The 72,089-nt window shown below is 37.1% G+C and overlaps 5 protein-coding genes across 5 annotated transcripts; 2 read left to right on the top strand and 3 right to left on the bottom strand.

The window, feature by feature from the left end:
* Positions 1–11,650: 11,650 nt before the first annotated feature.
* LOC127252493 (uncharacterized) lies at positions 11,651–14,259 on the top strand. Its single transcript, XM_051276686.1, has 3 exons — positions 11,651–12,232; positions 12,473–13,588; positions 13,669–14,259. The coding sequence occupies exons 1-3, from the start codon at positions 11,651–11,653 to the stop codon at positions 14,257–14,259; spliced, it is 2,289 nt and encodes a 762-aa protein (XP_051132643.1).
* Positions 14,260–21,568: 7,309 nt separating this feature from the next.
* On the bottom strand, positions 21,569–24,969 carry LOC127252575 (4-hydroxy-3-methylbut-2-enyl diphosphate reductase, chloroplastic-like). Its single transcript, XM_051276804.1, has 10 exons — positions 24,509–24,969; positions 23,971–24,167; positions 23,403–23,582; positions 23,190–23,321; positions 23,031–23,105; positions 22,837–22,942; positions 22,622–22,716; positions 22,321–22,506; positions 22,124–22,210; positions 21,569–21,845 (listed from the first exon to the last, which is right to left on the bottom strand). The coding sequence occupies exons 1-10, from the start codon at positions 24,765–24,767 to the stop codon at positions 21,771–21,773; spliced, it is 1,392 nt and encodes a 463-aa protein (XP_051132761.1). The 5' UTR covers positions 24,768–24,969; the 3' UTR covers positions 21,569–21,770.
* A 9,724-nt stretch (positions 24,970–34,693) lies between these two features.
* On the top strand, positions 34,694–38,106 carry LOC127252622 (probable 1-acyl-sn-glycerol-3-phosphate acyltransferase 5). Its single transcript, XM_051276885.1, has 4 exons — positions 34,694–34,997; positions 35,538–36,080; positions 36,542–36,672; positions 37,488–38,106. Exons 2-4 carry the CDS (start codon positions 35,542–35,544, stop codon positions 37,898–37,900), a joined length of 1,083 nt encoding a protein of 360 aa, XP_051132842.1. The 5' UTR covers positions 34,694–34,997; positions 35,538–35,541; the 3' UTR covers positions 37,901–38,106.
* A 107-nt stretch (positions 38,107–38,213) lies between these two features.
* On the bottom strand, positions 38,214–40,677 carry LOC127252621 (UPF0496 protein At4g34320-like). The gene is made up of 2 exons (XM_051276884.1): positions 40,077–40,677; positions 38,214–39,688 (listed from the first exon to the last, which is right to left on the bottom strand). Exon 2 carries the CDS (start codon positions 39,671–39,673, stop codon positions 38,543–38,545), a length of 1,131 nt encoding a protein of 376 aa, XP_051132841.1. The 5' UTR covers positions 39,674–39,688; positions 40,077–40,677; the 3' UTR covers positions 38,214–38,542.
* Positions 40,678–49,926: 9,249 nt separating this feature from the next.
* LOC127252492 (protein FAR1-RELATED SEQUENCE 5-like) lies at positions 49,927–50,421 on the bottom strand. Its single transcript, XM_051276685.1, has one exon. It carries the CDS (start codon positions 50,419–50,421, stop codon positions 49,927–49,929), a length of 495 nt encoding a protein of 164 aa, XP_051132642.1.
* Positions 50,422–72,089: the final 21,668 nt, after the last annotated feature.

Genomic DNA, 72,089 nt, shown 5'->3' with positions numbered 1-72,089 from the left:
TTTTTCTTTTGGTTTAAATGGATCATTTATTGGAGCTAGTGCCCTGACGATCATTTGAGTACTTAGCAAATGTGATTTATGCATAAAAATTGTTTTAGTACCCTTTTGGTATAATTTAATTGGTGATAAAAATCTCACTTTCTAAGTGTTCAATTTGTAAACTAAGGCAAAATTTTGTTTTGCCCAAAATCTTTGATTTCAAACTTCTTTTTTCAGATATTCAATTGCTTTCTGGATTTCATCAGAAGTACCAATTAAATTGAGATCATCAATATATACAGCGATGATTACAAATTATGACCCATTTTTATTTATAAAAATACATGGACAGACGGGGTCATTTATGTAACCTTCTTTTGTTAGGTTTTCGCTGAGACAATTATACCACATTCAACCTGATTGCTTGAGTCCATACAAAGATTTTTGCAATTTGATGGAATATGATTCTTTTGGCTTTCATTTATATGATTCAGGTATGTTAAACCCTTCTGAAATTTTCATATAGACATCATTGTCTAAGAAGTCATAAAAAATATGCAGTAACTATATCCATTAATCGTATATCAATATTTTCGCGTACTGTCAGACTCACCAAATACTTGAATATTATTCCATCAATGACCGGTGAATATGTTTATTCAAAATTAATGTCCGTCTCTGGGAAAACTATGGGCTACAAGTCTTGCTTTATATCTTGTGATATCATTATTTTCATTTTTTTTCCTCACAAACACCCATCTGTAGCTAACAAGTTTCACATTTTCAGGTGTTTGGACTATGATGTTGAATACTTGCCATTTATTCAATGAGTCCAATCTCAATTGAATTGCGTCTTTTCATTTTGTCCAATCATCTCTTGCCGACATTGTTCAACTGATTTTGGTTCATAATCATCATTATCTTTCATTATATCGAGTGCTACAGAATATGCAAAAGCATTATCAACATTTGTTTTCCGTTCCAATATTTTCCACTCGTGGTATAATTAACAAAAGTTTCAATAGCTTCATTCTCACTTTCATCAGAATTTTTAGTATCAACATCTTCAGAAGTTGTACTGACCTATTTAGGTATTTGATTATTATTGATATTTTCACCGATACTCACAATTTTCTTCTTTCATGAATTTTTATCCTTGGAATCCAACGGTCTGCCACGTTTTACGCGGGTAGTATGTTCATTAGCACTCGGAACATTCTCTTCTCGGATATTTATTTTAGCCGGTGACTTTACTGCTGCAGTATATAACTTCGTAATTCTGGTAGCATCATTAAAAGCATTAGACAATTTATTTGTAAGTTTTTGCAAATGCATAATTTTTTGAATTTCATGTTCATTATGTTTCATACAAGGATCAAAGTCAAATGGTATTTTCTACAAAATTTCTTTTTTCAGTTGATTATTGTCTCTCCCTAATATCAGAAAATGAGATTCATTAAAAATATACATTTATGGCTGTAAAAGAAATACATAATCTGGATGGTGCATCCCCGTTTCGTACACAAATATAATATGTGTACAAATAAGAAGCTTTGTCTTATTTTCGTCGTGAGAGTCATTAAGGGTGTGTTTGCTTGGGGATTGAATTTTGAATTTGAATTTTTGAAAATTTTGAAATAAAAATTTTTAAGTAATATTTGTTTGGAGGTTTAAATTTTATAATGATTGTGTTAGAAAAAAAATATTATTTTAATTTAAAAAATGATATATTGATGCGATGATTTAAAAATTTTGATATATAAATATTATTAAAATTTGTGATTTAGTAATAAAAGTATAAATTAATTTGACATATATGAATAAAAAATAATCCTAATCCCATTCACTCCACACCACCTCGTCTCCACCTGTTTTGTTCCCATTTTCCCTTCTTTCTTGCTTATGTTTCTTCCTCGCTTTCTTCTTTCTTTTTTCCTTTTCGTTTCTTTCTTCTTTTACCTTTTTACCTTCCTTCCTTCCTTCTTCCTTGTGTCTCTTCCTTGTTTTCTTCTTTCCTTTCATTCTTTTTTTACGTTGTGCCGCCACCTTTCTCCCAGAGATGAAGGCCGATGCCACCCGCTAGAACATCCGACTCGTTTTTAACATTAACCTTATCTCTTTTTTCATATTTTTTTAGTTTCACAGTCTATTCCAAGTTGTGCTCACCGCCACCGGCATTTCACGGTTTCTTGGCCGAGCTGAGTAGAGGTTGTTTTTGAGAATTTTCAATGATGAAAAATAAAAAAATAGAAAAAAAAGAAAGATTAAAAAGTAATTTGCGACAGTGTACAAAGTACCAAGGTTGACACAGAAAAGTTTCGGGCATGGCGTCACTGGACCATCATATTGTTGCGACGCATCACCCACCATGACGAAATTTTGCGATATGATGACTTATTTATTATAAATTTCTAATATTTATTACATAAAACAAAATTAGAAGTTTAAATTACTAATTTGAAATAAAATATCAAATAAAGTTCTAATACAATACAAAATTATAACCTTAAATTACCAATTAAGCATCTCCATCAAAATACTAAATATCAACATATCACTATAAATTTCTAATAAAGTATTTTATTTTAATAAAATGATTTAATAAGTTATAGTATAATCGTTTTATAAATATTTTTTTAATAAACATACAGTAATAAAATATTTTATTTTAGTAAAAATGCTCTTGATTTTCTATGATGGTCGGCGATAGAAAGATAGGTATGCGGACCGCAAGAGGGAGGAAAAAACGGTGTTTTTACTTGTAAGATTTTGATTTTGGGTTTTGATTTTCAATAGTAAAATTTTGAATTAAAATAGTTATTTGATGCGATATAAATATATATTAATTTGATGTTTTGAATGTAAAATAGAATATTTGTATAATATAATAAATAAATAATAGGTGTTTGATTTGATATTTTTCAAAAAAAAAAAAATTAGAATAGTCTAACCGTTTTTGCAAGTAGAAAAAAAAAATCCAGTTAATGGATCATAGACCAAAACTCTCCGTTTTGTGTCGCCATGGCTACCCGCCTAGACGCCGGCCTCGCCAAACAGCAAGGTGAAATGCCCTGGCGGTGATGGTGCATTGACAGGACGCTAAGGCGACGCCGTGACAACAATGGTTCGAACTAACTAGTAGGGGCATAGGATTTGTAGGAAGGGTTTTTGGGATTGGTAGAATAGTTTTTTTAGCAGTAACAACACACTGAAATTCTATATAAATCCAACAGGGATTGGTAGAGTAGCTTTTTGAACAGTAACAATACAATGAAAATTCTGTATAAATCCCACAAACAAGCACACCATAAGTTTCATTGATTAGATTGGAGTAAAAATAATCGGTCTTGACATGTGATGAAATAGAGACCTTTTTAGAGCATGTTCAACGTTTCTACCATTTTGAAATACATGTCTTCACTTATGTGGTTTTTCCACATAGATAAAAAAAAATATAAAATGTAAAAAAAAAAAAAAAAAAAAGAAAAAACGCAAATAAGACCATATATAATGCAAAAATTCAATTTTACTTTCCCAAGTCTTATCTCTTATCTTTCTGTCACATCATATCCAGTTTAAAAATCAATTAAGAAATTTTAACATCAACAAATTTGTTGTTTTATTTAATATAATATTTTAATTTATTTCTAATTAATGTATAATTTCTGCATAAATTATTCAATAAAAAAAATCATTGATAAAATAAAATGAAATCATTATAACAGTTATTAAAAATATAATTATTTTATAAAAAAAATAAAAATAATACTCCTCCGTCCCAAACACATGCAATATTTCTTTTTTTGTTTGTCTCAAAGTTAAATTTAAAAATAATTAATAATATTTTTATACATATATTAATATACACTTCACTTTATCCCATCACATCACTCAAAAAAAAAACAAATAATCATTTCTCTCTCCAATCACATCACTTAATATCTAAATTATCTCAAATTACCATACTTAATACTCTTCACCTAATTGTCGTGCCAAACACAAATATTGCACGGTGATATTTGGAGTATTGCTTACAATGTCTTTTATCTTGATTCCAATATACTTGAAGTCGGCTTGCTTACTTTCGTTATGATGCGCACAGTTATGCGCCCCTTTCAATGTCTTGATTTGAAAAGTTGATACGCTCGTTACGCACAAGGCATGGATCCTCCATGGACAACCTATCTTGCATACAGTAGTTATCTTTGTCCTTTCATTTTTCACAAAAGAGATATCCCACCCATTTATCACCACCCATTTTTCATGGTTCGAAAATTTCAAGCCAACCTTCATATCCATGCATTCCAAATCTGTGTCCTCATCTCACTTATGATATCTAGGAACATCATCGTCATCAGAACCCTTAGGTGTCTCGACGTCATCGGGTGCATCATCATTGTCCCCCTCCCCCATATCTGCAACATTTTCATCATCGTCCCAAGGATTCTCCAAGTCTTCAGGTATTAAGCTAGAGTCCGACTCCGCATCACTATCAGCACTGGTGCTCATTTCAGAGCTTGAGTTGTCCTCACCCTTTGTCTTTCATCGGCTCATTCCCATCTCCACTCCCGGCTAACTCTCCAACCTGCTAATTATTTATTTCACTGTAGTAAGGCTCCGATTCTTGAGTCATCATGAATTCTCCATCAAATGAACTTTTATTTATGTAGATAGACCCATCACCATAATTTCTCAAGTAGCTTGTTTCCAAATCATCGAAATAAGCCTAAGCAAGCCTTTCATAATTGAAAATGAGCCATCTTCACTAAAGATATTGATAGTCTCATGTTGATTAAGCACCCTAAACACATCCACTATGTCCTCGTCGCACTCAGAATCCTGAATCTTCCATCCATTAGTCTTGATGGGTCACACTTATCGGAATAGTACAATCGCACAATCAGAGCATGGCCTCTGGCCCTTCTGTAAATCTGGAGAAAAATTCCATAATAAACACGATCCTTATCAATCTTTCAAAATAGCGCAAATTGTCCAAATCTATATAGAAAACAGGGACCATAATATTCTATGTATCTGCTCACCCACATGTAAATGTTCACATAAGCATTTCTATTCATGGTTTTCGAGAAAATAACCAACTGGAAACTTGCACGTGCACAAGGACAGTCAAACTACCGAAAATATGCCCACAATATGCACATTACGCAACAAAACCAAAACATTTTTATCACATACAAATGCACAACATGTGCATCGGTCCTCTTACGAGAAATGGATGACCAAAATTTAAAAATTGATACTCTAAAGGGACAGCGCCCTCTTACTCGAAATCCACAAAATGATTACCAAATATAAAGTAAAAATCTTCTTTAAGTCCCACACATATACCGTTTCCCTGAATCCTTAACCGATACGGCATAAAGTTTGAAAAAAATAGAAGGAGAAAAAACCCTATATTCGTACTGCACACATCAACTCTACAATGTTCAAATATCGCTGAGAAGAATTGAAATGGGGTAACTTACTACCTATATAATAGCCCATGCTTCGTCGTCGCTATTCCCTCCAAGCGACCGGCGATTCAACCAAAATGTGAACCAATGTCGAATCCCTAAAAATTTCAAAGTGCTAAAGCGGACGAATGCAAGGCACTCGAAGACCACAACCACAAACAACAAAAAAAGGACGGAATTGATCTTCTCAAATCGGAACTGAGATGATTTCTCGTCATCGCAATATTGGAAGAGAGGATTAATATGGATGGGGTGTGACCGGGTCAGGGAGTGAAATGGGTAAAATTGGGAGTGGTTGGGGTAATTAGCGACACTATTCATGTAAAAATTAACAATGTTAAATGATTTTTTTTTTTTATTATTATAGAAAAAGACGATTATGCAATATTTTTAAAAATATAAAGAGGTGTGACGCACTCTTAAACCTCAAGGGAGAAGCGCTCGGAATTTCCAAGTCACCCGTGGATTTTGGGCAAGTTTACTTATTAATACCCAAATATTCTTTAATTTTTATATAAATACAAATATATCATTATATATATACATAAAATACAAAAAACAAAAATATTGTAATCATCTTATTCATTTTCATTAACCAATAAAATACTATTATTTTTTAATTCACCACAAAAATTCAAATACATTCTTTCATTCGAGACGAAAATAGTATTTATCTTGAGAATAGTTAATAATTATTTATTAAAGATTATTTTATTTGTAAAGGCACGAGCTTAAACATGATTGTTTGTTACTTAATAAAAATTGATAAGTTTAATATATTTTATTTATTTATTCAAGATTATTTTATTTGTAAAGGCACGAGCTTAAACATGATTGTTTGTTACTTAATAAAAATTTTATAAGTTTAATAGTATATGTTATTTTTAAAGGATTAGTTGGTATAGATTAGAATTAATTAACCTGATTAGTTCATCAACAAAACAAATAAAGATAGTCAATACATATTCATAATATATAAAACACTTGTTTTTATTTTATACATATATATTATTGTGTTAACATATTTTATGAACTGAGATAAAGTATAGATGCGTTATGTAGATCAATATAATGTGTTATAAGTAGATATATTGTATTTATAATAAATTAATATGTACCTCGTGCAGTTATATTATAATTTATGTGTTGAAGATATGTATTTCGTGTGTGTTGGATCCCAGGTCTAAAATAGTTTAAATGTCGAAGGTAGTGACTTCCATCAGACTGCAGAGCTTCCATAGAGTAAGAAGATGTGACTTCCATAGACCTTCGGACGACAAGCTCCATCAACCCTAAATTGACAACCTTATAAAGTTAATGGAAGACCATGGTACCTATAGGTCCGATATGGAAGGTTCTAGGGGTCAAAATGGAAGGAAGAGGAATGAGGGTTCCATGTAACTTAGGGCTGTTGGGAACATATCCCCATAGACCGGCTAGGAGTATGATGGAAACGAATCAGGGTAGGCTGCAAGTCTGATATGAAGGCAATGGAAGAAATCCAAAGCGAATGGAACTTGGTCCAAGAACGATGGAAGATGCTCAAGACGAATGGAGCTCGGTACAGAAGCAATGGAAGCCGCTGTGAACTGATGGAAGGAGGTTATTTGGTGGTTAAGAGAGGTAGAAAGAAGTGGGGGAATAATTGTAACCACCCCTGTTAGTGGGAGGAGTGGTTATTCTAGCTTAGGATTACAAGTAGGAAAAAGAAACACAACACACATACGCACAACAGATCAATTCGTCTCTTTTCATATTTTTCTTTCCTATTTTATTTTCGTTTATGCAATTTAATTCCAATTACATGCTTTCTGCAATTTATTTACTCGCTTTCCGTAGTTAATCGTAGTTTAGTTCGATCAATCTCGTGAAATCTTCATAACCCGACAATGGATTGGCTCTCTTGAGTACTTCCGGAACCCACGCCGACGAAATCGACAAGCTATTTTGGAATTCCGAATCACATGATCCAACAATTGGCACGCCCGGTGGGACCAAGTCGGGTTCGTGTTCATGTATGCAACTTCGCAGCGGTAAAGTGATCACCATGGACAATCAGAATCAAGCCTCAAGCATGAATATCGGTGCAGGATTTACTGGAACTGGAACGTCGTTTCATCGCAGCGGAAGCCGCACCCCAAGGCTGAAGAGAGAAGAGGAATCATCATCGACCGAAATGATGGTGACCATGGTACGCAGGGAAGTGAATCAGTGTATTCAGGCCGGAATCGGGGATATCGCGTACGAAATTTCTAGGCAATTGGCTGATGTGATCCGGCCAACTGTAAGGAATGAAGCGTTTCAGATTCGTGAAGAGGAACGTCAAGCAGCGCCTAGTGGAATCCAGAATTTTGGAATTCCAGGAAATACATATGGAGGTTCGAGAGGAATAACTCCATCTCATGGAGGGATTCCATCCCTCATAGGAAACGTCGGTTCCAACTTGGTTCGGGGAAACACTAGATCGCCTAGGGGACCGACGAGTGGAACAGGATTGCAATTTGGTAATGTGACGATTCTTCAACGCCCACAAGGAGGGCAACCCAGCGGAGGCGGTGGCCCGCAAATGGTAGGAGGACAATATGTCGCAGGAACCGGTGTTTACGGAGCCCATCCAGGGACAACGCCACCAGGGCAGGTAGCAGGACAACCTAATTGGAACGCACCTCCAGCGCCGTGGGCTCAGCAGGCTCCATATGCCGCTGTCCCTCAAGGAGGAATGGCTGGTCAAGCGTGGGGACAAGGAGGACAACCGCTGATTCCTAATCAGTAGGAGGCCCGGCCATTAATAGATACAGATATTTTAGTAGAAAGTATCCGAAGAGCTTTCCCACGAATGAAATTTGAAGAGCGACCGGTATATCAAAGACCCTACCCAACTTGGGTAAGTGAGATGATACCGTTGCCTGTTCGAAATAAAGCGCCGGATTTTACAATTTTATCAGGCGAAGATGAGAGATCAACGATAGAGCATATGGGAAATTTACAACTCAGTAGATTTGGGAGGAAATGATTGGTATCGTTTACAATTGTTTTCTTTATCTCTGATGGGTACTGTGTTTTCTTGGTATACATCGTTGGCTTCGGGTACTGTGCAGTCGGTCGGATTTGGAGAGGCTTTTTCACGACCATTTTTATGCGCCACCGGGGATATGATGAGCCTGTGGCACAATTTTTGGAGAGGTTTCGACAAGATAAGACACGGTGCACAGTGTAGATCCTCAAACAACAAGCAACCGTGATGGCAGTGGATAACATGCGATCAGATCTTCGAGATCGGCTGGGAGTTCAGGATTTCCAGGATTTTTCGCATTTAAGTGCACTCACAATGAGAGCAGAAAAGCTCATTCGAGAGAGGCGGGATGCTGCTATAGGTAGGTGGAAGAAAGATGAAAAAACAGGGATAACTTGTTGTGCGGATGATGAAAGTTCAGCTGATGAAGATTGTGGCGAGGAACAAGATGTGTTAGCGGCTGAATTGCTGAAAGGAAAAACTTACTCATGTTCGGCATTAAAACCTACAAGGGGTAAGGAGGTAAGAGGCGTGCAGTATACCTTCGATGTATCTAAAGTAGAACAGATTTTTGATCATCTGCTGAAGGACAAACAAATCAAACTCCGAGACGGGCAGCGAGTGCCGTCACCAGAGGAATTGAAAGGGAAAGTGTATTGCAAGTGGCATGGGAGTTATACACATGCTACCGCCAATTGTACGTACCTACGAAACACGATTCAGAAGGCTTTAGACGAAGGTAGACTGAAGCTAGCAGAAAAGAGTATGCAGGTGGATGCGAATCCGTTTCCTGCACCATCCATTAATACCATGTCTATAAGAGGTCTCAAGAGACAGAACAAAGGAAAGCAACCGGTTCGGCAATCGGTTCATGAGCGACTCGGGCCTAGGATACCATAACGGGGTTCAATATTCGATAGGCTGTCTGTGAGAAAGACGCCTAATGGAAATGTTGGAAGTAAGGAACCTAGGGTCGTAGCAAGGAATCCTAACTTGAAAGTGACGATTCCAAATGCCCGGGAAGTTTGGGAGCGTCATAATATGACGACTAAAGCCACAGCTCCAGGCTCAATTATTAAGCCGGATGCCACGGTGGCTGAGGTCAAAGTTGCTAGCGGGAAACAAGTTTGGACCATTACATCCGCTGATCAGATTACCATTACTCCAAGAACCACACGGAAGCCTCTATCGACCGTAAATTTGGAGAAATGGACAATCAATGTGCCGGAGACAAATGCCAGGAGGGAAATGGGTGACCTCACGTGCTCCCAAAAGAGACGAGCACAAAGGAAACGACTACAGGCTAAATTGGAAGTTGAAGGTGTTCAGCCAAATCAGAGGGGTGTAGGGGCCAAGGACAGGAAAATTGAATCAGAAATTCAACAAGCAGCAAGTAGGGACGAAGAAACTTCGAAAGCCCGTGAGCAGAAGGAGAGACCTCAGAAAAATCAAGAGGTTGCAACCTCGCTTGATTTTCTCTACGCCAAGCGCCAGACCCACTTCAAGCTGGCAACACCGATGGGTACTAAAAACTACACAATCAGAGGAGTGTAATGCTGAAGGTGGTCAACTATCGGTTGTGGGGGTATTGCCGTCTGAGTTCAAAGCTCCAGAAGGGGAGCAGAAATATGAGGGAGTGACCGTAGATGAAGAGTCAGCGACAGAATGGAACGATGTAGTGACAACGGTCACGTTTGATCAGATTGGATCCGGGCAAAATAAACACGTGAAGCCCCTGTACATTCGAGCTTTAATGGAAGGACGACCAGTGGGCAGAGTACTGATAGACGGTAGCGCATTCGCCAACGTAATGCCGTTTCGGACGTTCAGAAAGCTAGGAAAGACAAGGGATGATTTAATACCAACTTCGGTGCGAGCTACGGATTTTATGGGAAATTCGTATAAACCACGGGAATTGCTACCGTTGAGGTACAAGTAGGCAAAAAGACGCTACCCTCAGCGTTCGTGATAATAGACAGTCGCCCCTTCGTATGCGGCATTGTTGGGACGAGACTGGATTCACGCTTGCAAGTGTGTCCCGTCGACTTTGCACCAGAAGTTGCTGTTTTGGGATGGCGATAAGGTTCAGGAAGTGGAGGCGGAGAAAGATCCATTCGCAGCGGAGCTTACAGCAGTGGATGCAACTTTCTACTATTCGAAGATGATTCCGTTTTTGGAAGTGATCGCCTCTATGCCTGACGAGGAAAATTATGAGTGTGTGTTTAGATATAATCAATTTAGAATTCAAGCGAGGGCCGATCCACGGCCTATGAATGAAGGAGACTATGATGAATTTCGAATGCGTCGAAATTCAATTTGAGCCGCCCAGAGCAAGCTCCATCGCGAGCACAAAGCCATTCGGAGCAGGTTCCACTGAAGATGGGGAGCGGCTCAAACAAGTTCTATAGCAAGTTCTGAGCCGTCCAGAGCAGACCCCGTGGAAGAAGCGGAACAACTTAGAGGAAAATGCATCGACGTCCTGGACCTGTCCAAAGAAAGTGCTGGTGAAGTAGAGTTACCGTCGCTCGTGCATAAAACCTATCCAGCGTTCCAGGCCCAAGATCCACTGAAAGATGTTGACCTGAGTATCGATGAAGTTCCGTGAATCACCAAACTTAGTGCGTTGTTGACATCAGAAGATCGAGATGCCTTGGTGATACTTATAAGAGAGTACCGGGACTATTTCGCTTGGGATTACGAAGAAATGCCAGGCTTGGCAAGAGAGCTAGTGGAACATCGGCTGCCCATAAAAGTCGGGAACAAACCCCACAAGTAGCCGCCGCGAAGGTTCAACCCAGATGTATATCCGAAGATTAAGGAAGAAATTCAGCGGCTTTTGGGGGCAAGATTCATTTGGACTTGTCGATACCCGGAATGGGTGGCTAATGTCGTCCCCGTACTCAAGAAAAATGGCAAATTACGGGTATGCGTTGATTATCGCAATATGAATTTGGCAACACCCAAGGACAAATACGTTATGCTTGTTGCCGACATGTTAGTAGATGCAGCCGCCATGAACGGGAGTTTGTCGTTTATGGATGGGTATTCCGGCTATAACCAGATTTTTATAGCCGAGGAGGATGTCGCAAAAATGGCATTTCGATGCCCAGGAGCCCTTGGAGTATATGAGTGGGTGGTGATGCCGTTTGGGCTGAAAAATGCTTGAGCGACTTACCAGCGAGCGATGAACACCATATTCCACGATTTAATTGGACAGTCGGTGGAAGTTTACATCGACGACATAGTGGTAAAATCCAAGAATTTTTCGGAGCATCTGGTGGATCTCGAGCAAGCTTTCCGGCGAATGAGGTACTACAACTTGAAGATGAATCCAACGAAGTGTGCGTTCGGAGTGGCCTCCGGAAACTTTCTAGGTTTCTTGGTACATAATAAGGGTATTGAGGTGGATAGTAATAAAACGAAAGCTATCATCAACGCCCGACCGCCTGAGAATCTGAAACAATTTCAAGGATTCCTTGGGCAGGTCAACTTTCTGCGGATATTTGTCTCGAACGCTGCAGGTAAGCTTAAAGCTTTTTCCACACTGCTTAGATTGAGGAAAACAGAAGAGTTTTTGTGGGAGCCGCTACATCAGCAGGCTTTCGAAGCCATTAAGGAAGCTATGGCCAATCCACCGGTGTTGATGCCGGCACAAGAGGGCAAACCTTTGCGCTTGTATGTTTCAGCCATTGAGAATACGGTTGGCTGCTTACTGGCGCAAAAAGTTCCTGATAGAAGTGAGCGTGGCATCTTTTACCTTAGTAAGGTAATGAATTATGCGGAGACAAGGTACACTCCTATGAAAAAATTATGTCTCGCATTATTTTACGCTTGCACGAAACTTGAATATCATTTAGCCCTGAGGGAAACGGAAGTGGTATGTCACGTCGATATTTTGAGATATCTATTAAGCAGGCCAGCTTTAAGGGGAAGGCAAGCGAAATGGGCTCTAAAGCTAGCCATTTTTTATCTATGATATGTACCAATTAAAGCTGTTAAAGGACAGGCCGTTGCTAACTTTTTATCAGATCATCCGAGCTCGGTGGCTGACCAAGCGGCTGATCGTATGGAAGCTATTATTAGTCAGATGCCGTGGATCTTGAAGTTCGACAGGTCCAACACGCAGACTAGCGCTGGAGCTGGGGTATTTATTGAGAGTCCTTGGGGAAAAAAGTGGACTGCTTCCAGGGCATTGGCACCCGGATTTACTAATAATCAAGCAGAATACGAAGCCCTATTAGTTGGATTGAGAATTCTACATGAAAAGGAAGCCAAGGCGATCAGAGTTCAAAGCGACTCACAATTAATTTTGAAGCAGATTGTTGGAGAGTCCCAATGCAAAGATGAGAGAATGAGAAATCTTCGAATGGAAGCAGTTTGGATGTTGCAAATATTTGATGACGCGGTGGTGGAGTTCATACCTCGAGCTGAAAACAGACTAGCTAATGATTTAGCTCAAAGAGACTCTGGGTATAAACCATCCGCCGCGGGAAACTTCAAGTCAGGGCGAGTATGTTTGTGCCCAGTGGAAGCGGAGGATTTGCGTATAGAACTAAAGAAATATTTGAAACAACCAGCCGGTGAAACTCCAGAAAAGCTGCGGAAGGAAGCTCTGAAGTATACTCTGATTGACGGAGATCTTTTTTGCAGGGCCGCCGATGGAATGTTAATGAGATGCGTCGATACTCAAGAAGCCATGAAGGTGATAGGTGAAGTGCATGAAGGAATTTGTGGAGCACACAAATCTGGGCCAGTCATGAGATGGACGATCCGACGATATGGGTATTTTTGTCCATCAATGACAGAAGACTGCATTAAGTACGCTCAAGGATGTGAAGCGTGTCAGCGACATGGCTCTTTGATCCGAATTCCGGCAGAAGAGATGCACACAGTGGTGAAGCCATACCCATTCCGGGGATGGGCGATGGATATCATCGGGAAGATCCATCCGCCATCTTCCAGACGGCACTCGTTCATATTGGTGGCCACGGATTACTTCACGAAGTGGATAGAAGCTGTGCCATTGGCCAATGTGACATATCAGGAAGTGATCAAGTTCGTTAAGGAGCACATTATTCACCGATATAGAATCCCACAAACGATTACCGCCGATCAAGGCACTGTTTTTACCAGCGATAGAGTGGCCGCCTTCGCCGCACAGTACGGGATTGCTCTTTTGCATTCGTCCCATATTACGCGCAGACAAATGGGCAGGCAGAAACAACCAACGAAGTCTTAATTGGGATAATCAAAAAGGTTGTGGAAGATAACCCGAGGAGGTGGCACGAAGTGTTAGGGGAGGCTTTATGGGCTTGTAGGCAATACCGAAATAAAGCCACTGGTTGCACTCCATTCCATATGGTTTATGGACAAGAGGTGATATTGCCATTGGAAATCACGGTGCCATTGCTACGAGTGTTGAAGCAGAATTTGCTTAGTCCCGAGCAATATGACACAGCGATGTTACAAAGATTGGATGGCGTACATGAGGATCAGATGATGGCTCTGGAGAATATCAGGGCAAATAAAGTAAAGGTAGCGCGAGCTTACAACAAAAAGGTACATAGGCGAACATTCCAAGAAGGAGATTTAGTATGGAACACAGTGCTACCTGAAGAATTCAAAGATAATACATTCGGGAAGTGGTCTCCTATGTGGGAAGGTCTGTATCGAGTGAGTAAAGTGTTGCCTAACGGTGCTTATAGATTGATGAGTATTGATGGGATAGAACATAAAAACGTTATCAATGCTAAGCACCTTAAGGGATATATGTCACCACTCGAGTTCAGATAAAGAAATGTAATGTGCAAAATGAAAGCAGGCCCTGTTTAGGCCGCTAGATATAAAGCAAAATGAAAGCAGGCTATTAAGCCGCTAATGTATAGAACGAAAGCAGGGCATTAAGCCGCTAGTATGCAAATGAAAGCAGGCTAGTAAGCAGCTAATATGCAAAATGAAAGCAGGCTATCAAGCTGCTAGTGTGCAAGCAGGAGATAAAATGAAAATAAATCATCACAAGTAGCCAAATAAGTAGTAGATCATAAAATCCAAACGAAACTACGGGTAGCTCGAAGAAAGGCGAATGTTTCCCAAAGTTAACGCAGGGTAGGAGGAGTATCCTTTGTTGCTGGGTCCGCATCGGGCTCGGAGTTATCAGGACCAGGTGTCGCTTCCATGGGAACTGGATCCACTGGGACTGGGGTCGGATCATCTAGAGACTGAGCTGTTCCATCGAGACCAGTCGCTGCTTCCACGGGTTGTAGTTGAAACCAGACCTTCCACAGACGGAGCCGTTCCATCGAGGCCTGGCGCCGCTCCCATAGGAACTAGACCCGTTGAAGTTGGAATCAGTTTTGCCGGATCTAGAACCAGTCCATCAGGCCTTGGAACTGCTTCCACAGGGATTGGATCTATCAGAGGCGGAATCGGATTTTCCATAACCGGAGCTGTTCCATCAGGAACTGGCGCTGCTTCCACTGGAGTTGAAATGTCTGGGGTCGGGGCTACTCCATCAATGATTGGAATCACACTTGCAGAAATGAGACCCTCCGAAGACAAGGCCGTTCCACCGGAGCTCGAAGCTACACCGGCTAAAGCTGAGCCTTCTGGGACCGAGGCTGCCTCCTCGGAGACGGGAACTGTTGAAGTCGAAGGTGATTCAGAGGTGCTATGATCTGCTGCCACTTCTAAGGCTGATATCAAATCCCTCACAACGTGAGCAACAAACGCTTGGACGTCGGCAACAGTCTGTAATGGAGGTTCAGCTTTGGAAACCATGGGGATGAGAAACCTATGTGCTGATGGTAATCATGTCGTCAATCCCCCAAGCTTCCCATTGGGTATCAACCGAACCGCCGAGGGTCGCCGTCCATTCTTTGAAGGTTGCACCGTCGGGATATCTGGTTAGAACCCTACCTTGTTGAAGAGCCAACAAATAAAATGGTTTCGCGATCAACAAGGGAGATACACCGTCGCTGGGAGGACTCGTTGGAGTTCTTCCTTTCGGGGATCCATTTCCGCCAACGGCGTCAACACCCACGAGTTCCCATCATCGGACAAACGCAAAAGTTCTTCGGCCGGCATCGAGTAGCGGATCGGACTTGGGACTGCAGTTAGCGGCGATGGTTCAGCTACACTGCCAGAAGGAAGAGCTATCGAAGAGGCCATACGGTTTGATACTCGCGCTCACCAAACAAAATGAAGCCTTCGAAGGAGAATCGGGAGAAGAAACGAAGGGAGAGGGAAATGGAAAAGGAAAGTGATGATAAACCCTTAGAAAAACCCTTAAATGTCTTTTCTCTCTCAGGCGACGCGGGAATCGAAGGAAACAGCTGTCACATCAATGCTAGAGGGGTTTACGTGAGATATCAAGTTGGGATAAATTTTGTGCCAAGGCCCACGGGGGTAAATCCCACACGAAGGAAGTCCCAAAAAAGAGAGCAAAGCTTCACATAGCTTACATTCCATCTATTTTTTTCGGAGGGTAATTGTTGGACCCCAGGTCCAAAATAGTGACTTCCATCAGGCTGCGGAGCTTCCATAGAGCAATAAGATATGACTTCCATAGAACTTCGGACGACAAGCTCCATCAACCCTGAATTGGCAACCTCATAAGGTTAATGGAAGACCATGGTACCTATAGGTCTGATATGGAAGCTTCTAGGGGTCAAAATGGAAGGAAGAGGAATGAGGGTTCAATGTAACTCAAGGTTGTCGGGAACATATCCCCATAAACCGGCTAGGAGTATGATGAAAATGAATCAGGGTAGGCTGCAAGTCTGATCTGAAGGCAATGGAAGAAATCCATAGCGAATGGAACTTGGTCCAGGAATGATGGAAGATGCTCAAGATGAATGGAACTCGGTCCAGAAGCAATGGAAGCCGCTGGGAACTAATGGAATGAGGTTATCTGGTGGTTAAGAGAGGTAGAAAGAAGTGGGAGAATAATTGTAACCACCCCTGTTAGTGGGAGAAGTGGTTATTCTAGCTTAGGATTACAAGTAGGAAAGAGAAACACAGCACACACACGCACAACAGATCAATTCGTCTCTTTTCATATTTTCTTTCCTATTTTATTTTCGTTTATGCAATTTAATTCCAATTACATGTTTTCTGCAATTTATTTACTCACTTTCCGTAGTTAATCGTAGTTTAGTTCGATCAATCTCGTGAAATCTTCATAACCCGACGACGGATTGGCTCTCTGGAGTACTTTCGGAATCCACACCGATGAAATCGATGAGCTATTTTGGAATTCCGAATCGCAGGATCCAATAGTGTGTTGTCGGCATTATGCTGACTACTTACCGTTAACACAATAACTTATGTTAATTTTTAAATAAAATACTAAACTTTCTCTATTCACTTACAAAATATATATATTTCTAATTTGAGTTATCAATTATAAAGTAATTATTTTTTTTTAATAATTACGGATCTCCTTTTTTATATTTACACAAAAAAATAAGGGTCAAATTATCATTACACCACTTTCAACTATCCACTATAATTAAAATATTTTTATTTTTTAGACTTTGCACAAAAAATAAATAAATATTTTCAAAATGAACGGGAGCAGATTTTTGGAATAATAAATATAAAATAAAAAATACATAAAACTAGATCTAATTTATAAATATAAAAATTTATATAAAATAGTATAAAAACAAAAGATATAGAAAATATTATTTCTTAGGTAAACATTAAAATTTATTATCTAAACCACGTTATCGGTTTTGTACGTTGCATATTTATTTTTTTTTAGAAAATATTTGTACTTTTTAATTATATTTTAAATTTTTTAATTTATAAATTTTTAATTTTAATTATACTAATTTTAATTTATAATTATTTATCCTAATGTCACGAACCGAAATTTTGGCCAAGCAATGCCGAGGGGGCTGCCGAGGAGCGCCAGGGAGAGAGTATTGCCGAGAAGAATGCAAATGAGCGTCGAGGAGGGGTCTGCGGCACGCAAACACGAAGAGGTTAACGGAGATCCTTGAAGATGTTCCGGAATCCCGTGGCATGTTCCGGAACCTTCTGGAATGTTCCGAAATCTCCTAGAATATTCAGGAATATTCTAGAAGTCGAGTTGATGTTTATCCGCTAGATTTAGTTTATCCGTATTTCTTTATTTAGGTATCTTTATCTGTAGTTTGTTACGATATAGCGTATCAGAGTGTGGATTTGATTTGACCCATTTTAGGTCTGGTTTGTTAGAGTGTCTATATATAGAGGAGGAGTCCTCACTTGTACTTCACTTCAGTTTTGAGAATTAATAAACACTCTACTTTTCCGGGTGCATCTTATAGTGTTCTTACTTTTAGCATGTGTTGGAGTTGCAAGCAAGACTGTACTAGCGAGTTCTCGAAGGTGTCGAGGATTTGCTAGGCCGACGGGAAGGTGTTCGAGGAGAAACCGTCCGACCCGTTACAAGTGGTATCAGAGCTGCGTTTGAGGGATGGCGACCGATAAGTCTGATGTTGAGTTTGAGGTTGAAAACCAGGTCTCGAGGCGTAGCCGGAGGAACACGAGGGACTAGCCTGCAAACATCATGAGATCATTCGAGACCAGGTTGGCCAGGGTGGAGCTGACCGTTGGAGATCATCATGACAAACTTAATGAGTTGTGCGATGGGATACTGGTCTCGATCGATGCCGAGAGGGAGGAGTCTCGTAAACGGGAACTGACAATGATGGAGCTTACAGAGGCGTTGAAGGCCGGGGTAGTCACACTGAAGGAGACCGTGGCAGAGTACAGGGTTCAGATCGCGAGGCTGGAGAAACCCAAGGTTGCAGAACCTTCGAGTGTTCTAGAGGAGTTGACAATGGTAAGGGCGGCGCTAGCCGAACTCCAGACGAGGAGACCGATCGGGGTTGCCTCGGCAATCCCAATGGGGAATATACCGTGTCCAGAGAGTTATGTTGGGGAGTGGAAGGCTCGAGCTGTGGATGAATTTCTCTATGATATGGAGAAATACCTCAAAGATTCCGACATCATGGGAGATCCGCACGGCATCTTGGTTCCTAAAGGGCTTGGCCCGTACTTGGTGGAGGCAGAACGAGGGGATGCATGGCAATAAGGGAGGCATCACGACTTGGAAAATATTCAAGCTTGAGCTTAAGGTATAATTTGCAACGGCTGATGTAGAGGAGGAGGCATGGTGTACAATTCATCGGTTAGAACATCGAGAGGATCACTTGAAGGAGTACATCGAGAAGTTCTCCGATCTATTGTTAGAGGTGCCAAGTATGTCGTCTAAGGAGGCGTTGTTGACATTCTTGGAGGACCTGAGACCGTGGACTAAGTTGAGGATTAAGGAGAAGCTCCCTTCAACTGTCAACGGAACAATCAGGTATGCTCGATGGTTACTTGAGGTCGAGCAAGAGAAGCCCAGCGAAGATGACCAATCAAGGGGGATTAACCAAGACAGAAGTGGGGGAGACCAAACTTGGCAGACTCCACGGGCTAGTGATACCAACGAGACTTGACAGAAATCCGCAGCTAAGGTCGGGAATGTGAGGAGGCCAGGGCCGACATATGTTCGGTGTTTGGTCTGCAGGAGCAAGGATCACTATGCTAAGGATTGTCCAAGTCGATGAGATATTGTGGTGTTGGACGTGCCGCCAGAGGTGACAGAAGGCTGGGTAGCCTGCACTCAAAAGGCGGCTCCTGCTGATACCTTTAGAGGAAGGATGTTTATTAAAGCGTGGATAGGTGGAGTGTCGGTGACATGCTTGCTCGACCCGGGTGCTAATGACAACTACCTCAGCGAGCAGCTAGCCCGTATGATTGGCCTACGGTGGGCACCTTCTGGAGGATGATTCAAGGGAGTCAATGGTGGGTGGACTCCCATAGCTGGGGTGGCTAGAGACGTGTCCATCTAGCTAGGCGATTGGAAAGGTACAGAACTATTCAATATAGCTCCTATGGACGAGTATGCGGTATTTCTAAGGATGAGGTTCATGAACCATGTCAAGCCTAAAATGGTCCCGCATGAGCAAAGGTTCACAATCACAAAAGGTGGGACACTGTGTACTGTGATGGTTTACAGGGAAATAGAGTTCAACTCGAAACAAGTGAAGAAGGGTCAAAGAGAAAGGGAGTCGACTCTAGAAAAAGTGACGAGAGCATCGCTAGTGATTGCGAGCAAGACATAAGAGGCCCGTCTAACGACCTAGGGCGAGCCCTCAAAGAGGTCGAGAAAACCACACGGGATGGTCTGCCTAAGTGGCAACCCCCTCGTAAGACGATCAATCCTGGTGTCGATGAGGTGAGTGGAGCAAGACCAGCCCCTCGGTCTACATACCAGATGCCCCTTAATGAGTTAGTGGGTGTTAAGGAGAAACCGTGTATGATCCTTGCGGAGACTGAGTTGAAGAGCAAACGTCGACTTGGAAGGACGAATGGTGTGACAGACACTTTGAGTTGCAAGGGAATGTTTGAGTTCTAGCAGGTAATGCCGAAGAAGCTAGTAAGAGTATACGAGAGACCGAGCCGGCCAACAGTACACCATAGTAAACATTGGCGAGGTCGTGTAGGAGTCGTCAAATCCAACCTGGAGAAGTCCCGACGAGGAGTAAAGACGTGGACGGGCCAAAGGAGGATGTTCCGAAAGTCTAAATGAGAAGATGTGGGGCTCATAAAGAACGGAACCGACAAGATGGCGGAAGAGATCGTGGCGGACAAGAGGTCGGACACCTGAGTCGAAAACTGCTGATGAAGTTCCCGGCTAGGTGGCGTGGATTATATAAGTCCAAGGCGAGCTAGAGGGAGACCAGAGGCGTATGGCTGTTCGAGGAGTGTACTCGTGACTTGGAGACATTAAGGGCAATGCCTAGTTCAAGTGGGGGAGGATGTCATGGACTGAAACTTTGACCGAGCAATGCCGAAGAGGCGGCCGAGGAGGGCCAGGGAGAGAGTATTGCCGAGAAGAATGCAAAGGAGCGCTGAGGAGGGGTCTGCGGCACGCAAACACGGAGAGGCTAGCGGAGATCCTTCAAGATGTTCCGGAACCCCGTGGCATGTTCCGGAACCTTCCGGAATGTTCCAGAATCTCCTAGAATATTCCGGAACATTCTAGAAGCCGAGTTGATGTTTATCCACTAGATTTAGTTTATCCGTATCTCTTTATTTAGGTATCTTTATCCGTAGTTTGTTACGATATAGCGTATCCGAGTGTGGATTTGATTTCGCCCATGTTAGACCCGGTCCGTTAGAGTGTTATATATAGAGGATAAGTCCTCACTTGTACTTCACTTCAGTTTTGAAAATTAATAAACACTTTACTTTACGGGATGCATCTTATAGTGTTCTTACTTTTAGTATGTGTTGGAATTGCAAGCAAGGCTATACTAACAAGTTCTCAAAGGTGTCAAGAATTGCTAGGCCGATGGGAAGGTGTTCGAGGAGGAACCGTCCCACCGGTTACATTCCTAGGTCTGCCTCTAATATAGCTATTTATTTTTTGTACGTGAATTTTAGAATATTAATATTTTATAAGTAATAATACAAAAAAAAAAAAATTAAAAACAACTCTTACTTGTGAGGTTTTGATTTTGAATAGTAAAATTTCGAATTGAAATAGTTGTTTGATGTGATATAAATATGAATTGTTGTGATGTTTTGAATATAAAATTAGATTTTAATGTAATAAAATAAATAAAAATTGAGTGTTTGATTTGATATTTTTGGAGGAAAAAAAAAATTAGAATAGTAAAATCAGATGTAAAATTTCACAAGTAAACAAAGTCTTTTAATGACATTTTTCGGTAATATTATGTAAAATGCGTAAGTATTTTCTATTATTCAAAAATTATATTTAATTTTATCCTCAATATAAATTAAATTTTAACAATATATTTTATATTGTTCTCATCACTTTATATTTTATTAACAAAAAATTTACATAAATAAAAAGGTAAATTACATTTAAAATAAGATCAAAATATAGTAAACAAAAAATTATAACTATATTTATATAAAATAGTTCTAAATATCTAAAAAGAATGACAATTCAAATATTTTATTAAATAATATTAAAAATTAAATTGTATTAAGGATCCTATAAATTATTATTATTGTATTGAATAAATCAATATTATCCAAATTAATCACTCAAAATGATCTTACCCTATGCATATTATTCTTATATAAGGCTTAAATTGATTGAATCCAGCATGCAATAGTGCGACAATGGAAGGCTGGCTGGTGTTAGTTTCGGGTTTGATTACTAGTTTATTACAACTATAATCTTTCTTCTATTCTATTCTATAGACTATTCTATACTAAACTATACCATCCTATACAAGCTGCAATAGTGATTCCTCCTCCTCCCTCTTCAACTCAAAAACTTTATTTAGGACATCTTCAACAACCTGAAAACAAACATCCATTTTGTAATAACAACAAAGTTATTAACCAGTCAAAATTGCTTATAAATCCACTAAAAGTCGCAATTTAGAAATACAAGAGACTCCCCCATGTTTGATGCATAGAATCTCCTAGAAATTGCGTTATATTTAGGAAATTTTGTGCAATATTTTAAAAAATACGAAAAAGTCTCACGCTGTTTCTAACTCACGGAAAAAAAAAAAACAAACTTTTCAAATCACAATTTTTCCTATTAATTGGATGAAGTGGGTTGTGTACCAACCTTATCAGGAGTGGATGCACCTGAAGTTATGCCGACTGTAATAGGACCTTTGGGTAACCAATTCTCTTTCTCCACCAGCTCGCCGTGCTGAAATATAAATACATAATCCATATATGCAATCTCAATCTCAATCTCAATCTGTGTTATTCACAATTAATATGAATTTCGTGCTACAATACAATACAATAGAATCGTACCTTCAACTTGTAGGCTATCTTGTTCCCGGGACCTATTCTTTTCTCACTATCGATCCAATACGATGGAAGCCCCCGCTCTTCAGCAATTTCTTGCAAGTGTGATGTGTTGCTAGAGTTGAACCCACCTACCACAAGCATTACATCCAATGGTTCTTCCACTAGTTTATACATAGCATCTTGCCGCTCCTACACACACTCGCATATGAGTCAGACTCGATATCCTATATGTATGTCTGCATACTTACTGTGCGCCAACTATTTTATTTTATTATATTATTAAATTTAAATGAACTACAAGTACCTGAGTTGCATCACAAATTGTGTTGAAGCTCAGGAAGTGATGGTTAATATTTTCCACTCCATATTTACGCATCATGGTTCTTTCGACTAATTTTCCTGCAGAATAGAGCAATCCGCCGTTAGAACAAGCATGTGATGAGAGGAACGGGACAGAATATATACATATCGAGACATTGATATATCTGTGTATTTGTGTGTTTATGTGTACTGACTCACCAATCTCCTCAGTTTCTCCTTTCAACATTGTAGTTTGATTCGCAATACCAACTTTTACGAGATCTATGTCTGGATCAAACCCCTTGGACACAGCATTTTTAAATTTCTGGACATTGACATATCAGATTAGATACTAAGAATTTTTTACCAAAATAAAAGAAAGAATACTTTCGAGAATTTAGGTATCAAGGTACCTCCATAAATGCCTCTTTAGTTGAGCTCGAACCGTCAAGTTTGCCTCCCAAAATGTAATCACACACATATGTTGCCTGCGACATACATGTTCACTAAAATATGTATTATGCTAGATAGACAAATATAAGAGACTGAAGCTGATGGAAAATTGATCGCACCTCCGCCATGCTCTTTACAATGATATACTTCCCAGCAAAAGAAGCAGTTGCTATAGTCTCTTCATGAAAGTATTTTCCATGGATGATTGAAGTGTACTCCCCCTTTTTGTGCTTATCGACTATATTCCAGACCTTAACAAGAAAAGACAGGAATGACTATAAAATCAAGCAAATAATTACTTCTGGTAACACCTTGACTGAAAATTTAGCTACCTTGGATACCCATGGGCATGTTGTGTCAACTATTTGGACATTCTTCTCGCTCAAAATCCTCATCTCTTCCACAGCAGCTCCGAAAGCAGGAAGTACGACAACATCACCTTTGTCAACAACATCAAATTGCTTTTCACCATTGGTAAGAGGAATATCCTCCACTTCCATGTCTGCAAGATTCTGGTGGCAAATAACAAATTCAAGCTGTTTAGATGGATATACCAATAATATCAATTTTCTTCAATCTACAACTAATTGCCGAAATCCATTTCTCGAAATAAGGTATAGTTACCGGTACATAGACATTTAACCTATTCATAAGAGTAAACTGCAGATTCCCAAAAGATAAACACAGAGAATAAAGCATGCTGCGCAAAGAGTTAATTGACTAGGCTTCATTCAGTACCTCTTAGTATACGGCTATACCCAACAAATAGAGATATGGGAGATATATACAATAAGCAGTTGTTCGTGTACAGAGCAAAACATATCATGGTGTTATTTTCAGAATCATTCTTCCTATAACAACTGACTACATTCTAACAAGGATTATGATATAAGCAGAAACCTGATTAACAACTGGATTGTGAACGATTTCATTAGTGATCCAAATCCTCTCGTTGGGAAACTGCTTTCTTGCTTCATAGGCAATCTGAACAGCCCGTTCGACCCCCCAGCAAAATCCATGAGCTTCAGCAAGCTTCACCGTAACATTTCCCCATGTATACTCATTTCCGTTCTCTTTCAGTGTCTGAATGACGTCACCTGAATGGTCCAATAACATTAGTCTAAATAAATGTAAAGGAGCAGTTGCGGTGAACAACATAGAAGTGTGTCTACAAAGAAGTTATTTAAGATGCAAAATGAGATGGTAGAAGGAAATGATTTCATAGGATCACCATCCTCAATAACTGTGAAATCAAGGAATTTGCAGCTCAAGATCACCGAGACAGCAATAAAATCTTGCTTAATGAAGCCATGAAGACAACTTCAAAAAATAATAATAATAAAATCGATTCGATCATTGTTTGGTTTCCATCAAGATCAAAGAGTGAATTTCACCAAAGCCCGAGCTCATACACAAAGATCTACAGCACAACACTTACTTGTATAATCCTGGCTCATCTGTTCAAGAGTTGCCTCTTTATGCCCAAACCCCTTGCGGTTATAATTTTTGCTTCTCGTCAAATTGTGCCTAAAACCCTTGGCGTCGAAGTCCGTCCCTGCCTCTAGCGAAGAAGTTGCAGCTTCTCCGGAGGCAGCGCATCGCACAAAGTACGGGTTCCGCTGGCGGAACAATCTGGTATCCGGCAAGGAAAGCTCCGTCCCGGTGGAGAAACGACACAAGTGCAGAGAAATCGCCATTCTAGGTCAACACGCAATTCGCGCACGGTGCACGCCTGTGATGCATAGCGCGGTATTTATCCCCCGGGCACACTGGCAGTTTGTGGCCAATAAATTTTGCATGGAATTATTGTGATGCAGGTTCTCCCAATCCCATCGCTTTCGTGGAGAAGCAAAAGACGAAGAAGAAGAAGAAGAAGCAAACAAATGGCCGTATTTTCCAGAAAAATCATTGTCATCGTTAACAATTCCCTTCAAGACTCCATCAACCAAGAGAATCATTTTCTACCATAATACTCAAACACCATCGACAATTACTCAAGTGGCAGAATTCCAGCCATAATCTGGTATTATCTCTGAAAGAACCCGACAAGTCCAGCAACGTCGTCATCGTCATCGTCATCGCAGCACTAATTTCATCAATTCCACAATCCCAGCCAGGGCTGGGCTTATATAATGATTCTGGGCCTGAGTCCATAATATGGGCCCATCCAAACTCATTAACTAAGAACCATCTAAGAGGCTATTTGAGTCCATTCAAGAAATCGATATAGCTCCTCGGAAAATATTATTATTATTATTATTATTTTTGTTCTATGGTATATTATAATTATCAATTTTAATTTTATTAAAATTATTCTTCGAATTTTGGTCTTATTCAAACTAAAATTAATCAAGCTTAGTCTCATACTTTGCCGACTGATACTGAATATGATTGTGTTGACTTGAACACAATCATGTTGGATTTAACACAATCCTTATAAGCACGAAAAATCTCGTAATCTGACAACGCAACAGATTGACACGACCACATAAAAAAGCATTTCTCTCCTTTTATTTTTCCAAATACAGCTTAAATTCTCAATATACCAAAGTATATCAAATGATACAAAACCATATTAAAAACACATTTTTTCAAAATACTTTAGCTTCATTTTTTCAAAATACTTTGGCTTCTTGCTTATATAAATCATTAAAAGAACATATCCAAAAATAGTGTTATCATTGAAGTATTAAGAAAAAAAAAAAATTGAGATAAAAAACGAGGAAAAGTTGGAATGTTCAAGTTAGTGTGTTTGAGAATGAATAAGGATGCCCTTAATATAGGAACATCCACTTGGATAAGACAGTCACATTTAATTGTCATAACATCAGTCATAATTATCGTTTTAATTTCCGTCGTAATTAACGCAATCATACAGATATATATGACAACAGATGGCCATTCGATGGAATAAGATTTTATCCAGATTCTTCCTCTGCGATTTGGGCCAAATATCCGGGCTTATACTTAGCTTTCTCATGGACTATAATTTGAACACATCTCGACACAAAAGATAAAATATTATTTTTTTGGTGGTTATCAATCTTTTATTAAAATTTTAAAGTCGTCAAGCCAAGTATTTACTAGGCTGCAAGACCCATGATCCTCGAACTCATAACCTATGTAGAGGTGGTAAATTGGACCAGGACCGGCCAGAGAATATTTTTGGACCAGACGGCATAGCCCAGTTTCTACCCGGGCCTAAAAAAATTCAAGCCCGACCACGACCCGTTTTGAAACCGGGCTAGCCTTTTTTTTTTTTAATTTTTAGTTTAGTTTTTTTTTAAAAAAATTCTGAAACAATTTATTAATTTTTATAAGATAAGTGTGAAAATTAAACTCATGACCTAATATTATTTTTCACATAAATTCATTTGTTAATATATTTTTAAAATTATATTTAATTTATGAATTTGGCCTGGGCCAGGTACGGCCCGATCTTGATGGGCCCAGACACGGTCTAAAATTTGGGCCTATTTTTTCACACCGTGTTTTGATCTAATTTTTGTATTGTGCTTATTTTTGTTAGCTCTAGACCTATAATTGCTATGTACAGTTAGGTGGCACGTGCGTATGACTCACCGTGGTTTGACCATAACTTTGGTTACTTTAATAAGCTTAAATCTTAATTTTTTTGTCTAAAATAATTGAGAAAATCTCAATTAATTCACATATTTGGGTCAATGCATTTCTAACTCATTAAAAAGCCAATTTTGAAAATTTCAAAATTAATTTTCTATAAGTTAAATTTCACTTTGTATTTTTTAATGAATATATTTTTATATTAGATATGAAGAATAGTATCGATAATTTAAAAAACTGAAAAATTGCATCCAACCTACTTTGATTTAAAAAAATAAGCATCAATTCCTCTTATGGTTATAAAATTGCATTACTTTCCCCCGTGTACTGAAAACATAGCGCATAACTCTCAAAATCTCTTCACATAAAGGTGTTGTTAAAACATGCGTTGTTTCTGTGATTGTTTAGGTGAAAAAGTAAAAACACTTTGTTAAAGTTACAATTTTATCAATTTCATCATTTTAATTGTCCAAATTGTGTCACTATAGAGAAACATGTGCGGAGCTCCCCTTAAACCATTTATGCTCCTTCACATGCATCAACAGCCTCCAAGCTCACTGATGTTTGGCTTATCCACCTTCATAATGCCACCGAATTAACCATCTCTCTAGTCAATATAATCGTAAACAGCCCTTGGGTGATCTTGAGCGCCATAAAATTCTTTCATTTCATAACCCTAACTCAGGCCAATCTTTCCGGCTCATTCCCCAGCACATACATCAATCTCTTCAGCAATAATCTAAAGAAGAGAGGCAACAACTTCCACACAGTGTTGCATTTCAATTCGACTTTGTTAAGGGAATGAATGCAACCAAAGGATTCTTTTTATTGTATATTGTTGGACAATAAAAACAAAATTCTTTTAACTATTGATTTTTGTTATTATCCCTTTTACATGATACTATTTTTGTTTATTCATCTATTTACTTTTATTCATCTTTGTTTATCTTGAGATGTAAGAATATGAATTCTTTCTTGGTGTTTGATTTCAACTTTTGATTTTTGTCCTTTGAAATTGAAGAATGTGAATTCCAGGCATGCTTAATTGCTTTAAACTAGTCCATTGACTTTCAAGATTTAAATTTCATAAAATTTGTGTGTTCTTGCCTCTTGGACTCTTGTAATTGTGTAGATCACCCTATATGTTGGGATATTCTATTTTAGCTATCAATTTTTTGTACAATAAATAGATCATTTATTCATTTATGGATTTTCTTTCAAGATTGCTATTTGAGTTGTTTGTTGCTGCATGTTTATATTATACATACATATATATATATAATATTACAATAATCATGTCTACACTTTACACACTCAATCCATGACACAGTGGCAATGATAAGTATGTGTTAAATCAAGATCATCATTGTCAATGATTATGTGTGTATACGAAGTGATGGATCCAACTCCAATTTACATAATTCTTTTTGCATTAACTTGTAAATTTTATTGAATGTAGATATAACAAATGAAGTCCTTTGTAGCTGATCATGGCTTTAATTGAATTATATATTTTGTTAAAATACATTTAGAAGCAATATATTATATTTATGGTAGTTATCTTATTTAAGAGATTTATAGGATTTTTGCCTTATTCAAACGATTTGTATTTCATTATAAATATGTATATATTCTTATGATTGTAATAGAGAATTTCAATTTCATATTCTAACATGGTATCAGAGCCAAATTCTCTCTGGATACCTCCATAACCCGTTATATCCCATATATATTTTTATATTTTATTAATGTATTTGTTTCTATCCACGATCATGTTGTTATTTTCATGTCGTCTCCGTCTCTACTACTCCACTGACAGAATCTACTTTCGGCTCTAATGCCGTTGAGAGTCTTGTTTCGACTATAACTCTATTGAGAGCGAGGGAGTCATGTTTCCGACTCTAACTTTTTTGCTCTGGTTCCGTTGTGAGCGAGCGACTCCTATTTTCAACTTAGTTTTCAACTCTAACTCTATTGAGAGCGATGGATTCATGTTTCCGACTCTAGCTCTGTTGTGAGTGAACGAGTCCTGTTTTTTGCTCTAGTTCCGTTGTAAGCGAGCGAGTCCTATTTTCCAACTCTAACGGTAGTGAGAGTTCTGCTTTTGACTCTGATCCAGTGGATGACTACACCACTTTCAGTCAATCTTAGCGAATTCAAATTCATACGCAGAAGATCTCGGCTATATCTTTTTCGGTCATTTCTAACAAACTCAAGTTTGTTTCATCATATCTTGAGTTTGAGGAGGGATGTTAAAATATATTAGAAGCAATATATTATATTTATGGTAGTTATCTTATTTAAGAGATTTATAGGATTCTTCCCTTATTTATACTATTTGTATATCATTATAAATATGCATATATTCTTATGATTGGAATAGAGAATTTCAGTTTCATATTCTAACATGTTTCTTCAATAAGTCTCTGACGGAAGTCTTGTACTGCTGTACAAACTAAGATTTTGATCAAGACAATTGTAGTTACTCCATGGTTCTAAGAAATGCAAATCCATCCGATGCCGAATTCATATTCATACTCCCACAACAGAAAATAAAGGAAAAGAAGCATGTCATTGTCACTAGATTCAACTCATTTAATTGTAATTGATGTTGCCAATGATTTGGTTGTAGTACATAGAATTGCATTTGTAAAACATATTTTTATAGAATTTCTTAACTTTTAACTTCTGTTTCATATATAATTTGCAACAGATTATATAATAAAGATTTATGTTTATATGCAAGAGATTATATAAGTGTAGTAACTTACAACATTTTTTTGGATTTATTTTGTTTTCAAAAGTTTCAAATGCTTTGTAGTCTTACATGTCTCGTTTTTGTTACCGTTGTAGTTGTGTTGATATAGATATCAAATTGGTACAATAATAAGAATCCAAAGTCCTAGATGTAATCCTATTGTCTAAATATTATATTATTCCACTTGCAATTAAAAGTTCTAGAGATCCAAATTTGAAAGAAGTCGAGATATTTAATTGCTTACACCTTCTACTGAAAATTATTTATCATTTAATTGCTAGATTGTTGCTATATGTTGCATAGAATATAAATTATGATGATGTAAAACTATGACACACACAAAAGAAAACCAAGACACATTACGAAAAATAAAAAATCAAAATCAGAAAAAAAAAAAAAAAACTACACACATTATGGAAAAATAGAAATGCTATAATCAATATGAAAAACATGACTCTAATGTATCAACTATAGAAAATATATGTTATAAGAAAGAGACTATCTAAGTTCGGCATAATTTTGATAGAAACAATAATAAGTCAATGGAGTATAATAATTTTCCAAAAAACAAACAAAATTCAGTATACCAAATAACATGTATGAAAACAGTGCGGCGGCTACAGTGCTGAATTTAAAATTCAGCACTGTGCTGAACAACACATCATGTGCTATTAGACAATACATAATATTATTAAAAACAACACATTGTATATGTTAATATAATACAAATACATCATATGAACAAAACACACATGTTGTAGTCTCAACAACACACGATATTACTACAGACAACATAGAATATTACTACAGACAAGATATTGTATATATTAATATAATACAAATACATCATATGAACTAAAAATACATGTTATAGTTTCATATAACACACAACAGTTAATTTTAGCACATGATACACTTGTATGTAGCACACTTGTTACTATTAAAAACAACACATACATTTATTATACACAACATGTGCTGTATGTAATATTAATGTGTGTTGTTTGTATATATAATGTGTGCTGAGAAAATCGGCACCATAATCATCCCCATGAAAACAAACTCTCCTTTTTGTGTAACCATTAGGATGTGCAACACTAATATAGTATAAATTCAACATAAATACAAAACTAACATGCCACAAGTTCATAACTAGTTTGTGCAATACAAATACACCGCACAAATAGAACAACTGAATTTTGACACAAATATATGAAAAATAATTGATAGGTCTATTCCATTATGTCGAAGGTGGTTGCAAACTCTGTATATTTGAAGCCGATGTGTGGTGTGTTCGTGGTGCATAAGAGAACCGTGCACTCCATAGCAGCGAGACTAACGATAGGCGTCTAGAAAGTCCCTAGTGATCAATCATTGTGAGTTCATTGATAACAGTCACACATTCTATCAAAACATAAGGTAATATAGAGTAAATTATCAATATGGTACTTTCTGAGGCAAACTGTGGTGGTAACATTACCTATACTTTCAGTCATCGTCCCAACCTGTGAAGATATAACCACATTACAAGAGTTTTATTTGTTTAATACAAAAAATCCAATTAGAATAATGATCTTAAAGAATATGATTTAGGAATTTTTAGGGCTAAAATTACATATCTAGCTCGTGTGAGACGATTCTTGACCTATAACAAAAAATTTTCTTCCTAACCTAGTGCAGTTTAATGGAAGTCTTTTTCATTGGTTCCACTGCAAGATTTATTAGTCTAAAGTATTAGAAATCACTCAATTATGGAATAATAGTACATGTAAGTAAATTTTCATACTGATGGAGAAAATGGAACATTCTTACAACGTTGTTTATTATGACTCTGTTCAAGACACTTGGAACATGTAGTAGTCAAGCCTTTATGTGAAGTTTTTTTTTTTTTTTTTTTTTTTTATCTCTCTCATCATGGCCATCATGTTTTATTGTTGTCTTTGGTCTACTTGTGCGTACTTTGACCATAGGAGGATCGGGTGGACCGAGGGAAGATTACTCAAATTCATGCATGTCAGGAACAAGAGTGATGTTGTGCATATAGACACGTCTATATGTTTCCATCTTAATGCACTCATCAACGTAATCATCAACATTGAGTCTATGGTAGTCAATTGATGCTATTGCATGGCAACAAAGATAGCCCCATACTTCAAACATTCCACAAGTGCAACTTCGAATATCAAGCTGCACAATATAATTTTTCAAAAAATAAATTACCTTAAACTTGTTGCCTCATTCCTAAGAAGCAAAATAGTTGCGGCTCAAAATATGTTGCTTCTTAATTTTCTTAATACTATTTCGGCAAAATGCACGAGAAAATTTATTGATTCCTGCCTGCTTCACTTGAATCCTTACCATCAAATTATGTTGAATCCATTCGAACATTTCGATAATCGAAAAGTCTCTAGCATCCATAATGTAATGGTTGAAGGATTCACACGTATTGTTGACCAACACATCACTTTTTGTCAGTGTAGAGAAAAAGGCACGCGATCAATGGTATTGTGACACTTCACTTGACCATACATATGCCGTTTCCCCATCCCATTTATTAAATGAAACTTTCGTATTTCACTCAAAACCGTATCGTGCTCATTCATATTGTAAAGGGAGGTTGCTTTCCAGAACAATATTTTAAATTCTAGTCCCTTGAACTGTGTCTTAAATTTATTGTATATATGCCGAATACAAAATCTATGCTCCGCCCGTGGGGCGCGAACAACTACTGCCTCAACTAGTCCTTTTTGTCTATCTGATATAAAAGCTCATTTCCCATTTCTCCGATCTCCTAAATCCCTCATAAGCCGCTTAAGAAACCAGTCTCATGTCTCGAACTTCTCAATCTTAACAAAAGCAAAGGCAATTGGATAAATATAGGGTCTCTCCCAATGGTTGTAAGAAGTTGACCCTTGTTGATACCCTTCAAAAAACAATTTCTAACCCTATGATTTCCCTAAATCTATGCAAAAAACCATCCCTTAAACCCGCCAAGCAATAATACATCATTCTCAACACCGGTGGATTTCTTTCACGATCAACATCGAGTATACAGTTACTACCCTCATTGTACTTGCATATTGTGGCACAGTAGCCATATAATCTTGTAAATTGCTCTTTGGTATTGCCCTTGATAAACTCAAATGCATATTTTTGGCATAATAGATTTTATACAGACTCACATCCACACGCACATCTCACTTAATCTTTTTCTTCAATGCAAGAAGGCTTATATCTGGGTTGTCACTCACCATATATTTTATTCTAGTCCCTAAGTATTTGTAATCCGCTTGCGTATTTACAATTTGATGTGCACAATTGTGAGCCCTAAGACGCATGTAATCTCTACAGGCAGCCCTTCTTGCACATAACAATTACTTCTGTCCGTTCATTCTTTACGAACAAAAGATCTCATCCATTTTGTACAACCCAATCCTGTAATACTTTCTTATACTTTTTGCGGTTTTCAAACTTCAAACCCACTTTCAAATTCATGCAATCGAAATCTGTGTCCTTATCCCATTCATGATACGTAGGGACTCCTCTATTATCCGAACCTTTGGGCGTTTGAAGACCGGCATTTTCCTTGCTATCGACATCACTATACCACAAATCAACAATGTTGTCTTCACCTTTGCTCCGACCACATGTACCAAATCTTTTGGAATTGACCATGAGTTTTTCATACCCTTACCCTATCATCCTCATTGTAATATATCCAAATTGGCTCATCGACACCTAGATTTTCCAATAATTTCATCTTTTTCAAATCCTTCATACTGAATTTCAACGTCATAGTCCCTTTCAGTTTGTATATCCCCTGAAATGCCTTCATTTTCTTTCATCATTTCGACGTAGATATTTTGGTTCATTGATTCAAGAACACAATGATAAGGTAATAAATAACCTGCACATGTACCAATAATATATTATAAATCAATAATTTATAAATAAAATATAAAAAAACAAGAATATATAAAAATTTCAATGACCGGAACAAAAAAAAAAAAGAAATCAAGGTGACCTCCGTGGAACTTATCAAATAGGAAATAAAAAAAGAATCTCAACCTCGAGTGCAGACAAATCTCTACCCAACAATTACCTAAAATTATTGAAAATATTATGATATATAAAACAACTCTCAGAAGAGAAACAAAAAACATCCAATGTGAAACAGCCCTAAAACACCAAAGAAAAATTATTTTTCAATGAATGGTTTTCTTCCACTTTGGAGAACAAATTTGACAACCTTCTTGGGTACCACCTAACCGAAATATATAAATAGATATCGCTCTAAATAGAAGCTATAGTTTCATTGAGGACAAGATTTATAACTTGCCAAAACACGAAGCGGCCGGACGATGTTGGGGAATCACTCCGTTGTAGCTTGGAGAGAACTATGGTGTGTCTCGTGTTCGGAATATGAGACTCAATTTCTATTTATAAGAAAAATATGAAGGGCACAATAGTTTTGGGTGGGGAGGAAACAAAAGTTTAAGAAATATTGAAATATTTTGGATGGGAGAGAAAAAAATTTTAAAGGTAAAATGGTCAAATATATATTCAATTTGACGGTGTTAATTATATTTAAAGAAAATGAAGAGTATGTTGTATTTTTAATAACATAGGGAAAGTAATGCAATTTTACAATCATAAGGTGGATTGACGCTAATTTTTTAAATCATAGGTAAGTTGGGTGCAATTTTGCCTATAAAAAATAATATTGTGATTGAATTATTGACTTTTGTGATTATATATGTTAAGTCTTTTAAAATTTTATAATAGATTAAGAAATGACAATATTTTATTACTTAGTAGAAGTTTTTACAAATTTTTTTGACATTTTTATCCTATGTATAAAAGTAATTGTTTGTGTAATTGTATATTTATAATTTAAGTAAAAATTAAAGGTATTTTGATATTGGCGTATACTTTGAACTGAGTCAGGAAAATAGTAAAATTGATACTTAAAATTATAATGATAAAGTATATTATATATTGTGTTAATATATTAATTATAATTTTATAATATTTATGTAAATTTGTGTCATCCAAAATTTTTGTAATTTAATAATATTTTACTCTTTATATATTATACATGCATCAATTTTATATTAGAACATAAATTTATTATGGATATACCGTAAAAATAAATGGGAAAACATAAAGCGCAACAATCCGGAAAATTGATTGCAACGGTGTTTGGCAGTGAGTGAGAGAGAGAGAGAGAGCATTGAATTGAAGAAAGAGTTAATTGAAACGGTGTTGGCGTTGGTGTTGGGTAGTGAGCGAGCGTTGAGGAGACTAGCGTAGAGTAGAGTAGAACTAGAGCAGAGAGATATCATATACTACTAGTAAGTATATATAGCGGCGCATCCTATCCAGAGGCCGCGTAGCGTATCATAGCGTATCGTACTGCGCTGTGAAAACGTGAAAAATAAAACCCCGTTGAGAAGAGGAAGGAAAGCAGAAAGGAAGGAAGGAAGGAAGGAAGCTGCTCTCACCTTCCCCATTCTTCCAGAATTCACCCTCCAGACTCTCTTTGTGCCTGTGCCGTACCGATTCTCTTCTCTTCCTCATCGTCCAGGTCTCTCTCTCTCTCTCTCTCTCTCTCTCTCATCTCGTCCTGCGATCTCATTCTGCGTTCCCCTTTTTATGCTTCTTTTCTTTATTTTAATTTTTAATTTTGATTGAATTATTTATTGAGTCGCAAATTAAGCAGAAGCAGAATGAGTGAATCATCTCCAAGTTTGGAAGTTGTCCAGTTTAGTTTTTGCTGCATTGATTGATTTCAATATAATTCTTCTAAATTGCTTGCAAAAACATCATCATCATCATCATCCCGTTCGTCATTCTCGGACCCTCATGTATAACAACAAACAGGAAACTGACTCAAACTTGTGCTATCACTAAAATTAGGAAAAGTAGACCATATAAACCTTTGGAAGAACTACCATTACCTTGTTTGCAAGTTGCTGCTTTAGATTATAAGTAGGCTTAGGCTGCTGCTTAGTTAATTATGAATTTATGATTCCTTCCATTCCATTCCATTCCCCATTTTAGTTTTTTTTCAACCTGAATTGGATGGAATCTGATCCATGGTTGTTTGCTTCCAATGCTACAATAGCCAAATGGAACGGCACCGTCCCCTGACTCTACCAAGACTGATCCGTGGCATCCTCTGCATAATCACATTGATCTTAACAGCATTCGTGCTCTTGATCTTTTTTGGATTCTGGACAGCTGTTGTCCTGAGGTTTTTCAGCCTACATCTCAGCAGGAAGCTGACGGCCTTCTTCTTTGGGAGATGGATTGCTCTGTGGCCATTCCTATTTGAGAAGATAAATAAGACTAAAGTGATCTTTTCCGGAGAACAGGTTGGTCCTCAAGAGCGCGTGTTGCTTATCGCAAACCATAGAACTGAAGTTGACTGGATGTACTTGTGGGACCTTGCATTGCGGAAGAAATCCGAGGGTTGCATCAAGTATATCCTCAAGAATAGTTTGATGAAGCTGCCTGTATTTGGTTGGGTTTTTCACATAATGGAGTTTATTCCCGTTGCTCGAAAATGGGAAGAGGATGAGTTGAAAATGCGTAGCTTGCTCAAGTCTTTTGGAGACTTCCGGGATCCTTTGTGGCTCGCTATTTTTCCCGAAGGCACTGATTTCACGTAAGTTGGGATTGAAATTTTCCATCTTGGATGAATGTAGGTAGAAAAGCTTAAATGTGGCTAGAACTTGTTTGCGCTTTCTTTTTGTTTTTTTTTTTTTTTGTTTTTTGCTTGTGAAAGATTCCTTTTTTATTTTAGTCTCACTAAAAGATTTATAGGGGAAGTGACATATTTAATCCAATAAGACATTTGGTTCTCAAGATCAATGAAGTTTACTAACATTGCATTAGATTAATATGAACTTCATTAGAGAATTATGTGATGATATTTGACAATGCATGAACGTATTCTATCAAGTTTGATGACCCGAAGATCTTGTGCTTGAGTTTCTTTAAATAAAAGTTTTTGTTAATAGAAAAAATCCACGAAAAACAAAGATGTATGTTTTTGTAGGCTAGAGTTGAAATGAAAGGATCAAACAAGCATTGTTAACCTTGACTGTTTTTGGCGATATTATGCAGAGAAGAGAAGTGTTTACGCAGTAAAAAATACGCATCTAAAAATGGGCTGCCTTTGCTAAATAATGTGCTTCTTCCGAAGACAAAAGGCTTTTATGCATGTTTGGAAACGTTGCGGGGCTCATTGGATGCAGGTTCTTTTCATCTCCCTATTTCTTTTTATTGATGCTCGTTTTTACATGAATTGCCTAACTCCACTCGACTCTATCATAACACAAAGATCCAATCAAAGGCATGAAGAATGCATTGCATAAAAACATGACTTTATTTCATCAAGAGAATGATTACTAATTTTGTGATCAACAGTATAATATTCTGCTATCAAAATTGGCTAGCCTCTGTTTAGCAGTTTTGACACAGAACTCAAATTCATTATAAGAGCCTTGCTACATTGATGTTTCTTTTTCTTTATTCATGCTATAGTAGAGTGAAAAAGATTGACGGGGTCGTATCATTATAAATACATGAATACATACCTTCGATGAGTTTAGTCTCTATGTTTGCGTGTATTCTTGAGCCTTAGGCCTCATTTAAAGCATAAAGACTTTTTAATCCTATATAATAACCAAGGCCTAAAGCTATCCTATTTGAACCTTGTCTTTCCTGTAGCTGTACTAAGGGTTGCCTGCTTATCGGGTAATTGATGTTTGTAAGTGAAATTGACAACTATCCTACCGTCAATTCATGCTGGTGTGCGATGTTGGTAGGCTTGCTTAGTGTAGGATAATCTAAAACCTAATGTACCAGACCTTTGCAAGTTGTTAGTTTAATTCTTGCCAAGTTCCAAGACATTTTGTGCCTAACTTGTCATGACTTTTGGGGTGTCGAATGATATTTCTAAAGTAAACTCCCTAAAATTTGAAACAATAAGTTGCTTTGAAGATCTTAAGTTATGAGATGGCACCACCCTAAAATTGACTTCATTCCAATATTTCTATTCTATGTGCAGTTTACGACGTAACAATTGGGTACAAGCACCGGTGCCCCTCGTTCCTAGACAATGCCTTCGGCATAGACCCCTCGGAAGTTCACATCCACATTCGCCGTATTTCCCTGAACAACATTCCAACATCTGAAGACCAAGTATCAACTTGGTTGATAAATACATTTGAGACGAAGGACCGACTGCTGTCGGAATTTTACTCGGGAGGTCACTTCCCTAGTGAAGGTACTGAGGCTGACCTTAGTATGGCTGAGTGTGTACTAAACTTCTTATTTGTCATGACCATAACCTGTGCATGTACATATCTCACCCTTTTCTCCTCAATCTTCAGAATTTATGTTTCTCTAGCCTGTTCTTACATGGTAACCGCGACGTATTTCGATATTCGCCCTTCTCCTATTCCTATTTTTGGTCCATAAATTGCTGGACTCAACCTTATTTATCTTCTAACATTTGTACTATCTATGGACGGTATAATATCTCTCTCTATATCTGTGTTTATTTCCTTCAGTAGTTTATGTTGTAATAGAACTGTTGTTAACTCATTCAGCTTACCTTCAGCTAGAAACTATAAATAAAAATAAATGTTGTTAAAGCAATAGAACTTCTTCTTCCTCTTTCCTTATTATTCTTAGTACTTATTTTTTAAAACTATATGTATGACCTGATTAAGACATATTAGAAAGTGGACATGGCCAAAAGGGCAAAGGTGCAGATAATTCATTAACACACTTTCGGCTACTAACTAACAGATATTAATCACTGCATGAAACCTATTCAACCTATCAATATTCATCTCCTCCAAAGCAAAAAAGAGAGACTTTTCACCAACTAATAAAATAAAGTATGTCACTGTTTCCAGAAATTCATACCAGTATACACAACAATCTATCGACACCCTAAAAGAATAAATGAATTAAAAGGCTTACTTAGTTTGCAATAACAACACCAACAATAATAATATGTACTGAAATTTCAACCACAAGGGATTTGATGATGAAGAATGCAGAAATCTGAGGAGATGAAGTTGAGGAGAGATTCATACTTGATCACTGACTGCTTCAATGGTTGGGATTTTGTTTTATGATCCTCTGAAGAATAACAGTTCTCGCCCTGCGAATATCCCTGCTGCAGTTGTCGGCTTGGGCTCCTAACTCCTCGATGTTCTTCATGAACATATCCAGTTTCTTCTTGATTTCTTCCACACCGAGCTTGACGGCTTCTTCGTTTATGGCAAAATCAGCATTCTGCAAGAGGCCTTCAATCTCAATCTCCAATCGATCAATCAAAACTCGGATGTTGTCCAAGTCTTTGATGGTGACATAAGTCCCCACATTCATACAGTTGATTATCTCCTTATGTCCCTTCACAGCATTCTCATAGTTCTTGAGAAGTGAATCTATCCATTTCCCCATGGACCCCAGTGGAATCGAGGCTGCAGCCGCAAGGGCAGCAGCCACAGGTGGTGCAGCCATGGCGGCAGCCACCACCGAGCATATCAGGACAGCTGCAAAAGTGGCTGCAAAGATGATGCTGGATACCTTTCTCCAGGCATTGATGTATTTCAGCTTCTTATCAAGCTTGGTTTTCTTTAATTGTAGCCTTTCCAGCATCAAGATTTGCTGCATGTAAACAGATTGGAAAATCAGGAAGAACTCCTTGGTGAAGGGATCCCCGGCATCCCTGAAATTCTTCATTTCTTCCAATGTTTTTGAATACTTGTCGTTCCCTTCCACCCCATTGTTATCTTCCTCCACAAATTGCTGAAGCGCGACATGGATAAGCAGCTGGCTGTCCCGAGCGCGCTTCAAGCATTTTTCCAATGCTGCACAGAAATCCAGAGTTTTGAGACTGTTCTCAAAGTAGTCCTCAACTAGCTCGAACAATTCCTGATTCTTCCATATGTCCTTCTTGCAGTCCAGAATCACCTTCACCACTTCTTGATTCATTTCCAGGAGGCATCCGGTGACTTCCCTCAGGGAATCAAAGGACACTGCCCGAACTTCGACTCCTGCAGCTAAGGCATTGATGACATTGTTTGTTCGCACTTGGAGCGTCGTGTCAAACGACTGCAGATCCATGTCAACCATGCAGGCAGCCGCGTAGGAATTCAATTCCGTTGCAAACTGAAGTTTGTTTACGGGTTTGGCACCTGAGTTTTCATCAGGTTTCTTGCTTATGTGGCTTCCCATGGTTTCCGATTCAATCTGCAGAGAAAGTTTCCCAAACAGAATTTGTAAAGCCTACCTGCAATTTTTCTATTTCTTCACACAAGACAAAGATGTTTCTTCAAAGCAACAAAGATATTTTTTAGGTTAAAACAAATCTAACTCCACGCTTCAATCCACTATATTGCAATTCCATACCACAAAATGATTCTATAAGTGGCAGCAAATTTTCAATCCGAAAACTGATAATTAAGAGATTTCCAGTATATAAATAACAATACTATACGCAGCGAACTCCAAAAAAGCAAGAAAAGAAATTTCCATTCCAGGACCAAATACACACACAATTGCAATCACTTTTCAACTCAACAAGTAAAAATTAATCAAACAGAATGGCCGAGCAGCAGCACATAAACGAATTACTCACCTCGTAGACTGCAGAAACTTGTATCCTCAAACCAGACAGGCAAGCCGTGGATACAGAAACCGATCGCAACGCAAATAGTGAATAATTAATATAAGCAGCACAATTCCGTCATAAGTAGTGAAAAAGGCGAATCCGTTGATGGAGAAAGGAAAGCGATGCTGCGTAGATATATATATATATATATATATAGAAACACCGATAATGGATTGAGGAACGGCAAAGCTTGAGGAGAATGAATTTAATCAAAACCGTTACGGCGGACGAGAGCTAAATTGTGGTGGCGGTGGAGAGGCAAATTGAAGAAATAACTAGCTTGCACGCATTACCAACAATGGCGGAAGAGAGAGAGAGAGCACGCGCGCCAACACACACAAACACATATAATATAAATATATATATATATATATGTGGATAAAAGACGCGGGAAACGCAGTGAAATGCAATGGAATGAATGTTGTAGCAGAGTAGAGTAGAGTAGAGCTGAATGAGGCGTAAAGAAAGAAGGGCGGCTTTCAAGTGTTGTAGGCCTTAGCAATACCATCAGGTCAAGAACTCCATCCTAATCCTTCCTTCCTTCCTTCCTCCCTTCCTCCCCATGCTTCTGCCCGAAGCAACTCGCATATGCATATCCACATACATGTATATATGTCTGTATCTGCGTACGCTGTCCAAATTCCCATTATGCCCTCGTTTTAAAGGATAAACAAACAAATATATATACTTTCAAATTTTTATTCTCAATATCAAAATATTACTCCATCCGTCCAATTTTTATTGTCCTAAACTATATTTACACGATTTTTTAGGTGATTGTCTTTTTGTTAATTTGTCCTTAATTGTATGGTAGAGACTAAGGGTGTGTTTGTTTGGGGGTTTGGATTTTGAATTGAGATTTGAATAGTAAAAATTTTGAATTTGAATAGTTGTATGATGTGATATAAATAGGTGTTGATGTGATGTCTTGAATATAAAATTAATTTTTAGTATAATATAAAAAATAAAAAATAGGTGTTTTGATTGGATGTTTTTGGGGAAAAAATTGGATAAATAGTGTAAATCCAATCCAATCCCCCAAACAAACACGCCCTAAAAGTAATAAATGAATGAAAGGTAAAAATGTAAAATTTGTATTTAAAAAAAAGAAATAGGACAATAGTTGTTGTACGTCCCAAATAGACAATAGTTGTTGGACGTTCCAAATAGAAAAATAGGACATTAGTTTGTGAACGAAGGAAATACTATTTGAATTATAATTCAATCAAAATTTCGATTTCTAATATAAAAACCAAACAAATTCTTAGGATTTGTTTTTCCAAATTTTTTTCTATATGATTTTCAATATATGTATTTTATTATCACATAAAAATCAACATAAAATATTATTTTTGTGAGGTTGTTGAAAAGTAATTGTTTTTTTACGTTAAGAATAAGAATCTTGTAGGAAATATAAAAATAGTGAATATGTATGATGTACTAATTTTTTTTTTAAATAGTGAACAAAACCCTAGTATTTTAGGAATAATGAAATTCTTTTGTTCGTGGGTTTTGAGTTTGGATTTATGAATAGTAAAAAATTAAATTTGAATAGTTGTTTTGTGTGATATAAATAAATTTTGATGCGATGTTTTGAATGTAAAATAAATTTGTAGTATAATATAAAAAAAAATTGTTTAATTTGATATTTTTGGAAGAAAAAAAATCTGAATAAGTTTTAAAATCCATGAAAGACCACAACATTATTGTAAATTATTGATAATGGAGTTAAAAGAGCTATGATTTTATTTTGATAAATTAGTTTTTATTATTTTTTAAATATTTAATGAAAAACTATAATATATTTTTTATTATAAAATATATGAGTAATTTTTTATTGTAAATTATGTAATGTATAAAAGAATAAACTCGAATTCTTTAAAATTCCTAATTGTTATATAAACTGGGATGTGTTTAGTTACCAAATGGATTATTAAGTTCAAATTAAGTTGAAAATGATTTATTAATTAATATTTAATTTATTACGTAATACATATAATATTATAAAAATTTAAAATATGTATTTAATTATTTAATAATTCTATTTTGATAACGTATAGACATTATATGATTCTTTTGTAATAAATGTAGGGTTTGTCAGCTCATTTAAAATTTCTAATGTTGTATGTTCATAACTAGCGTGTGCTATATGATAATATATTACGTGATAAAATTAATTGTTATATGCTTAATAAGAATATATCATATATTGTTAGTTGCACGTGTTGTATTTATATTATATTAATGCATATTGTGTGTTGTCTGTGGTTATATCGTATGATGCCCGTCAGCATACGGTGTGCTATTGTAAACGCAAGACTGTAGTCGCGGACATTCTCTATACTTTATAAATTTAAATACTATAAACAAACAAACTCATATGTTCTTGCTTTATTTGGTTGTTCTCTATAAATGTATCAACTTTATTTTTGTATATGCTTATTATAAATGATATGTTTAAGGTTTGTTTGTTTGAGGATTTGGATTTTAGATTTTTTATTTGAATAGTAAAATTTTTTAATTGAAGTAATTATATGATGTTATATATATAAAAAAATATTAATGAGATATTTTGAATGTAAAATTAAAAATTAATATAAAAAATAAAAATAAGAGATATGATTTTATATTTTAAAAGAAAAAAAATAATAAATAATAGAAATTAGATAATATTTTAATAAAAGAACACATCCTTGTAATTCAACATATTTAAAACAATGGTAAATTATATAACACATTGTGTTTTATTTACTGTGTAAAACTTGTTTGTATTAATGTAAAGTTCGCACGAAACACACTTATCATCCAAAAGTTATATTTGATTGTAAATATGAACACAACAATGCAAGTTTTATACAAATAAATAAAAGAAATAAAATATTTTAAATAATTTTTTTCAATAAAATAAATAAAGAAATAATTGATTCATGTTTCCTTTTATAATTTTTCGGAGTTAAATTATTATCTGATTTTCCAAAAAACTATAAAAATAAATTATTGATCAATTATTTATTTATTTATTTCATTCAAAAAATTATTTAAGATATTTTATCTCTTTTTTTTATATATATAAAATTTGTGTAATGTCTTTATTCAAAATTAAACATCAGCTTTGGATAATGTAAGTGTTTTGTGCAAATTTAAATTAACACAAGAAATTTGAAACAATAAATAAAGTATAGAATATTTTATACATTTTTATAAAATATAAAAAAATATTATATAATTTACCATTAAAACAATACCACTTAATAAATCTTTTAAAAATAATCATAAGTCACATGCTATTTTTGTCTTTGCATTTAACTTAAATACCTATATATATATATATATAAAGTATTAATAATTCTCGAAGTATGTGTAAAAAATAAACAATTACTTTATTTTCAAATGAAGGTATTATAAATCAAGGTAGAATGTAAATATTGGAGAAAATCAGTCTCAACCTCAACCAGTTCATTCTCTTTTTTATTCTCAATCTTCCTACCCTAACTAAAGATTGAGATCTTATATATACTAACCCCGGGACCAAGGGCACATAAGTATATTATTAAGACTAAAAGTATAATACTTTGGCCCCAAATTACGTAAATCAAACATGAAAGATTGGCTCTACATGTCAACAAAAGTTATTCTAGCACGTTTTGTCTTAATTTAGTTGCATTTTAGGAGACTTAGAGTCACCCTGCTTAATTTTAGAATTTTTTTCAAGTGAACTCTTAAAAAAAAAAAGAAAAAACATAATATTGACATGAGTTATATATAATCAATCTTCTTAAATTCAATTCTAACTCCAGGGATAACACATTCTCTCGTAAATAAGAATGCAATGTACATTGCACCCAAAAAATCGTTAACTGCTAAACCTATCAACAATTCACTCAAGGAATATAGGTTGTGGTGGTCCCGTAAAGGATGATCTAATAATGTGGGGGTGGACTTATGACCATTAGGTCATGGGTTCAAATCCCCGATGTCTCCAGGTCATTTGTCACACATAGTTCGCCTAGTGTGACTTGCCTGTCGGACTTAGTTTGCAGGGTATTAGGTTCGGCCGGAGATTTACCTAGTACACACAGTAACATTCCGGCCTACAAGCTACGCAAGCCAGACATTATTTAGATTCTTTCAAGTGAGCTTTCGAAAAAAAATATGCACGTTATAGACATGAGTAGTCTAACAATCATTTTAAACTCAATTCAACCCAACTCAACTTCGGGGATACCAAAAAGAAAAAATAAATAAATGCTTATAAAATAAAATTTCAAGACAAATTTACAATTAATCCAAAGTTGATGTGTTTGCCCCGTGAGTATATACCCAAAGTAGGATAGACTCGTCTTTAACAATTTTTGCCTCTTTAAAAATAGCATTGTCCACAAGGCTTAAATTTGGAATTTGGCTTTGGAGTTCGTCAACATCGAGCCAAGAGGCATCATTCGGAGATAAGCCACACTACATGATCAACATTCGGTCCACTACCAAGTGGTCGTTTTGAAGAGAGCAGCAACCCAAAGCTTTCTTAGGTTCAAAGAATGTTTTTTATGTGACCTCGAGTGATGTTGGTAGTTCGGTTTTCACTGAATGCTCTTCAACTACTCGTTTGAGCTGCGAAACATGGAAACACTCGGTGAATCCTAATTGTATTTGAAAGTTGAAGTTTATATGCAGTTGGACCAGTACGTTGAAAAACATAAAAAGGTCCAATGTAATGAGTAGTCAGCTTGTGATGCCTTGTTGTACGCAAGAAATTTTGAATGAAGTTATAACTTCAGGAAAATTTTATCACCTACTTGAAACTCAACATTGCAATGGTGGCTCTTCGTGCAGCGCCACATGCGGTCGTGAGCTCACTCAAGGTTGTGTCGTAGAAGTTGAATCATGTATCTCGTTCTCCTAGCATGACAACAAAAACCTCAATTCAACAAATGATGAAGGCATGGCATGAGCCAACCATATACTGCTTCAAACAAAGTGAGTTTGGAGGCTTGAAATCGTCAGTTTAAGAATTACCCAGTTTATTCAGTTTAGCAAATTATAATTCAAAACGTGTCTAATCAGTATTATTATTATTTTATGTATAATAAAACTCAAATTTAAATTATTTGCAAACAAATCCTTATCCTTATTTATTTTTTTATACGAAATTCACAAATTCAACTATTGTATTTTAATCTCTCTCTAATCCCCTCAAAAATTTCTCTCTTGCGATACCGACGACGCTAAACGCCCCGCGAGGCCGTGGTTTCTTTCCGTCGTTCCGGTCCTCTTATCTCTCCCCCGCACTTCTTCCCACTCTCTTCCTTTTCCCTAGAATAAATCAAAAGCGGAGACAAACAGACAAATTCGTCGCAGTTGAAAATAATTAGGGCAAACTTCCCAATTTTGCAACTGTCCACCGTCGCCATTGTATCTGTCACCACCGCCGCTCAACTATCACAGTCCGATTCAATGGAGAAATCCCAAAAATTGAGAAGGTAAATCTTTTTCTTTCATTTCTCACTTCGCCTCTTCTCAAATATTTCAAATTTTTGTGAATTTTTATTGTTTATGCAATATTGTAGCATATTATTGGAAAAAATGCAATAAATTAGTTTTGTTTGGATTTGAACTAAATTTATTTAGAATTTTAATCGACTGTGTACTTGCCAGCTAATTTTAATTATTTGAGGTGAAATTTTTATTTTATTTTATTTTGTTTTATTTGTATTTATTTAATGAAAGTTATATCTACCAACTTAGTTTGAATGCTTTTAGAGATGAAAAAAGACTTCTATTTATGTATGCTTGTATAGTGATTGTTTAAAAAATTGTCACTCTTTAAAGAGGAGGCCGGCTACTACTGCATAGATATCAATTGCATAATCTCGTATGATAAAAAAAAAGTTTTTTTTCTCAAGTATTATAGCTTATTATTAAATAATATGCTTATAATTTTCTCTTTCAAATCCTCTTATTTAAATTTTCTTCTATGTTCATATACGCATTGACCTCCTCGATGAATAAGGAGGAGCTTTGTACATGTGGTTTGCCAGTAAGAAGATGAACTTCATATATAGAACACAATCTTGAAAGGAAATTTGCACGTTGTCCAAATTGGGGTACAAAAGATGATTGCCATTTTTACAAGTGGGAAGACACTTATGTAGAGATATTGAAGTTAGTAAAGATGGTAAAGGGATTCGAGAAGGAAGTGAATGGATTGAAGAAGGAATTGGAGAAGCAAGTGAACAAGTCCAAGGTCACGGAAAAAAAAAAGTGAAAGAATGGCAAAAGGAATTGGAAAGGCAATTAAAAAAAAGAGTGAAGTGAAGCGCCAAAGAAAATGGTTGTTTCAGTTGGCGGTTGTTTTCATTGTTATGCGAATGTGGTTTTATTGTTATGTAGTTGATGTGTATTTGTAGTGTTTGTAAGCTCTTCATTGACTTCCCAAGCTGATGATTATTATGGTAGCTTATTACGATTGAAGAAAATTTATTATTATGTTTTATTTTGTAGTAATAATTGTCTTTGGTGTATGTATGTATGATTTTCTTTGTATGTTATTATGTTTGATGTATAGGAGATATTGTATGGTTTCCTATGTGTATATTTTTCTTTGTATGAATTTATTTGTTGTGTTTAAGGATAAGGACATATTGTATGGTTTTCTTGGTGTATGATTTCTCTGTATGAATTTAGTTGTTATGTTTGATGCTTACGAGATATTGTATATTTTTTTTTTCTTTTTTGTGTATGATTTTTTGGGTATGAATTTGGTTGTTATGCTGATGCTTAGGAGATATTGTATAATTCTTTTTGTATGGATTTAGTTATGTTTGATACTTATAATGCTTAGGAGATAATGTATGATTTTTTTTGTGTATTGTTTTTTGTTGTACAAATTTAGTTGTTATATTTTTTTGGTATTAATTTAGTTGTTATGTTTTGAGGTATGTTTTTTTGTGTCTGAGGCTAAAGGCAGTGAGAACATATATGTTGGTACAGGAAACAAACGCAGAAGCAAACAAAAATACAAAAAACTAAAATTATATTTCCCTGGTATATGGTGTTTTTTTTTTTTTTTTTGTTTCTGTTATGCCTAAAACATAATTAAAAATATATTGCAACAATGAACAAACACAGCAGCACAAATATAGAAAATCAGAAATATGATGTTGTATAGAACAAAACACAAACACAACAGCACATCCATCTTGCAACATGATTTTTGCCACTCACAACTTAAAAAAAAAAATAATAATAAAAACCATAACTAAAGCAAAACAAAATTATTTTATCAAACCTGCAATTAAAAAAAAATAACAATCATAACTAAAGCATTTAACATACAACACATAATTTTTTATCAAATCTGCAGTAAACAAATTTTACAAGGTTCAATGCCTTAACTAAAATAAACAAACCTAATTAAAGCAAAATAAGAATTGACATACATCAACAGCTCCAAAGCTAAGTAAAGTTCTATCAAACCTGCAGAAAACAAATTTAGTAATAATATTAATACAATTCTCAATCTTACAAACTACTTAATTAAACCTCATCTCTAGCATACCTAAAAGGGATCCTTATAGTCGAGGAAGGTACAATCTATCTTTGCCAATTCACTTCTTTCACCACTAATTCTGGTTGATTGAACCTAAATATATACTCGTTAGAAAATTTAAATGAAAAAGTAAGACAGTAATTCATTGCAATGTAAAATGCACATCATCATAATAAAAAATACCTCAAGCAATTCCGTAAACTTCATTGAATGAGATTGTATATTTGATATTGAATTCGAAATTGGGATCTAAATAGAGAAAAGTAAATTGAAAAAAATACACGAAATTAAATCTAAACTATTATAAATAAAATATGAGCAAAATAACATTTAAAAAAAATAACATGCTCTTGAGGAATTTGATAAGACTGCGATGCCATGTCGCTGGGTACTCGATACTGCTCTTTAATACTTGACAACATAGTAAATAAATATCTAATAAATTTTGTATGAATAAAGAAATTTATAATGTAGTAACAAGTTCGCACCTGAGTCTCAGCTAAACATTTATTTCTTCGAACTTTGGTTTGTTTCTTTTTTCTTGAGTTTCTTTCTAATCCACTTTTTGGTCCTTTACCTGAACGAATTATGTCTTTCACATAAATATTGTCTTCTTTGCTCGCACCAGCATTATCAATCCCCGTCATAGATGACCCCTCATAATGCTCTTTTCGGCTATGTATTTTTTCATTCACTTTTTCAGTAGCCTTTAACAGTATATCTCTGGAAAATTCATAAGATTCTTTACTTTCTGAAGCTATTGTTGCCAGTTTGTTGCATAACAGACTCAGATTCTTATAGCGTAAGCTTAATTGTTCTTTTGGGTCATCCACTCCGTGATCCTCGCCGTGTATTCCACTAGGAAAAACACCTACCCTCGCATTTTTTGTCCATCTCTTCATTATATATTGATCCAGAATCTTCAAAATATCATTTTTGGTGAGGATTTTCAGTCCATAAGAGCATAATATTCCAGAATAATCAAATTTCTTACAGATGCACGCAACTGTCCCATCTGATGAATTCTATTTGAAAACATGATACCTCAAACTCTCAAGATAACTAACCCGATATTTTGTAACAGTTTCATGTGTTCTAATAACAGCTCCAAGACAATCATAAGCTTTCCCCAATTCCTTTTGAAATATTTTAAACTTATGGGGTATAAAAATTCGTTGCATGTTTCAAGAGTTGAATTGGCAGTGGAAGCACATGCGCACTGGTACTTGCTTTGAAATCGGCCTGCAACTGGGCATAACGACGAGATTCGATCAAATTTTCAAACTTTTCAAAAATGACCCTCAAGTTGTTCTCCGAACTAACATATCTTTTAATGACACTATTAATACTTTCACTCCGTTGTGTCATCGTAATATCAGCACAAAAGAATTGACGATCATAAACCAAAGCCCATTTTTCTTTCACTTTGAATAATTTTCTCAACCAACCATTTTCCACCAAATTATACCTCACCAGCATTTCACTTCATTCATGCAAAAAGTCTTCCTCTTCGTCAAAATCGTAAATACATCTTATAAAATAATGTGCAAAGGTTTTATGTTCGGCAAACATATCACCCAAATGTATGGCAGCATTTTGATATATATACCAAATACATAACCTACAAAACAGAACGGTGGAGGAATATAATTATTCTACAAAAAATTATATATTATGGAAAATCACTACTTAAATATATTGAACTATTTATACGTAATAGAAAACCTGTGATGAGTCTCAGGCCATCTCGAAGCCAATGCATTTGCCATAGCTTGATCTTGATATGTCAATATCGTAATTGGTTTTCTTCCGTACATAGTGCTGGAAAAAGTGTCAAACAACCACTGAAATGAGGGAATAGTATTGTCGTATAGAATTGCTGCGCCAAAAACCACTGTTTGTCTGTGGTGATTAACACCAACAAACAAGGCTAACGGATGATTTTCTCTAATCTTTATGTACGTAGTATCGAAAGAAACTACGTCTCCAAAATCAACATAATCTTCTCTTATCCTCCCATCAATCCAAAATATATTTGTAATCATACCATCTTCATCCACTTGAATAGAATACAAAGAATTTGAGTCTCTACTTTGTATCCCTTGCAAATACTCTAACACCCCCCAGTGTCTCCAACCTCCATGTACTTTGTTCTCTTAGATCGTAAGTAATTATTAATGTCTTGCCTGGTAAATCCTAAACTCTCTTGGCTACCAGCTTCTTTAACCATTAAATCATGTGAAACTTTTGGAGCAAGTACTATATGTTCGGCTAATCAATCTGGGCTGTATGAACATCATCTATTTTCCTATGCGACCGAAAAAAATGAGTCTTCTGAGGGCTGGTGAGCTGATGAGTGTGTTCAGCTATAAACTCAAATACTTCGTATTTTTCATTATCTTTCAATTGAAATCTCATCATTGCTTTGCACCCGAATCTTGTTATTGCTCGTGGAGCTCTGACATTGATATTTCGTTTATCCTCCCCCCTTACACCTTCGACACTGAAAGAAAACATTCTAACTTTAATCTTTCCTGCTCGATTTCTTTGCATTTTGTGTCTTTTCATGCCAAAACCTGTTTTCTTAGCATAAGCTAAATAAAACTGATAAGCGTCTTCTTCATTGTCAAACTCCACTCCAATTTTAGGTTTGTCTTCGGAAGAGATGTGTTGATTATCGGATTGAACATCATTTTCCATAATGGTAGTAAAATCTAATCTACGTGAAGATGAAGACTTAATCAATATTGATTCATCATTCTCCATTACCTATCATATATATATATATATATAAACATTATAAGTGCAGTGAAAGACAAATTATTAAAAGAATTGGTTGAAATAAAAATAAAAACTAAATATAAATTTATATTTACCCAAAATTTATGCTGGATTCAGTTAGTAGAGATTTAGAAGTTGATGTTTCGGTGCCGTGTGTTATAAACCTACGAATAAATTTTCTAAATTTGAAGATAAATTATATTTCTACAATTTTTTTTAAAAAAAATTTAAAGATAAATTAGATTTCTAAAAATAATGATTAATAATGTTGGCGAGACTTCCAACCTGATGAGTTTACAAGTCCGCGGTGGCTTGGCAGTAGTGGTGGCTATCGGTCTTGAGGAAAACTTTGTCCGATGAGTCGAAGAAAATGCGACGAGGAAAAGAGTGGGGAAAAAGATAGGAGAATTGGAATATAGAGAAACAACGGCAGCGGCGGAGGCGGAAGAAGCGGTCGGTGTTCGGCGTTGTCTATATGGCGGATAAAAATAATTTTGGGTGGATTAGCGTGATGGAATGAAAAATTAGGTTAAATTATTAAATTTAGTATTAAAAGATAAATAAATAAGAAAACAACAAAGCATCTATGTGTTGGCTTTGGATTGATTAGACAATAAGGACTTGTTTGCAAATAATTTAAATTTGAGTTTTATTTTACATATAACAATAATAATACTGATCAGCCACGTATTGAATTTTAATTTATTAAACTGAATAAACTGGGTAACAATTGAACTGACGATTTCAAGCCGAGTTTGGATGGTGTTGATGTATTTTTTCAACAAACAAAGAGTAAAATTCAAAGATATGGAAAATATCCTTAAATTTAATTAATTAGCGTCTGAGATTAGGAATCTCTAAACACTGTACGGTACATAAGAAAATTAACTGGAAATAAAAATGCTGAAAATTTAAAGTGATGATCCCCGAATCTGACTTTCCTTTGTTGAAGTTGATTGAAGATAATTTCTCCAGAAAAATCGAAATCCTTAAATATCCCTTGAGAAACAGTATTGGAAACCGTCGCCCAAACGGTTACAACATCTCTTTTTTCAACCGTCTGCTTCTCTTGTTGACACGTGCCCTCAACCGACCAAAGTATCATTCTTACTTACTCTTAACAGTACCCGCCTCTTTGGACCGACCGCAAACCTTCCGCCCTTTTGGCCCGAACGCAACTCTTCCACCTTATTGGTCCGACTACCAACCTCCCGACTTGCAGACCACCCGACTTGTTTGGTCCAGCCGCAGACCTCCCGACCTACTAACCATCCGACTTGTTAGTCCAGCCGCAGACCTCCCGACCTAAAGACCATCCGACTTACTGGTCCAGCCGCAGACCTCCCAACTTAAAGACCATCCGACTTACTGGTCCAGCTGCAGACCTCCCGACTTAAAGACCATCCGACTTATTGGTCCAGCTGCAGACCTCCCGACTTAAGGACCATCCGTCCTGAGGACTTTCCAACCCGCGGACCTCCCGACCTGAGGACCTTCCGAACTGCGGACTTTCCGACCTAAGGACCTTCCGACATGCGGACTTTCCGTCTTGAGGACTTCCCGACTTGAAGACCTTCCGACCTGCGGACTTTCCGTCCTGAAGACTTTCCGACATGCGGACCTCCCGACCTGAGGACCTTCCGACGCGCTATTTCCTTAGAAATATATGTATTTTACCTGAGTTTCCCACGGTACCCCTCAACCAATTCGATCAACTTGATTGCTAGGCCCATTTTTCTTTTTTACCTTAGGCTTTTAACCTAATTATAAATTTCATACGTAACAACTTGCCTGCCGCCAAGGGACTTTTAAACGCCATTTCTCAATCGTCGTTTGGAAGTTCACAAATCACAACCCTACTAAGAAATCGCTTCTGCAACTGCATCAGTTACTGCAACACTCCTGATTCCACAAAACTTTCCTTTCTTCAATACGAGCCTTTGTGAATCATAATCTCTACAACTCTAACCATGGCGAATCGATACATCCCTGCACTCCCTGTCGACGGATCAATCCCTGAAACTACTCTCGTGTCGATGAAAATGCTCACTCCAACTATTCGTCCATATTGCACAAATGCTGAAGACTCCAACCGTATGAGAGAAGTCTTAGAGGCAAGAAATCTGCTGGCGATCAACAACCCCAACTACAACGCAACCCGCCTCTATGACAACATCAAAACGCACTTGACGGACCCCAAGGATCCATACCGCACCTGGTACCAAAGAGTAGCAGAACATTACCAGGGTCAATGGAAAATTCAACAAATCGATCAAGTCATATGTTTGTCAACTCTCCCATGTTCATTTACATGAGAAAGTCCTCCTGGCCATGGCGGCGTTTTGGCACCCTGAGGTTTGTACCTTCCTTCTTCCAACAGCCCCTATCGGCCCCACCCTCATGGATGTGGCCATGATCGCTCATCTGCCAATCGTTGGGGAAGACCCTGTAATGGGTGCCCTAGATGGGCAAGAGCCCAACTCAGACCACTTGGGCTGGTCTCTGACAGACGTGAAAGAATGGGGCTGGACTAAATTTCTAATCAACCAACAAGGAGCAGACGGGACCCCTGTAACCGACCGAGAACACACAGCCTTCCTGCTATTTTGGCTCTGTAAGTATGTAGTAGTTTCCCCTTCGAAATGTGTCCTCCCTTCTCATCTTGATCTTGCTATACACATAGCCTCGGGTCGGTTCTTTTCATTAGGCACCATTTTCCTTGCCAATCTCTTTGAAGGGCTATCCAGGGTCAGTGTCCGCCTTAAAGATGGTAAAAAATTAGACACTGTTGCGTCGGGTCCGTTTTGGTTCCTCGAACTATGGTTCCGTCTCTATTTTCCCGACGCCTTCCAACTTGGTCATCCTCCCATCACCCCCACACTTGAGAAGTCTCTAGGAGTAGCCATGAACCGACTTTGCTTAGGCCGTAATAACCTTTAAGCGTCTAATCCGATCATAACCGTCATTCTTATCGATAATCGAAATGACAACCATTTCTACCCGCACGAAGGGTATATTGTTATGCATCCTGCCTGTTTTGGCCATTCCATGTTCCGTCACCTTTGTCCCAACCAAATCCACTTCCACATCCCACTTATTCTTTCTCCTGGGATGTTGCTCTTAAGCCTAGGTCGTTATTCGCCAGTAAGAAAATCGATAAAAAAGGTCCCAAAGTCTTCTATACATTCAGCTACCAGGCTCAATTCTTGGCCCGTCAATTCGGATGCCAACAAGGCTTGCCTGGTCCCATCGCTCACCCACATTTAATAATTAGAAATCCGGATGGGAAAGCCATTCCTGAGTCGATTGCCCCGTACGTATCCTAGCTCACAAATTACACAACTTCCAACTTGTACATCCCTTTCAAAACTTCTCCAACTTTAGTTGAATCCTTTCGTGAGTGGTGGTCGGTTACTTGGGCCCTGATCGCCCCTGACAAGGATCGCTTGCTGAACATCCTTCTTCCCCCACCTGCAATAACATTAGGGGCGACCCCTCTGACCAACACCCGAAGGAACTTGATTACTCAAGGCACTGAGTCGGGTACTCCACAGAGGAAGAGAAGAGTCTCTCAGACTCAAACTATTCCCCCCTCTGGGGGCAATCAACCGTCCTAACAAACCGCCCATCAGGTCGGCCCCCTATGAGGACCCAACCCCGTCCAGGTATAATCTCATACTCTCAATTTAACTTGATCCCTTCCTTACCATGGTATTAATCCTTATTTTTATACTCAGGTGTGGCTTCGGCTCGGGCGACCGCCCAACCTCCTTCCAGACCAACTAAAACAGCGAAGCCAACAACCGACCAACTACCAGAACCTGAGCCCCTGACCAAGCGCCGGGCCTTGAATAAAATACCTTCATCCGCCGAGCAAACAACAACAAGGGTCTCATCTCCCAGTGAGGCGACTGCTTCAGAGATGGGCAGGTTACCTTATGTTGCTTCAGACTCATCTCTGCCTACTATGGCACCGGTGGCCACACCTATGTCTGCTTCTGCTACCTCTAATGCAACCGCCCCAGACACATCAAACCAAAGAGCAACTGACTTGGGGGTTGCCGACCCAGGGGCAGCCGACGTGGAGGTTGCCGACCTAGGGGCACCCAACTTGGAGGTAGCCGACCCAGTGGCAGCAGACCCTCTACCAGCGGCGGACAGACAGGACGGAGAACCTGTACTTGCTTGACCAAGGGGACTCTTACAGGAGTTACAAGGATTCTCTCTTCTGAATCAGAGACCTCTGTCAATCTGGTAAACACTTGAGATCCCTTCTTCCAAAGTACCAAAATACAAGCTAGTATTAACATGACCTTTGACACACTATATTTCCACCATTCAGGGACCCAGATCCATACCTCAACATCCACTCGAAGCAGCCGACGAATCAGCTATCGAGGTACCAGTCGCCCAACCCTCCAAACTTATGGCTATTTTGGCACCTTCAACGACCACCATCCGTCCAGAGGTACGTGCAACCTTTCACAATTGATTCTTAACATTTATTCTCCATTCAGTCCGAGATAAACATCTTTCATTTCAGGGATGTTCTGATCCAGCCCTCTTGTTGGTTGTCCCCATTTTAAAATGCCCTCTTGTTGGTGGGGTGGGGTGGCATTTTAATTTCTTCAAGCTATTGGTGGTCTCTTGTTCCAAATGTCTTCAGAGTCGGCTGCTGCCCCCATTCTTCACCAACTGATGGAGCGACTATCCGAACTCCGGAATGAAGTTCTATTTGCCCAACTTTTGATGGTTGAGACACCCTTGCCTGACTTGGATCGAATAAGTCTGGAGGATTCCTTGACCAAAACCAAGGAATCCATTCAAGAGGCAATTGGCCGACTAGAAGGCCTGAATAATGCCAAGGCACAACTAGAGAGGTCAATCCGGCAAAAAGAGGCATAACTGAGGGCGCTTCATCAAGAAAGGTTTGTCCTGGAAGGACATATCAACGATGAGCAACGCCTGATTGATCGGTACCAAGCAATGCAGCCGACCTGGACCAGGAGTTAAAGATTCACGCCCGATCCCAACTCATAAAGCAGTACCAGTCGGCTGCTAATAACAGGCGACTTTCCAGGACAGAGGATAAATGGTCCCAAATAAAACTTGTTTTAGAGTCTCTTTTGTAAATTTTAACTTGGTAAATAAAATTTCTCTCATTTTATTAAGGATCACCTTCCAAGATTCCAACCATCCGGGGAACCAATCCATCCATCATCCATATAAATATTTGCAGTCCTTACAAATCAGCAGATAAATATTTGCTCACAAATCAAACCTTGAACACACCTACCAATAGAAATTAAAATGCCACCCCACCATTCTCATGTTCCTGTAAACAATTGGCAAGGTGTCATTCAACCCTTTTTCGTGGGTAATCATCCAGTTGGAGGTCATGCCGAAGGCCTGTTATGCATTCTCAAACAATTGGATTTCAAATTCAGGTTTTCCCAACGAGGCAGAAAGACCATCCATCGTGTCATTCGCCTGATGGAAAACGTGCTAGAAGGATATGAGACCCTTCGGGATATTCAAAGTCGCCTTCCCGACATTGATCATCACATGGATTTGATTGAACACCATGTGGCAGCCATACTTCCAGACCTTGGCTGGGATCACACCTTCTCCAACCAACGTGTAGTCTTTTCAAGATTACGCACTCTTTTTGATCGTGAACGCCAAGCCATAACAGACATGAAAGCCCGAACATGATCTTGAGAAGATGCAAGATCAGTGGGAGAAGTACCGACCTGGCTTAGAGGACCTTATTGATGAAGACCCATAAGTAATCCCTAATCACTGGAATGAAGCTTCTGACTCAGAAGAAAATAATCCTCTGCACGACTCAACATCTGACAATGAATGAACCCTTGTTAGGTTCGAACCCTTGGCAAATGGGTTCTGAAAACTTACTGTTTCATGCTTTCTTGTAATCTGAAAAGGCAGAAAAATACCTCTTCAGATATCTAGCATTAATACAGTCGTGTACCTTTTTACCTTCTTGATTTATGATAATAAATGCACCATTTCCAATCTCCTTTTGAATTATGAATGGTCCCTCCCAATTCGGAGACCACTTCCCTAATTGATCAACCTTTTTATATGTTGGAAGAATAGTCTTCCAGACCAAGTCTCCTTCTTTGAATGTTCTGTAAAAGATTTTCTTTCCATAAGCCTTGGCCCTGATCTCATTTTGCTTCACAATTTGATCAATTGCATGAAATCGGTTGACATCCAAACTTTCCAATTGCTGCAGCATCATTTGTTGATATTCTTCGGTAAATTCATCATTGGTAAAGCTTGTGCGTCCAGATGAAACCTGCACTTCGGCTGGCAACACAGCATCTTGTCCAAAAGTAAGTTGATATGGTGAAAACCCTGTGGCAGAACTTCTGTTATTCCTATGTGCCCATATGGATCGAGATAACAAAAAATGTCATTTCCTTGGGTTCCCTTCAATCGTTTTTTTGATGATCCCAATGATAATCTTATTAGTTGTTTCTGCCTGCCCATTAGCTTGGGGATAATAAGGCGAAGAATGATTCAGACGAATGTCAGACTCTTCCAAGAAGCTTACAAACTTCTCCCCAGTAAAGACTAGACCTTGGTCGGTTGTTACTGAATGAGGTATACCATATCTATATATGATCTGATTCAGCACAAAATCGATCACCTCCTTTTGATCCACATTTTTCAAAGCAACCGCCTCCAGCCATTTGGTGAAATAATCCGTTGCAACCAAAATAAAACAATGATTCTTGGATGAGGGAGGATGAATTTTTCCAATGATATCCATAGCCCAAGATTTAAAGGGCCATGGTTTTACCATAGCTTGCAATTCTGTGACTGGTAAATGAATTAATTGCCCATGCCTCTGACATTCTTGGCAGCCCTTAGCAAATTATATGCAGTCTTCAAAAATCTTTGGCCAAAAGAAACTTAAGCGATGAATAGCCCATTTCATGTTCAAACCTGCTTGATGAGCCCCACATATTCCACTGTGGACTTCTGTCATCACCTCCAAAGCTTGCTCGGGACCCAAACATTTCAAGAGCAATCCTTCGAATTTCCTTTTATATAACACCCCATCTACCAATTAAAATCGCAAAGCTTTCAATCGAATTCCAATTGGTACATTTACTCCTGGATCTTGCAAATACATGATGATTTATGTCCTCCAGTCGGTTCCTATTTTCGTGTTCCAGTCGGCTCCTGTTTCAGTTTCAGGGCCGACCTCTGCGCACATATCTTTTAGAATTCCCTTGCAAGCTTTTTGAGCTAAATCATCTGCAAATTGATTCTCCTTTCTAGGGACGAACTCAATTATCACTTCGGAGATCTTTGATAGCAACCGACCTACCAAATCCCTGTACCTCCGTAAGTGGGGATAATTGCAAACATACTGTTTGTTTACTTGGTTGATCACCAATTGAGAATCCCCTTTTATAATAACCGACTGAACTTTTCTGGCTATCAAAGCCTCCAATCCTAAGATCAAAGCTTCATATTCTGCTGAATTATGGGTCATATCTTCCAATTGCAGCTGCAAATTGACCCTTTGACCGTCTGGTCCTTCCAACAAGACGCTTGCACCGGATCTGTTTCCTGAGGTAGAACCATAAAAAAATATTAACCAATTTCGGGTGCTTACATAAGATATACACTCAGTCGGTTGCTCCTCACGACCTGTGAAGTCTGCCAAAAAGTCTGCTATTGCCTGGCCTTTAACCGCCCTCAATGGAGAATGATACAAATCAAAAGGGACTAATTTAATTGCCCACTTCATAAGTCTCCCCTGCATCGTAGGTCTTTGCAAAATTAATTTGATGAGATCAACCTTTGAAATAACCTCAATTCTTCTGGGCAACATATAATGTTCAAGTTTGGTGCAAGCGAACACCAGTGAATAACACATCTTCTCTGGCATTGTATAATTTAATTCTGGTCCTGTGAGAGTCTTGCTCAAATAATAAATTGCCCTTTCCTTTCCATCATCTCCATCTTGAGCTAATAAACAACTGACCACTTCATGAGTATTTGCCAAATAAAGTTTAAGGGGACGACCTTCCTTGGGAGGCATCAACACATGTGGTTGAGCCAATGCTTGCTTTATAGCCTTTAAAGCTGTCTGTTGGTCTGGTCCCCACTCAAAGGTGCTTCCTCCTGCCTTCAATAATTTAGTGATTGGTCTGACTTTGCCAGCAGCATTGGAAATGAACCGCCTAAGATAATTCACCTTCCCCAACAGACTTTGAATTTCCGTAACCGTCTGAGGTGGTCGGCTGGTAAGAATCGTCTTGGCTTTGTTGGCATCGATCTCAATGCCCCTCTCATGAACCAAGAACCCCAAAAAACTCCCAGCTGATATACCGAAAGCACACTTAGTCGGGTTCATTTTCAATTTGTACTTATTCATTCGACTGAAAACGTCCTTAAGATCCCTCAAATGTTCCTCAAAACTAGAAGACTGGACAATAACATCATCGATATAGACTTCCATAGACCTACCAATGAGATCATGAAAAATTGAGTTCATGGCTCTCTGATAAGTCGCCCCATCATTCTTCAAGCCAAAAGGCATAACTGTCCACTCATAAATGCCTAATGCTCCTGGACATCTAAATGATGTCTTGAGAATATCCTCCTCTGCCAAAAAGATTTGGTTATATCCTGCATAACCATCCATCAAACTGAGAATTTTGTGCCCTGCTACTGAATCAATTAGCATGTCGGCCATAGACATCACATACTCATCTTTAGGAGTGGCCATATTAAGATCTCTAAAATCGATGCATATCCTGATCTTACCATTTTTCTTAACCACTGGTACAATATTGGCCAACTAATCTGCATAACGGCAAGGTCGGATGAAACCCACTTTGAGAAGCTTCTGAATCTCTTCTTTGATATGAGGCATCAAGTTAGGACTCATACGTCTTGGGGATTGCTTACAAGGCTTGAAATCGTTGGGCAATCGATGTTTTATCTGACTTCGCTCTAAACCGGGCATTTCTGAATAATCCCATGCTAAACAATCAATATTGTTTCTTATAACCTCGAGCATCAATGTTTGTTGCTCCTTAGACAAATAACCACTCATCCTGATTACTTTTGGAACCAGGTCGGTTCCAAAGTTGAAATCCAGTAGAGGATCTTATGCTGAGAAAGTTGGCTCTGTTTTCTCTAATAGATCAGGCCAACAAAATTGTTCATGTTCTTGGAAATGAACATCATGTATCTTTTTGATTTTTTCTACTTTTTTCAAAAGCTGGTCAAAATAATATTGATTAATAAGTAAACTACAATCTTGTAATTCTACACCCTCCATAAGAAACGTATTATATAAAGTAGGTCTGGTTTACTCAAGAGCCATATCGTACAACTGTTCTTTTAAAAGAACATTGAATTATGGCCAATGAACTTAAAACCCTTCTTTGGGTAGTCATTAGCCATAAAAAACTGATACATTGGAGGTACATGACCAGAATAGAAAACTGATTCTTCAACTTGTTCTGATGCTCCAAAGGATTGTCATTTGCCTCCATTTTGAAGACCTGGTTGCCTTCCCAGAACATCAATTTTTGATGCAGTGTTGATGGTACACATTTAGATGCATGAATCCAATCTCGTCCAAGCAGGATTGAATATGTGGTATCTGCATCCACCACGAAGAAAACAAAAGAAATCTTCTTTGGACCGATTTCTATGGAGGTGACCAGCATGCCTTCTGGTCTGGTCGGTTGCCTTGTAAAGCTAGTCATCTCAAAATCCATAGGAGATAGATCATGAATTCCCTTTCCTAACTTCTTGAGTGTTTTTAATGGCATTACATTGAAGACGACCCCATTATCTATGAAAACCTTTGTGATTGGTTTTCCACAAATATGAGCATTAACGTAGAGAGGCTTCTAATGAGACGCCATGCCTTCTGGAATGGGAGAGAAGATTATTGGGGGGACCTCTGATTGAAAGTCAGGATCCGCAATTTTTTGCACATTCTGGCTCTTCTATATACTCATCCACCAGACTTGCCCACAAAGGCTCTTCCTCAACCCAATTAATCTCTGTCATTCGGCAGGGGATACGTGGCCCTAGTCGAGATTTGACAGACCTTGAATCATTCTCTGGAATTTCGTCTCCAACTTCAATTTTGGGTTGAACAGTCAAAGATTCCAAACGAAACTCCTCCAGTGATGGGTTAATGTTAACCTTCTCACAATATTGACATCTGAAACCCTTAACTCTTTCATCAGACAAGCCTTTATCTTTCTTTTGCATGGACTGACCTCCCTCATTATAACTAGTAGTGTCCCGTACATTGGTCGGCTGCTTTGATGAGGCAGCCCCGATGAGCCGACCTTCCTCTACCTTATTCGGCTGCTCAAACGAAACGACCCTGATGGACCGACCTCCCTCTGAATACTTAACAATGCCTCGGGTGTCATTCGGTTGCTTTGATGAGGCGACCTTGTCTCTTTATCTCGCAGCGTACCTGCGCTTGGCATTCCGAATCTGAGTATGATTCATGCCTGGGAAGCGAGGATCCACATCAATTGGTAAAGGTTTCTTATTTCGAGTCCATTTGCTTCTGACCGCACCCGTCCTCCTGGTCGGGTGGTCCCGAACTAAAGCCTGGTCCTTTAATTCCACATTAATAGAACCATCTTGGTTGTCCAATTTTTCAGCCACTGTTTTTTCACAGACCTTGAGTTTCTCCTCTGGTCGGCCATTGTTTGATGAATTCCCTTTTTCTTTTCTGGAAGCTGCTTGTATATTAACCATTGCTGTTGTTACTTTTGGAAATGGTTGCTGCTCCACTCCCAAAGTAATATATTTGAGCCGAGCTGCCTTAATAGCCTTTTGGATCTCATTTCGAAAATGAGTGCATTGATTTGTATTATGTGTGAAGGAGTTATGCCACTTACAGTACGACCTCCCTTTTATTTCTTCCTTGGTAGCCAATCTCTGCCCCTTTGGAATTCGGATCTGATCATCAGTTAGCAGAATGTCAAATATCTCATCGGCCTTTGAACTGTCAAAGGTCGGTTGCCCTTTAGCTTCTGTTCCTGATGTTGGCTTTAACTTAGAGCATACATAAGGCTTCCCTGAAATTATTTCGGCCGCCATCTCTTCTGTTTGATCATAATCAAAGTCGTATGCCTCCGTTTCCATACTAGCCATATGCTGGCCTTTATTACGCCTGAAATTTTGATCCCTTTCCCTGAAAAGAGATTCCAAACGTCCAGCCTTGGATGTGAGGCTTGCCAAATCCTCGACATCATGTGCAGTGAGCGCATCTCTTAGGCGACCATGCATATTTCGGACCATTAAGTTGGTCATCTTTTTTTCATTAATTATTGTAGGACACCGTCCTTTCATCAATCACACCCTTTCAATAAACTGTGATGCTGACTACTTGTGGAAATTGTTTCATTTCCAATAAGTCAGTCAAAGAAACCGTTGGCAAGGGATTGAAAAATCTGGCATGAAATGCCATCTCCAAACTTTCCCAAGTTTGTATCTGCCCAGGTGGCAGACTTACAAACCATGAAAAAGCAGTCCTAGTTAGGGACAATCCAAACAGTTGTAACTTGTAAAAAGGATTGTTACCAATTTTCCCTAACTGTGCTGTAAAACGCCCCACACGCTCTATAGTGGAGGACCCATCCTCTCCAGAAAAAGCATGAAAATCTGGTGGCCTGTAATTCCTTGGGAGAGGATATTCATTAATAATCTTTTCTGGAAACGGTCTCTGATAAGCAGGTCGGTTGGCCATCTGAGGATTTAGACCAAACTGAACCCTTAATACGTAAGCAATTTCATCACCCAAACGAAAATGTTGATGATCAGGAATATCAATGGGATTTTGCACAGGAATAAGAATGGGATCCTGCACATGTCCCCCTGGCCTTTCCTCTCTTATAATGTTCGGTAGCACATTTTCAACCCTTGGTCCCAAAGGAATATTATTTGGGAAAGTCAGAGGAGTCTTTCCCCTATCTGTTCGGTTGAACGTTGTGGCGCTCGGAAGTGTGCTATCCACATATGATGGCCTTGCGAAATTTGCTTACATTCTTGATGGTGACACCCCTGGCGGTGTCTGGGTGGGTTGAAGAGTAACCCTTGATAGGGCTTGATCTTACATGTTCTGCATAAGATTTTGTTGCTCACGCAACATGTTCTGCATAAACACAGTTTGCTGATTGTTCATTTGCTGAACATAAGACAACCAATCGGTAGGTGGTTGGGGGATCTCCCCTGGATTTGGCATGACTGGTGGTGAAACATTTTCTCCCACCGGTGCTGATGATGATTGAGGTTGTGTGCCTACCATATTGATTTCTCTGATGATTCGGCCGGACCTCAGTCGTATGAAATTCTCTGTTGATGTAGGATCAGTAATCTTGCCTTTCTCCCACTGTGGTCGCCAATTTGTTGATGTATTTTTTCAACAAACAAAGAGTAAAATTCAAAGATATGGAAAATATCCTTAAATTTGATTAATTAGCGTATGAGATTAGGATTCTCTAAATACTGTACGGTACATAAGAAAATTAACTGGAAATAAAAATGCTGAAAATTTAAAGCGATGATCCCTGAATCTGACTTTGCTTTGTTGAAGTTGATTGAAGATAATTTCTCCAAAAAAATTCAAATCCTTAAATATCCCTTGAGAAACAGTATTGGAAACCGTCGCCCAAACGGTTACAACGTCTCTTTTTCTAACCGTCTGCTAACCCTTCTCCTATTGACACGTGCCCTCAACTGATCAAAGTATCATTCTTACTTACTCTCAACAGTACCCGCCTCTTTGGACAGACCGCAGACCGTCTGCCCTTTTAGCCCGAACGCAACTCTTCCACCTTACTGGTCCGACTACCAACTTCCCGACTTGCAGACTACCCGACTAGTTTGGTCCAGCCGCAAACCTCCCGACCTACTGACCATCCGACTTGTTATTCCAGCCGCAGACCTCCCGACCTAAAGACCATCCGACTTACTGGTCCAGCCGCAAACCTCCCGACTTAAAGACCATCCGACTTATTGGTCCAGCTGCAGACCTCCCGACTTAAGGACCATCCGTCCTTAGGACTTTCCGACCCGCGGACCTCCCGACCTGAGGACCTTCCGAACTGCGGACTTTCCGACCTGCAGACCTCCTGACCTAAGGACCTTCCGAACTGCGGACTTTCCGACCTGCGGACCTCCCGACCTGAGGACCTTCCGACATGCGGACTTTCCGTCCCGAGGACTTCTTGACCTGAAGACCTTCCGACCTGCGGACTTTCTGCCGTCCTGGAGACTTTCCGACCTGCGGACCTCCTGACCTGAGGACCTTCCGACCCGCTATTTCCTTAGAAATATATTTATTTTACTTGAGTTTCCCGCGGTACCCCTCAACCAATTCGATGAACTTGATTGCTAAGCCCATTTTTCTTTTTTACCTTAGGCTTTTAATCTAATTCTAAATTTCATACGTAATAGATGGATATTGGAAGGTAGTATTGATTAATATTCCACCTATGGTAAAAAGCCAACCTAGTTACGATTAATATCTTTAAGATTATTGTAGATATTTCATCGTAATTTCTTGTATATCTATATTTTATTTATATTATATTTATTCAAAAAAATTAAATTAAATTATTATTATTCTTTATCATATAATTAAAAAAAAAATGTTTGTTATAAAGATATTATATTTTCTAAATTTTTAACCAAATAATATTAATAATTTTATAAAATTTAATATATTTCATTCATTCGATGTTGCGATAATCCCTATAATGGAGAAATTATTATTCTCAGTCTCAAGAAAGGTGTGTATATTAATGTAAATATGAGAATTTAGAAGGAACATAATTAATAAATAATAAATAAGTGTATTAATAAAAAATAATTATAATATAATATAAATAATTATAAATTAAGATGAAAATAACTAAATAATATTTTATAATTTACCGAGGTGTTTAAAAAATTTTTTCAAATAATAAATATGTTTATTTGAAAATTTGTTACGGACTTTCACGATAACAATTAATAATAAATAAATAAATTTTCTAATAGATAATAATAATAATAATAATAATAATAATTTTTAAAATAAAAATATTATAAATTATTATATTACTATAAATTTAAAATAAATATAAATATTTAATAAAAATATAAAGTAAATTAATAATTTGAGTACATATGAAAAATTATTGGAAAATAATATATTGCTATGTCCGTCGGACATAAAATATTCGTTTTTGACCTATTAATTTTTTTTTTCGGAGATATGATTATATATTTTAATTACATTTTAAAATTTATAACTTATAATTTTTTTTATCTTAATTAAATTATTTAATTTTCTTAATTTTAATTTATAATTATTTTAGTTAAACAATAATTATTTTAACTAATTAATTTATTAGTTACTTACTAATTATACATAATTTTTGTATCTACAATAATGTGAACAAAAAAATTTGAAACTGATGGAGTACTTTATTAAAATTTATGTGATATTTTTTTAAAACATTAATAGAAAATTTCAATTTACAAATAATTTTTAGCTTAATTAAATCTTATACTTAAAAAAATTATATTCCCTCCGTCTCAAACACCCTGCAACATTTGTCTTTTTTGGTATATCTCAAACATCCTGCAACATTTTCAAAATAGAAATTAATCGACGGCCGGTCGGTCGGGGGGCGCAGCCGATGCGGGCGTGCCGGATCGCCCCCCATTCGGCGACGGAATGTTGGACGACGGGCCGCACGATGGCGCCCGAGCCGGGGGAGGGCATGCGCCGTGCAGCGAGCTTGATGCCCCTCCGGGCGTCGGGCTGGCGCACCACGGGGCGTTGCCGGCTTCCGGCTCGGGGGCCGATGGGCGGTCGGTCGGGGGGGCGCGGCCGATGCGGGCGTGCCGGATCGTCCCCCATTCGGCGATAATTATACTTAATCTCTATCATACACTTTATCCCCTCACATCATCCAAATAAAAAAATAAAATATATATTTCTCTCTCCATTACATCACCTAATTTCTAAATTATCCTACTTAATACTACCCACCTAAAAACCTGTACCAAAAGTAAATAGTGCACCTTGTTTGGGACCGAGGGAGTACTATTCATCTTGTATCGTTTCAATAAAATTATATGTTCTTCATCCCGGAACAATGGACCTCTTATGACCCGATATGACAGGTATTTAAAGTACTATGTTGAATTAGTTAATAATATTGAGTTATGATATTATTTTATTATTTCTTATGTAATTATTAATATAAGTAATTTTAAATAAATTTAATATATATAATTAAAAAATATAGAATGTATATTTAAATATTTTAAAAATTATATCTCAACAAAAAAATATATGCAATATGATATTATTTTGTAGAAAATAAAACTGCAGATAATACAAGTAAATAAAAAATATGTTTATTTATTTCTAATTAACATAAAGTAATTTTATAAAAAATGTGAAGTTTTAAATGCAGATAAAAATATTTTGTCTCATCTTTTTCTTCGACTATTTCTATTTCTCTTTGTTCCACCTTATTTGTCATTTTCTTTTTAGGAAAATGATTATACACTCTAATTATATTTTAAATTTTATAATCAATAATATTTTTAGTCTTAATTAAATTAATTAGTTATCTTAATTTTAATTTATAATTATTTATATTTATAATAATTTTTTTACTAATATAATTTTTAATTATTTACTAATTAAATTTTGAATAAATTCTCGTATTTACGATAAATTGGACACAAAATGGTTGACGGAGGGAGTATTTGTTTTTATAGGAGAAAAATAAAAATAAAAAGATTTTGAGCAGTGATATTATATGTTATATGTAGTTAATTAAATAAATAAGTATTTGTTAATTATGTTTTTTATTTAGTAAATCTTACCCAAAATATAAATATATCATTTATTTTTTATAGGACACAAACAACAATAAAAAATGTGTTAATTAAAATAAAATGAAAGGAGTACTGCTGATTTCTACCACAAAAATCATATCAAAATAATTTTAAACTATATTTTAAATAAAAAACTCATTCAATTCAAAACCAAACAACCTATTATATATATATTTATATATTCAATAAATATAATATCGTTCCTCACTATATTATTTTTGGGATTTTATAGTAGATTAAAATTTAATAGGATTTTATTAGTAAGTGAAAATGGGTAAAAGGTTTAATATTTTTCTCTTTGATTTTATATATAAATTAATTGTATATGTAATAATATATTTGTAATTTAAGTAAAAGTTAAATGTGTTTTATTATTAGTGTATGATTACTTTTATTAAATATGAAATGAATACTTATGAACGAGACAATCGAAAATAGTAATAATGGTATTTTGAATTGAGATGGGCGAAATATTAATTGTTGGGAACACACACAAGGAAAAAGAGAGAAAGTCGAATAACAAGACACGAGAATTTAACGTGGTTCGGTCTCACAACAGACCTACATCCACGATTCCAAAACGGGATAATCCACTAAAATATTTATTACAATTTTTGCACGGATAAAATTGTAAAACCCTCGTCACAACAACACATCAATCTCAATTTTACTCTTTCCAGTTACTAAAGAAAAAAGGCTTGTTGTCATATCCTAAAATAGGACTCAAAGGGGTCAATTTATAGGAGTCAATGCTCCTTGTTATCTACTTCCGATGTGGGACATGAGAAGTTACACAACAAATTATCCCACTTCCCATAGTTCTCACATATTTCGACTATGTCTGAAAAATGAACTCTCTTCTCGATTTTCTGATTGTCATTGCTTCTCTCCACATTTGCTCACAAGGTGCATCCATGATGTTGTTTTGTTTCTTACTCCCTTGCATAATCAAGTTGTCACCCTTGTACACTTTGCATAGATTTTTAGTGCCAACATATCTATGCCCATGTGAAACCAACTCGCCCAATGAAATAACATTAGCTCCAACAGTAGACACATACCTCACATTAAAAATTGTTTTGACATTACCATTGTGGAGCTTTAAGCGAATTCTTCCAATGCCTTCAATTCGCTGCTTCATTTTATTCCCCATATTGATATAGCCAAAATCTCCCTTTGTATGCAAAGTATCAAATGAAGCTTGATTTTACATATATGGACATCGGAAGCAAAATCCATCACCTAATTAGAATTCTCAATAGGATTTGTATTTAAAAGAAGTAAATCACCTTCATAATTGACTACGTTCGCGGAGTTCTCAACTTTCGACTTACCATTCAAATTTCTCAGACTTCTCAAGTCTTCTTTAAAAAGTCGACAGTGATTTTGAATATGACCAAGCTCTCCACAATAATGACACTCAACAAAGTTGTAATCTCTCGGCCGAGATTTTGATCTTCCACCACGGTCACTTTTCATTTTCCTCCCTCTTTCAGAACTCCCCACAGCTAGTAGTTGACCCTCCTTTGAAGCGCCTTCATTTCCCATTATCTTGTCATTCTTCTTCAAAACTGTTATCGTCTCATTCAATTTCAATGTAGTTTTTCCAACTAACCATTGATTGCACCAACGACTTGTAGGATTTGGGCAATGAAGCTAACAAGAGCAATGCTTGCTCTTCCTCTTTAATTTCCTCTCATGCATTCAACAGTCGATATACTAGCTCATTAAACTTGTTAGTATGGTCAATTATATTACTTCCTTCCTCCATCTTCAAATAGTATAGATCCATTTTCATAATTAGGCGGTTAGTCAACGTCTTCGTGGCAAATTTACTCTCCAAGGTATCCCACAACCTCTTCGGCAATGTTTCCGTCAACACGGTAACCTTTATCTGTGGGGTGAGTGCCAATCGAATCGTGCTAACAGCATTTTTCTGAATCATACTCCAATCACCTTCTTTCATACCTTCAGGCTTTGCATCTTCCAAGACAACATCAAGACCTTGTTGCACCAAATAGTCTTGAATTGTGTTTTGCCACATAGTAAAATCACTCTTTCCATCAAAGAACGGAACCTCATATTTCAAAGTAGTGGACATAGTGCTTAATAACTCTCCAATAAACAAGCATTTTCAACAACCAAATAAACTGAGGCTAAAAAATTAAAGCCAGGAACTCAAATTAGGCAGAACTGACCTTTCTGGCAGAAATCTGGTGTGTTGCTGGAACCCGCTGCGGAACAACAACTTGACTGCTGGCGTGCCGTCAACTTCTCTCGAAACACCTTTTGCTCCTTCTCTTCCTCCTTTGCCAAGACCTCGCTAAAAAATGACCTCGCTCTGATACCACTTGTTGGAAACACACACAAGGGAAAAGAGAGAAAGCCAAATAACAAGACACGAGAATTTAATGTGGTTCGGTCTCACAACAGACCTACATCCACAATCTCAAAACAAGATAATCCACTAAAATATTTATTACAATTTTTGCACGGATAAAATTGCAAAACCCTTCTCACAACAACTCACCAATCTCAATTTCACTCATTCTAGTTACTAAAGAAAAAAAAGTTTGTTGTCATATCCTAAAATAGGACCCAAATAGGTCAATTTATAGAAGCCAAAGTCCCTACCTTTTTATCTACTTCCGATATAGGACATGAGAAGTTACACAACAATAATAATGTATTTTTAGAGATATAAAATCAATTTATATAATATAAGGGTGTGTTTCTCCAGCCCAGGTTTGGGCTAGACGGTTTGGGGGGATAGGATTCGCTCGCATAGGTAGGTTTGATTTGTCGGTGAGGTAAGGTTCTCTTTCAATTGTTCGCACAAATTTTTCTCTTGGATTGCAAAAATCATTTCGTTCGTCAGTGAGGTAGGTTTGGTTTGTCCAGAAATTCTCTTTATCTCCATTTAATTATGTGGAAAAAGTAGTTAATCGTAATCTTTTAATAAGACATTTTTGGGAGAAAACTTCGAATTTGTGTTTTTGGTGAGGTAATTTGAACTTCGAATTTGTGTTTTTGGTGAGGTAATTTTGAATCAATATTCTTCGGGTTTCGGGTTAAAGGGAACCAAAAAATCTAGTAGGGTTAACATTTAATTAATTTTGGGTATTTTTTGTATTTCTTTTTTTTTTTTTTTTTTTGTATTGGTTGCGTTTTTTTTTTAGGGATATTTTTTGCATTTTTTATTTTTTATTTTTGGTATTGTTTGCATTTTTTTAAAGAAACCATGTCAAAAGATTAGGACTTTTGATTTAGGCATTTGCAATTTTTTGAATGTGCTTCGAAATTTTGATTTGTTAATTACTAGTTTAATATCATTATTGCAAATGTTCTTCAACACGGGCAAGTCTAGGTCCGGAGGCAAAGAAGATTTTGATCTAAGGTACAAGTGTCCACAGTGCAAGTGTAGGGTAATAGCAGCAATTCGGAATGTCAGACCTTTGAAAAAGAAAGAAGGTAAATTATTTTGCAATTTTCGAAGGGGCGTGTGATTCTTTCCATCGGTTGAATCCTTTGAGCAATACTTATGGGGAGTGGAACGATCATGTTAACAACATGAACGAATTTGAAGTTAGTTTGTCATCCATTGACATTCAAGTGCTAAATGAAATTAAGATTCACAACAAAGAATGGATCATAGAGATGAAGACATTGAATCAAAGATTTAAGACGTTCGAGTTTGTAGTGTTTTCAATAGTTGTACATGCAATTGTAAAATTAACTTTCGTGTAGATGCATTGCGCACAATGGTAGGGGGAAGTACTTGAATGTATATGAAATTATAACTTGCTAATGTTATTTGTTTGGTCTGAATTATTTTTGAATTTGCACAAACTGTTTAAAGCAGTAAGAACAACAACCGGCATCAAATTCAAACCTCAATTCTCAAATCAATTTCAATGATATTGCTAGCCACTTGATCGTGTTCCTTACTTTAGTGTCAAACTAGTCACGAAATGAAGCCAGAATTCATTTACTTATATTTTATTAACAAAATGATTTAAAATAAACTTAGGAATATTTGTAACAATAAGATTTAGAACATAACACCAGAGAAGTGGTTAAGACAGGAAAAAAAAATTGATAAGCAAAAAACATGCATCCTCATCCTAATAGAATACCCCCCAAAAGCAGACATCTATACAATATTTCCAATATGGCATGATCTAACATATAGTATGTATCCATATTCAAAAATAAAGTTTTCAAACCTGCGTTTCAACCACTGCCAAAAAGCATAATCACTTAGCAACAACCAATTATGTATTCGATCTATAAACCCACTAACCAATTAAAAAGACAATAATAGTTCAATTCTACGTAGTGATGAAAACTAGACACTGCCACTGCATGTTGTTTATTGCCATGCCGTCCTCTACATGGGCCTCAATGTAGAACGGTTATGAAAATCGTACACTACGTAGTAGCAATGAGAGAGAGGCCCTTCTTCGTGGCGGGATTATGGTTTCCGATGTTGGAGTAGATGTCCATCATTGGTTGGACAACACCATATTATGTGTGCTTCCGATGGCATAAATAGGAGCCTAAAGGGAAAATAAAAATACGATTTCATCATCTTGAAATAATAATTTCTGGGCATGATTTTGTTGTAATGAACTCGTAGCTTACCTTTCTCCCCGTTGCAAGTCTATCACCGGCTGGGGCGTCCGTACTGTTTGCTAAGTTTGAAGCAACCTACACAATTGAAACAAAATATTAATAATTACAGCAGTGGTTTGAACAAGTGAAATAAATCACTAGCTATCCAATGAAACCGTGAGTGTCGCTTTCGACCATTGGTTTTTTTTTTTCTATAAACTGCACGGGTGGATTTATACATCAACAAATTAAATGTGAAATGAATTAAAAATATAGAACAAATAATACAAATAAAACAACATTAATTATACCAGTGGTGTGGCTTGGTCATTCTTGCAGCTTCTTCGGTTGTGGCCTTGTTGCCGACATCTGGAGCACGTTGTTGTCAGTCCCTTTCGCGATGCCTTTCCATTGTCCGATTGTCATTTCGATCATGTCGTTGTGCTTTCTTAGGCCTTCAAGTTCTAATTTTGATATGTGGGGGGTGCCACCGGTCCCAGACTAGACTCCTCATACTCATGCGTCCTAGGTACTGGATTAATGCAATGACTATACATGATCTTGTATGTTTCGGTCTTGAAACAGTCATCCACATATATTTCCACGGGCAATCTATGATATTCAATCAGAGTTACGACATGACAACAAGGATAGCCACATACCTCAAACATGTCGTATGTACAAGTTTGGTTATTCAATTGCACGATGTGGTTGTGCATGAAATGCATAACCTCGAACTTGTCATCACCACCCCATGAAGCAAAGAAATTCCGACTAGCCGAACGTTGCTTTTCTAGTTTTTTCAATGTTTGGACACACAATACATTCAAATATTATACAAGTAAATATTATATGATAACATTAGACGATAACAGTAGTATACAAAAATATTATACTCCCTCCGTCCGCCTCTAAGGGTCACATTTACCTTTTGCGTTATTGTATTTAACATTAAAAATATCATTATATTTGTATAATTTTTTGTCCATATGTCTTTATATTAGTATTATAAGACACTAATGGAAGTATTTTCACAATTTTTCTTAATTTATACTATGTTTTGATATAATAATTAATATTCAAATATCAACACACACAAAAATAAC

The sequence above is a fragment of the Andrographis paniculata genome, unplaced genomic scaffold, assembly GCF_009805555.1.
Source record: "Andrographis paniculata isolate CXL003 unplaced genomic scaffold, ASM980555v1 Contig46END, whole genome shotgun sequence".
NCBI lineage: Eukaryota > Viridiplantae > Streptophyta > Magnoliopsida > Lamiales > Acanthaceae > Andrographis > Andrographis paniculata.
Note: the sequence above shows the minus strand (reverse complement) of the source record. Positions and strands in the feature narration are given on the sequence as shown.

Excerpts from the sequence above, each read along its gene's own strand:
- LOC127252493 (XM_051276686.1), top strand. The coding sequence starts at position 11,651 with ATGAACACCATATTCCACGATTTAATTGGACAGTCGGTGGAAGTTTAC. Across the intron at positions 12,233-12,472 it reads GCATCTTTTACCTTAGTAAG|GCCGTTGCTAACTTTTTATC; the intron begins GTAATGAATTAT and ends GTTAAAGGACAG. Across the intron at positions 13,589-13,668 it reads TTACCGCCGATCAAGGCACT|ACAAATGGGCAGGCAGAAAC; the intron begins GTTTTTACCAGC and ends TATTACGCGCAG.
- LOC127252575 (XM_051276804.1), bottom strand. The coding sequence starts at position 24,767 with ATGGCGATTTCTCTGCACTTGTGTCGTTTCTCCACCGGGACGGAGCTT. Across the intron at positions 23,583-23,970 it reads ACAATCCAGTTGTTAATCAG|AATCTTGCAGACATGGAAGT; the intron begins GTTTCTGCTTAT and ends ATTTGCCACCAG. Across the intron at positions 23,322-23,402 it reads CATGCCCATGGGTATCCAAG|GTCTGGAATATAGTCGATAA; the intron begins GTAGCTAAATTT and ends TTTCTTGTTAAG.
- LOC127252622 (XM_051276885.1), top strand. The coding sequence starts at position 35,542 with ATGGAACGGCACCGTCCCCTGACTCTACCAAGACTGATCCGTGGCATC. Across the intron at positions 36,081-36,541 it reads CCCGAAGGCACTGATTTCAC|AGAAGAGAAGTGTTTACGCA; the intron begins GTAAGTTGGGAT and ends GATATTATGCAG. Across the intron at positions 36,673-37,487 it reads GCGGGGCTCATTGGATGCAG|TTTACGACGTAACAATTGGG; the intron begins GTTCTTTTCATC and ends TTCTATGTGCAG.
- LOC127252621 (XM_051276884.1), bottom strand. The coding sequence starts at position 39,673 with ATGGGAAGCCACATAAGCAAGAAACCTGATGAAAACTCAGGTGCCAAA.
- LOC127252492 (XM_051276685.1), bottom strand. The coding sequence starts at position 50,421 with ATGGAGAATGATGAATCAATATTGATTAAGTCTTCATCTTCACGTAGA.